Here is a 71,849-nt window from a genome sequence, read left to right as displayed (position 1 = left end):
AAAGTTCCTTCCACCTCTAAAGCCTTTCATCCTATGGCTCTCCAATTCATATCACTGAGGATTTATTGTGCCTAATCTTTAGTCCAAGTAACTAAGCCCACTGAACTTTTTCACTTTTCTCTTTAACTTGGGCTAATGATCCAGAAATATCACATTTAAGAGATAATCAGATCCAAAAGATTTTGACTTTGCTTGAATCTATCCATTTGGCTCATCCAAAACCCTTTGCTAAGGCAAAGGAGCCTGGATTCAAGACCCAAACAGAGATTTCCAATGACAAGAGGTAGAACCCACTGGAGACTCTCTTATTCAGAATTTGTATCAGCATCTGCATAAAACATGACTGCATTTCATAGAACTGAAAGTTCCTCTGGTATCCAAGAATCTACAAGAACTGCCACCTACAGTACCCATGTGCTGGGTTGTAACTTAAACTTCATGTCCCTTGGAAAGAGGGGTTCAATGATCAAACAACTGACCAATTAAATCATTTGCCAAACTTGTAAGGGATAAAAAACATAGCAAGTTACAGAATGGGGCTATTTCATTACTTGACATTCTAATATAATCTACTTAGTAATAGTTCACATTTATAAATCACTTAATTTTTTAAAAGTCACTTTTAATTATGTAACAAGCAGAGCAGTCAATAGAAATCCCATCCCTATAGCATGCATGGTGAGCCTTTCATGCTGCCAGCCCATGTGGGAAAAGGGAAAAGGAAAAAGTCTGTTTCCAGAAAGATGTGATGATGGTGGAATAGAAGGCCCATATTGATAGTAGAAAGGAGATTGTACTCTGATTCAGGGGGTATATTTTCATATTTTGGTCTTTGCTAAAACTTTTTTTTTTTTAATCTTTAACTTCTGTGTATTGGCTGCTAGGTGGAAGAGTGGTAAGGGTGGGCAATGGGGGTCAAGTGATTTGCCCAGGGTCACACAGCTGGGAAGTATCTGAGGCCAGATTTGAACCTAGGACCTCCCATCTCTAGGCCTGGCTCTCAATCCACTGAGCTACCCAGATGCCCCTTTGCTATAACTTTTCAATAAATATCAATAAATATCCCTTTGCAAAATTTAGTTGAAGCTAAATTATAATCATTGATTTCACAGGGATATCAATTAATCAAACATATGTTGGGGTACAAATTACTAGTTAGATAATATTGAGTAGATTGCAAATGGTATTGATCAATTGACATTGGGGAGAAACACAATATGGGGGCTTGTGATTGATAGAGAGATCTCCCTTAAAAATGAGAAATGCTGCTTTGGTTTGTGGTGGCCAAACTAGAAGTAGAAATGTCTTAGTTTAATTCAGTTAAGAAAATTATCCAGACATCTAGATGGCACAGTGGGTAGGGTATCTGGAGACAAGAGGACTTGAATTCAAATCTCGGATACTTCCTAGCTGTGTGATCCTGGGCAAGTTACTAAATTCTGTTTGCCTAGCCCTTCTTCTGTGTTTGGGTTGTTACTAAGAAAGAAAGTAAGAGTTTAAAGGAAAAAAAAGAATTTTATCACTAGAGTGAAAGGGGAGTCCTATGAGATTAGGGTCCTTTTATTAATCAAGGAAAAATGTCCTTTGTTTTGTCCTCTACTAACTTGAAGGAGGTGGCCCTTTTATTAAAGCCTAGACTTGATCTTCCAGAAGACTTAGTTTCGAAGAGTATACCTCCCAATATGAATATAGTTCTATTTGGTAAACCACATTTTAAAATGGAACTTTGTACCCTTGTTTTGATTATTCTATGGAATTTACCTTTTGTTTCCTGAATACTATAAAGTGTGAGGAGAAATGGGTTGGGTCATTTAGAATTCCAACAAGGAAGAGGAAAATCTTTTGGTTCTCTCCCTCTAAAAGCCCTACCAAGGGGTAGCTGGGTAGCTCAGTGGATTGAGAGCCAGGCCTAGAGATGGGAGGTCCTAGGTTCAAATCTGGCCTCAGATATTTCCCAGCTGTGTGACCCTGGGCAAGTCACTTGACCCCCATTGCCCACCCTTACCACTCTTCCACCTAGGAGCCAATACACAGAAGTTAAGGGTTTAAAAAAAAAAGGCAATTTGATCTGTTTCAATAATTTTTCAAAGGCAGATCAATCAGTTGCCTAAAATAAATAAATAAATAAAGATAAAAGCCCTACCAAGAATTTAATTAATAAATTTATCTTTGACAAGCTTGAACCTAAATGGCAGAATACTAAGTTTTCTTCCATATGGCCAAGGTAAGCATCACAGATACTTCTTTTTGTATTTGTCATCAAGGGAAGGAAATAAGCTTTTATATAGTGCCCACTATGTGCCAGATCTGGCATAAATTTAAACTGAAATTTGAACTCTGGTCTTTCTAATTCCAGGACCCATGCTTCTCAAGATCTATTTATCATCTCTGATAATCTGATAAGGACAGTTTAATTGATAAGGAAATAACTGGACAGTGGAGTTGTCTTTTAGCTCATGCTTCCAGCTCTGTCTCCAGGAGCATGGAGTTTATTATATTTTTATATAATATATTATATAATATATATATAATAAAAAGGGTCCTGCAGCATATTCAACATTATATATATAGATATATATAAAAATTATTATATTTCAAGACTCATTTCACACAAAAGAACCCCCCCAAAACTTTGCAGATGTGCAGAAGTTATAAATTATGTCATATCAAAACATAAAAGGTCTCATTGTCTTCAGAACAGAACAGAACAGACCAAGGCCAAGGCTGAATTTTGACTGGGTTCTTATCAGAAAGCTAAGTCAGGGAATATTTTGCTCAGGGTTGAATTGCCCCTGCTAAGGTTTTGGCCTTGGCTATACCAGGCAGCTGCATTCCTGGCCAAAGGAGGAGAGTGTTAACCTTTTAAATGCTGGCCCACTAGGAACCTAAAGCTCTTCAATAAGGCCAAAATACTTTTCAACAAGAAATCACAAGGATCACAAAAGGGGTCAAAAGAAGAGTCTCAGATTTTTATCTATTCTCTTATTGGCTTCCCACACATGCTCTATCAACCATACCACCAATCTCCTTTATGAGGCTCAGAGAAGTTAAATAATAATTGGTTACAATTGAATAGTGCTTTTAGGGTTAAAAAGTATTTTATAGACATTTCATTTGAACTTCACAACAACCCTTTGTGCTAAGGGCTATTATTATTTACATTTTACAGATAAGAGAACTGAGGAAGAGAGGTTAAATGACTTGTCCAGTGTTTACTAGATTTTAAGTGGCACAACTAGAGTGAAATCTTTTGATTTTTTGTCCAGAAGTTTCTCTAATATGGAGCAACCATTAGGATGTAGTAGGAGGAGTACAGCCCCTAATCCAATGATTTCCCACCTGCTCCCAGATCATTGGAAAAAGTCACAGAAAATGAAAGATGGTTGCTGAGACAAGGACTTATATATAGAGCATGATCCTTCATTTGACATGAATGTGGTAGAAACAATTCTATCAAGACATTTGGTAAGTTTGAATCTACTCTTCCCAGAATGAGCTGGTATAGTATGTGAGGAATTTGGGGGAAATGTTTGTAATTCTTTTATTCTTATATTTTTTAAAACCTCTTTTTATAAACTAAGTGGTGAAAATCAGTTAAATGGAACTGGCATGCTAATGGAAACATACTTAGGATGGGAGGTTGAGAAGAAGAAACCATAAACCCTTAAGGGCACTCTCTAGAACTTTGAGAGAAATATAGTGCTCTGACTCTGGAATAGTGTATGAATATTAGTAGCTACACATATACTCTGTTCTACATGTAATTTAGATTTGTAGTCACTGCAGCAATCTGTAAGTGACTTTTTAACAACATACCATGTTTATTGCACATTTTAATTTGTGATCCTTTGCTAGGAATGGTACCATGAAATGATTGCCTGAAAGCTGGCTTAATCAGCCTTGTTCTGTTAAGGACCAGCATTATTTTGATTTTGTGATGAACAATTTCATGTGTCAAATGTAAACAGTTAATTTTTTTTAAAGGATTGAAACCCTTGACCCCAGGAAGCAATAAAGCACTCCTTTACCCAGAGAATTAGAATAGAGCTTAAATGGCAGCCTGAAGGATAGCACTAAAATCATCAATGTAATCTAATCCAAGAACCATCATAGTTGTGATTGCATCTGAAATGACAGACTCTCTCCTTGCCCTGAAAGGAAGAGTGAAAATCTCAAGAGAAGCAATAAATGGAATGGTTGATCACAAGGGCCTCCATGATAGAACTGAGAGAGAAATGCCCCAGAAGTGCAAACAGTGAGAATGAGTGCAGAGTTTGGTAAACAGAATTAAGTGATTAGCCCCTTAGTCTCATAGCTAATCAGTGTCTGAGGTCAAATTTGAATTCAGGTCCTCCTGACTCCAGGCCTGGCATCCTAACTACTGTACCACCTAGCTACCCATTTTACAACCTATCTTATCTAGCCTAAGTACTTTTCCCACCTGCCCCATCATTTTACCCTTACCTTTTCCACTTTTTGATCTGCACCACAGATAAAGTGTCTTTTCTTTTCTTTTCTTTTCTTTTTTTTTTACTGACTACTCCAATTACAATGTAAGCTCCTTGAGAGCCACGTTGCTTTCTCTCTTTGTATCCCTAGTACTTTTTTTTATCTGCAATTTTACTTTATTTTTAAATAATTTTTATTTTTTAAAAGTTATCATGGTTATATGATTCATGTTCTTACTTTCCCCTTCACCTCATGACCTCCCCCCCCCCATAGCTGATGCGCATTTCCACTGGTTTTAAGATGTGTCATTGATCAAGATTTATTTCCAAATTGTTGATAGTTGCATTGGTGTGGTAGTTTTGAGTCTACATCCCCAATCATGTCCACCTCAACCCCCTAATACTTATTTAGTGCATTACTCGACTTGTAGTAAGCTCTTAACAAATGTTTTTTCATTCATTTCATTAAAAGTCTGTTTTCTGGGGGCAGCTGGGTGGCTCAATGAATTGAGAGCTAGGCCTAGAGATGGGAGGTCCTATGTTCAAATCTGGCTTCTGTAAGGATGGGATTTGAGCAAGGGAGATGAGACCAAAGGAGCCAGAGAAGGCAGTTGCTGACAGTTGCTGACAGTTGCTGACAGTTGCTGACAGTTGCTGACAGTTGAGACCAGAGAGGATTCTGGGATTTCTCTGAGGAAGATTTCTCTGAGGTCTTCGTCCAAGGACTGGGAAGAGGGAGGAGGCAGACATCCCAGCTCGAATCCAGTCCTGAGGGCTTTCTGAGGATCTTTCTTTTGGAAACTGAAACCCTGATTCCCTGGTCAAAGTCATTCCATCGCATCTCACCCATCAAGACTTCACCCATCAAGTAAGCTAAGTTTTTGGACTCCATTTTGGGAGCAATCTCTTAGTCTCCTTCACCCATTACCCAACCTTACTAAGAAACCCCTTTCAGTCAAAACTTACAATAGAAAACTTACTATATACAAAAATATTTATAGCTGCGCTTTTTGTGGTGGCAAAAAACTGGAAAATGAGGGTATGCCCTTCAATTGGGGAATGACTGAACAAATTGTGGTATATTCTGGTGATGGAATACTATTGCACTCAAAGGAATAATGAACTAGAGGAACTCCATGTGAACTGGAAAGATCTCCAGGAATTGATGCAGAGTGAAAGGAGCAGAGCCAGAAGAACATGATACACAGAGATGGATACACGGTGGTAAAATTGAATGTAATGGACTTCTGTACTAGCAGCAATGCAATGATCCAGGACAATTCTGAGGGACTTATGGAAAAGAACGCTACCCATATGCAGAGGAAGAACTACAGGAGAGGAAACACAGAATAAAAACAACTGCTTGAATACATGGGTTGAGGCAGACATGATTGGGGATATAGACCTGAAAAGACCACATCAATGTAACTATCAACAATTTGGAAATAGGTCTTGATTGATGAGGGAGGGGGTAAAGGGGAAAGTAAGAACATGAATCATGGAACCATAGAAAACATTTCTAAAAAATAAAAATTATTTAAAAATAAAAAAATAAAGTTACTAAGCATAAAAAAAAACTTACTATAGAAAAGGATAGTAACAGAAAAATAGAAATAGAGGGAGAAAGGGTGAGGGGAGAAGCTTAGGAGTGGGAACTGAGTTCCCACCTAAGTGACAGACAACATAGGAGTAGCAAAGAGGGCACCCCAAAATCCTTCTGCCCTTCACTCCTTTCCCCAATCCCTGTTTTGTGAATAATAAAAAGCCATTTAACAGTCAGATAGTGTTCCAGAGTGCCTGAGAGACAACAAGGGAGAGGGGAACCACAGCTTGGTCTGGCTGCCTCCATCTTGAAGCCGGACCACCCGCTGTGAATTTAACTGATTAGGGAGAAGTTTGTGTGAACCCCATCCTTATTTGGGATTGGATTGGGGTGCCACATACCTCCTTTATAGGGAAGCCTTGCCCCTGACTCCTGTGGGGCAGCACGACCATCCAGGTCACCCAATTTGGGGGTGACACCCCCTTAAAGTCTCCCAGTGTATCTCAGTGTATATTTTTTCTTTTTAAATCAAAATAAATTTACTTAACAAAAATCTATCTTCTCTCACCTTCCCTCTTTCCTCAATTTAAAAAAAAAATCTTTGTAACATATATCATCAAACAAAATTAACTCCTGCATTGGCCATATCTCCAAATGATATGTCTCATTCTATACTCTGAGTACTTCGTTGCTTTTTTCAGGAGGTAGGTAGCATGCTTCAGTTATTTTTACTCTGGAATTATGATTGGTTATTGAATTGATCAGAATTTTTAAGTCTTTTTTTTTTACATTGTTGTTATTGTATGAATTATTCTCTAGATTCTGCTCAGTTTACTTTGTATTAGTTCATACAATTCTTTCCAGGTTTCTCTGAAGCAGACCTCTTCATCACTTCTTAGAGCACAATAGAACTCCATTATATTCATATATCATAATTTATTTCAGTCATTCTCCATTTGATGGGCACCCCTCAGTTTCTAGCTCTTTGCAACCACATAAGGCACTACTATAATTTTTTTTTACATATTGATCCTTTTCATCTTTATTCTCTTTGTTGTACCAACCTTGTAATGGTATCACTGGGTAAAAAAGTATGCACAATTTAATAAATTTGGACGCATAGCTCCAAATACTTTTTCAAAATGGATGCCATGTATTTTCTTTCCTTTTTTCTTTTAATAAATTTTTATACCTCCTTTGGGGTATAAGCGTATTGTTTTCTTTCAGGTATAACTTCTGTTTGTTTCCTGGATAAAATTAACAGGTGTTGAGTGAGCTGTGGTTGCTCAATGGCATGCATAGAGAGAGAGAGAAAAAAAAATCTCTTCTTAATTCTTGAGTTTTCCAAATGGGGATTTTTTTCTGCCAAATAAATTTTATTGATTTATATGTATATATATTTATTATATATGTATATATTTATATGATATATTTATTGATTTATATGTATATATATATATTATATATGTATATATAAAACAAAATGGGGGCAGCTAGGTGACTTGGTGGATTGAGGGCCAGGTCTAGAGATAGAAGGTCCTGGGTTCAAATGTGACAGGTAAGGGTTAAAAAAAACAACCAAGTGTGTTAAAATCGAGCCTTGTTTTGGTCCCCCTGACTACCGCCCCTCCTCCCTTCTAGTTAGTATAGTAATTAAGTTTGTAAGTAGCCAGTATAAAGTAACAGTAGCAGGAAGATTGTCCCACAGATAAAGCAACCATAACAGTTATGTGCAAACTATCTCATAAATTAGCCAAAAAGCCACATCCTAAAACCATGTGCTAAATCAGAAGAATGCAGCTAGGTCTTATTATGAGGTCCCTGTGGTCCTGCTCACTGCCTGTGGCACTGTTTGTGATTGAGGCATTAATCTCAACTTGCTGCCTTCATGGTAGGGGATGTACCTACCTCCGTGCAACCTAGAGGGACCCTTTTATTGTCCTGTTCTCTTATTCAGTGAATACTTCCATAAATTAATTTGGAATTCACAAGGAAAAGATTAAATTAATTCAGACTGTCCTGGATACAATGTGAGTCAGCAGCTTTCTCCTGGACAGGTAAATGGAAGCAGGAAAAACCTGTTCTCTATGGCCTCAGGCAAATTTCCCTTTATTGTCTTCTGCCCTGCCTCAGGTTCCACAGACTCCCTACAGAGCAGCTGAGTGACCTATATGCTAAGGCTAAGAGAAAAGTCATTCCCTTGGGGAAGCCTGTATGGAGAGTTAGGGTACTGGGCTTATTCCCACACTAGGGATATAATAAATTATAAATAATATATGATTTATAATTATAAATACATTGTTGGATGTAAGCCCCTTTGGGACTTTTGGCTTTGTATAGCTGTGCCTGCCTCAAGCTAAGTGAGCTTTTACCAAAATGTTTGTCCATTAACTGATCCTGTGAGCCTTGGCTATGTGGGTACCCATGGAGGGAGGGAACTGCTACAAGGCTCAACAACACAGCAGGGCTGGGTACAGAAAAAACAAGAGCAGAAAGAGGAACACAAAGGGGCAGGCATACATGTGGAGTCCTTCCCGAAACTCAGAGAAAAAATAAGTCAGGGAGCAGACACCCAGGGTAAGCCAAGGCCAGTGGGTGGATGAGTGGGGTGTGGCAAAAGTCTCCTCCCTCAGGCCAAAGGTCCTCAGGAGGTTTCAAGCCTACAATGACACTGACTTTCCAAGTCCTTTCTTCTGCTTTCACTTGGAGAGTTGTTGTTGTTGTTGTTGTTTTACACACACACACACACACACACACACACACACACACACATATATATATATATATATAGAGAGAGAGAGAGAGAGAGAGAGAGAGAGATAAAGAGAGAGCAGGTACTCTACAGTAAAATTACCATTATTTTTTGGAATGTTGATTTCTTTTAGAATTCTTTAAGTGGATGTGTGATTCTCAAGAATTCTTGAGTTTCATCCAATGATGTCCATCACACCCCATCCATAACTTCCCATACTGAACAACTCTTATCCATGTTCTCACAAAAGTTCACCAATGGTGAAGGGGAAAGTGTGTATCCAACAGCATTATGAATGTAGCCCAGGTTTCTCTAGGCATGTTTTGAGCATACCTAGTTTACCTAGCAAGGAGCCTGTTGTCCTCTACCTATGGGTGGGAGTAGCCTTTTTCACTGCTTAAGTCTTTAAAGCTGGAGAAACTAGGCAGATTTGTCCTTTTTGGATGTCCTTTTTCCTCCTTTCAACTATACTTTTTGGGGTTACTCCAATCTGCTAGCTAGAATGGATGTCATGAATTGAACCAGTTACTCAGGCTCCAAGAAATGATCCTAGGGGTGCTTATTTCTATTGTATTGTTTGTCCTCAGTTTCAGGAGCTGGAGATGGTCCTTATGGGACCTGGGAGTTCATCCATGGTGACCTTAAAGTCAAGATTTCAGGTGGGGTAGTACAGTCAGATAGCCTGGCATAGAAGCCTTGAGAAGCTTGAGCCCTAGGTGGAGTTTACACCTTGAGTGGGACTGTAGTTTATAGGAAGGGAGCTAGACTATGAATTTAATTCCCTTCCTCTTCCCAGAAACTAAGGCAGAATGGGGGAGATTATGCCTCCTACTTGTTGGCATTGGGAGGAGTATATTTGTATACTTCTGACTATCCCTTCAAAAGTAAATACTCCTTTATAAAAAGCTATGTAGTAAGCTATATTAGTTTTTGCCCTTGCCATGAAGGATCAGAGATTAGTCATTGAGATTTAATTTGAAGATTGAAGATCCATTGAAATCAATAGCAAAGAGATTTTTAGGTCAAATGGCCTAAATGGAAGCAAACCACCCAACTTCCATCTACTTAATCAATAAATTAAGTATTGTAAGAATTTAAGTTTAAGTTTTTATGCTAATATGAAAGTTCTAAAGTAATATTGTGGTCACCAGTTTTAAAAATTAATTCTTTTTTAAAATTTTATTTAATTAAGAATATTTTCCCATAGTTACAAGATTCATGTTCTTTCCCTTCCCTTCCCCCCCCCCCCCTCCCATAGTCAATGTGCAATTCCACTGGGTTTTATATGTGTCATTGATCAGGACCTATTTCCATATTATTGATATTTGCACTGGGGTGATCATTAGAGTCTACATCCCCAGTCATAGCCCCATCAACCCATTTGATCAAGCAGTTGTTTTTCTTCTGTGTTTCTACTCCCACAGTTCTTTCTCTGGATGTGGATAGTGTCCTTTCTCATAAGTCTCTCAGGATTGTCCTTGATCATTGCATTGCTGCTAGTAGAGAAGTCCATTACATTCAATGGTACCACAGTGTATTGGTCTCTGTGTATAAGGTTCTCCTGGTTCTGCTTCTTTCACTCTGCATCAATTCCTGTAGTTCATTCCAGTTCATGTGGAATTCCTCCAGCTCATTATTCCTTTTAGCACAATAGTATTCCATCACCAACAGATACCACAATTTGTTTAGCCATTCCCCAATTGAAGGGCATCCCCTCATTTTCCAATTTTTTGCCACCACAAAGAGTGCGGCTATAAATATCTTTGTGCAAGTCTTGAAAAATTAACTCTTAAGTCATGAGTCTGTTAGCTGCTCTTAACAATTTAGTTTAATAGAGATATAATAAAAGAGAGAAATGTAGGAAGGAAATTGAAAGTATTGCCTAGCTCAGTAATGGGCAAACTATAACCTGAGGGCCAGATGCCACCCCCTGAAATGTTCCATCCTGCCCCACTAGGTGACATTATTCCTAATCTGATGAATACAATGAGTAGGATTCAATACAATGAAACTTCGAAAGAGTTACCTTAGAAACAGACTCACAGATGAGCATTTCCTTTCCTTTGACCCCCTCTTTAAAAAGTTTGCCCATCACTGGCCTAGCTAGATACCCTATAATTTCTGTCCAGTTCACCACCCAGCAAGGGCTCTCAAGTCCTAATCTCCATGTGGAGTCATAGTAGTCTCTTAATCCAGGAGTCCTGGTGGTGTCTTCAGCCAGGGTTCCACCAACACAACCTCCTCTAGGAAAGGAAGGCCTCTTGGGCACCAATCTCTCTAGAAGCCAGGAAAGGAAGGCCAGTTGCTCACCCAGAAAGCCGAGTGCAGGATCCAGGGAAAGAGTCTCCTCCTTCAGTCCAGCTCACTGAAACAGAGTCTCCAAAAATGAACTCCAAAGGAGAAGAAGTTCAAAGGAGAAGACCAAAGGAGAAGTTCTTTGGACAGAAAATTCAGGACTTTTTATAGTCCTTTTTCCAGGTCACTTCCTGTCCCTTCCCCACTTTACTGGAACCAATCTCAGTCTTTCAATTTGCCTAGCACCTGTGATAATTAGATTAAGTCTACACTGCCCATCTTTAGATTTAATCACCAAAGGTGAGAGCACCTTCCAATTCTGGAAGGTCCTAACCCATGTGTGCTAGAGTGAGTAACGAATCAGAATCAACCGACCACCTCCTATGCCTTCTATGAAAAGTGTCTATTGTGATTAGACACACAGGCTAGGGGAAGGTACTAGAAGTGATGCAAACGTGACCCCTTTAAAAGAGGAAGTTGAGTGAGTGAGGCGGCTTCTGGTTTGGTGAAGGGGACCTGAGGGAGCTTTGCTGGTTCTTGACCGGGACTGTTCCACATGGTGAATTTAAAGACTGAATCTTCCTGAACTTCTATTAAGAAACTTCTTTTTATAGACTCTGTGAGTGACATTTGCTCCATTCACCTCCAGGCCTCAGGCCCTTTAACCCTTAGCTAAGGGCTAAGATCTACCTGGATTAACTAGTGAGATAGATTCTTATTTTCTTCCTCTCTCTCTTCTTTCATGTAAATAAACTTCCATAAAAGTCAATTTTTTTTTAAACCCTTAACTTCTATGTATTGGCTCATAGGTGGAAGAGTGGTAAGGGTGGGCAATGGGGGTCAAGTGACTTGCCCAGGGTCACACAGCTATAAAAGTCAATTTTGATTTGAGATTATTCTTAACTGAGGATTGATAATAGTTCAATCCTTTGGCGACCATCTTTAATATATTGAACCCATAAAACCCCTTTTTCACCCTTGCACACCTCCCAGGGGTTGGGCAGTAGCCTCTGGAATTGTTACCCAAGCTAGCAAGTGACTTACAAACTCTCTTACTTAGTGTCAAGTAGGGGTACTTTAAGTTCTTGATTCGATTAGCTAAAAAATAAGCAAAGGGAGAGTTAATCCAATCTTCACAGTACCTACTATGTGCCAGACACTATACTAAATTCTGGGAATACAAAAAAAGTCTAAAGACATTCTCTACCTTCAAGGAGATTACAATCTAATGGAGGAACCAACATACAAATATTTGCAAAGTGAGCTATATACAGGATAAAGAGAAAATAATTAAATGAGGGAAGGTACTAGAATTAACAGCAGATAGAGAAGGCTTTTCGGAGAAACTGAAACTTAAAAGAAGCCAAAAAGATTAGTAGTCAGAGTTGAGGAGTTGAGGACAAAGCACATTCTAGGCATGAGGAACAAGCAGAGAAAATGCGCAGAGAGAGCCCTGAAAGCTGTTTTGTCTTGTTTGAGGAACAACTAGGAGGCTGAAAGAATATGTGTTGGGGAGTAAGGTTTAAAAAACCTGGGAAGGTTGGAAGGGGCTAGATTTTGAAGGCTTTGAATGACAAAGTATTTTGTATTTGCTCCCGGAGGTAATAGGAAGCCACTAGAGGCAGAGGTGGAGGGTCATGATCAGATAATAACTGAATGGAGGATGGATTGGAGTGGGGAGAGACTTAAGGCAGCTTTTGCAGCAGGCTATTACAATAATCCAGGCATGAGGTGACATGGGCTTTCATTAGAGTTATGGCAGTGTCCAAGAAGAGAAGTGGGTGCATTTGAGAGATGCTGCAAAGGCAAAATCAGCGAGTCTTGGCAACAACTTGGATAGGGAGATAATGAAAATTTATGATGAATCCTAGGTTGCAAGCCTCAGAGACTGGGAGAATGATGTTGCCTTCTATGTAATAGAAAAGGTAGCAGGGGGAAGAGTTTAGGGAGAAAAGATAAGTTCTGTTTTGGATATACTGAGTTTAATATGTCTACTGTACATCCATTTCTGAAAGGTCGCTGGCAATGCAAGATTGGAGGTGAGCAGAGAGATTGGGGCAGGATAAGTAGATTTTAGAATCATCAGTAAAGAGATGATAATTAAATCCATGACAGCTGATGAGATCACCAAGTAGCATAGAAAAAGAAAAGTAGGGAGCCCAGGACAGAACCTTGAGGGACACCAAAATTAGAGAGAGTGATCTGGAGTAGGATCCAGGAAAGGAGACAGAAAAGAAACAGTCATATATATAGAATGACAACCAGGAAGAATACTGTCCCTAAAATCTAGAAAGAAGAGAGAATCAAGGGGAAGAAAATGATCAGCAATGCCATAGTACTGCTGAGAGGCCAAGGAGAATGAGGACTGAGAAAAGGCCATTGAATTTATCATCTAAGAGACCACTGGTAACTTTGAAGAAAGCATTTCAATAGACTGATAAGTTTGGAAGCCAGAGTATAAGAAGTTGAGAAAAGTGAATAGAGAAAAAGCAAAAGCATCTATTATAGACAGCCTTTTTAAGGAGGTTAGCTACAAAAGGCAGAAGAGATACAGGACGGTAGTTAGCAGGGATGGAAGGATCAAGTGAGAGTTTTTTCACTATAGGACAGATATAGGCGTATTTGTTGGCAGTAGAGAATGAGACAGTAGAAAGGGAGAGATTGAAAATAAGTCAAAGAGGGGCAGCTAGGTAGCACAGTGGACAGAGTGCCAGGCCTGGCCTGGGAACAGGAGGACCTGTATTCAAATCAGGCTTCAAACACTTCCTTGCTTTGTGACCTTGTCACTTACTTCCAACTGCCTGGCCTTTACCACTCTTCTGCCTTGAAATCAATACTTGTATCAATTCTAAGATAGAAGGTAAGGCTTTAAAAAAAAAAAAAAGTGAAGTGATAGAACAGGAGTGACAGAGGGAGCCACCTATTGGAGAAGACAGGATGGAATGAGATCACTTGAATAAGTAGAGGGATTAGCCTTGATAAAGAGTAAGGCTGGTTCATCATGTGAGACTGGAGGCAATGAGGAGAAAAGGTAAAGAAGGCACCTGAGTGATTGGAAGGAAGAAAAGAAAGTTCAAAGAAAATAAACTCAAATTTCTCTGTAAAATGTGAGCTGAGATTCTCAGCTGAGAAAATGGGGAGAGAGAAAGCTTTGAGAGGAATGATCGAAAGGTTTGGAAAAGCTGCTGTGGAGAGTGGGATAGAGTTATTAAGGGAGGTGTAGTACGATTGCTAGCAGCAACGAGGGCCCAGGTGAGGTCACAGAATATAAATTTGTAGTAGACTCAGAACACTTGTGTGATTTTCTCCACCTTCATTTAGCGGCACATGCATAGGAACAAAGACAACAAATGCTGGGAATGATCCAAGGCTGCTGATGCTTGACTGAGCATAATCAGTGATATGATAAGGGGGCTAGGGATTCCAGAGAGGAGGTCAGTGTAGAGTTGAATTGATTTATCAGGTAGTCAAGATGAGGTGAAGACAAGGGAGCAGCCAGTGCAAGGGAGATGGCCTGGAGAGAACTGAGGGGTTGAGGGATTAGAGGTTATGAAATTGATAAAAGAGTAGGGTTATGTAAAGGATGGAATATATATATATATATATATATGAAAAGCCAATAGACCATGGTTGGTTAAACAGATATCAGAATTCTTTTTTTTTGTTTGTTTTTTTAAACCCTTAACTTCAGTGTATTGGCTCATAGGTGGAAGAGTGGTAAGGGTGGGCAATGGAGGTCAAGTGACTTGCCCAGGGTCACACAGCTGGCCATATTTGAACCCAGGACCTCCTGTCTCTAGGCGTGACTCTCAATCCTCTGAGCTACCCAGCTGCCCCCAGACATCAGAATTCTTGAACATGGAAGTGGTATATTTGTGAGTAATGGCAAGATCAAGGTTATAACCATTTTTGCATGTAATTAAGGAGTAGCTCATGGGAGAATAGACTAAGGAACTGAATGGTTAGGGCACTTGAGGGAGAATCAACATATATGTTGAAATACCCTAGTGTGAAGGCAGGAGTTGGGAGGAGAGAAATATCGAAAGTCAAGTGTAAAATTCATTGAGGAAGTGCAGAGGGGGAACTGAAGGTCTATAAGCAATAACTACCAGGATTTTGATTGGGTGGTAAATATGAATAGTGCTAAGTCCTGGGGATTCAAAGAAAGTGTAAAACACAGCCATTTGGGTAAGATAAGAGAGTATGCCATAAAAATACAGCAATAGAGACGTAGGATGCAAAATGAGACCTGACAAATGTGGAAATTTGTTTAGCTTGACTGTATATCTAGATTACAAGGGTTTTGTTTTTGTTTATCCTTTTTTGGGAGAGCAGGAACGTGTGGAGGAAAAAAGATTTCTGTTAATCAAACATTTTAATGAAAAAATAATTCATTAGTATAAAACCCAGGAGCTGTCACAATAGTTTGAACCTATTGCCTTGTTTCAGGTGATCTCAATTGTTCTCAAGACTCCAGACATTTCAATTCAACCAGCATTTACTAAGCATTTACTAGGGATAGAAAGACCAAAAAATGGAACACTTAATACCCTTCAGAAGCTCTCCTTTTGGGAAAGCCAATCACCAGGGGCCTCTGGTCACTAAAGCACTTATAGCAGTCTTCCTTGTTGATGTGGAATCTAGAAGCCCCTGAACTTGTAGCCTAGAAAGATTTAATGAACCCCAGTTTACTTAGCTTAAAGGTGAAAGCCCCAGGTTTGACCTTGTCACATGAGAGTTCCTCCCCCAGGGAGAGTCCAATTTCATTAGTCTCAGACTAACAAAAGACCTTATTTTAAGCTTGAGTGGGGATGACCATTCCCATCAGGGCCAACTCCAAGCCCAGGGACTCTTCTTGTCTCCAGAAGCCTCCCACTGTATCACACCTTCCTTCTGAGGATGGAACTCTGGGGCCTTCAGCTTATGAGACTGATGTGTTGCCTACTGCACCAAAGAGTCACTGGGCTTGGGCTTGGACTTGGCCCTGGCCCAGATGGGAATGGTCATCCCCACTCAAGCTTAAAATAAGGTCTTTTGTTAGTCTGAGACTAGTGAAATTGGACTCTCCCTGAGGGAGGAACTCTCATGTGACAAGGTCAAATCTGGGGCTTTCACCTTTAAGCTAAGTAAACTGGGGTTCATTAAATATTTATAGGCTTGGGGGCCTCTAGATAAGTTTGGGGGCTTCTAGATTCCACATTGACCTATCACAGGGGTTTAATTGGTGGCTCCTGTTTTTGAGTTATGGATTATAATGCCATGTTTCCTGGGATATTGGAGCAGCAACTGTGAGGCAGTCGCAGACCAATAAATTCATAGACCAAGTAACATGGGAGGAGTTGAAGAGAAATATAAGGGGGCAGAGAGACAGAGGAAGAGACAGAATGAGAGAAACAGAGAGAAAGAGAAACAGAGAGACTCAAAGGACTAATTTTAACCAGATTTTAGCCATCTGCTTCTGTTTATCAAGCCTGCATTTGATCAAACTAAGCAAATTATTTGTTTTTCAGATTTGAGAAGCTTGGACTAATTCTAAACCCACCCAAATCTTTCCCTGGGCTAAAACTAAATTACTGGCTTTTAATTTTTTTTGATACAGTGCTAACCCTTCTAATCTGGGGTCTTGACTATGTTTGGCCTATGATCCGAGTCCTAGGGCTCTCATCATGTTCTCACTGTGCCCATCTTGATCCTGTCTTGGTCAAGTTTTGCCCATGCTCAATCCTAAAATCACTGAGATTTACTTAACTTCTGTGGTCTTGGAGAGACTTTGGGTTTACTCAGGGTAACCACCATAATTTTTATTCATGAGAACAAACCACAAAACCTGAAATAGCTTTAGAAAGAATGTTATTAGGTTATTGGACAAAGAAGAGAGCCGGGAAAAGGTGTGACTCCCTTCCAAGTCTTTGTAAAGTTGATACCGAGTTCAGACTTGGGCATATATAGGTAGTAGGTCATTTCCAGAAAAAGAGCTGTTTGAGATGTACATCAGCATATAAATATAAAAAATCAAAATTGGGAAACCCAAAACAGAAGCTTTGAGTAGACCGAAAACAAGACCAGAGTGAGATCTAAGCATTTCCTGAAGCCATCTAGCTTTCCTGGAGCTCTGAGTTTGGTAAGCCTGACCTCTACTGTAAGCTTTGAATTTCTATTGAATTGAATTGAATTGAATTGAATTGAATTGAATTTCTAGACATATAAAGCTAGGTTTATATAAGATGTAAAAAGAGTTATAAAAATACAAATAATAAAGTATTCTCCCCATACCCTTCAGTGCAAATGCTGGGAAGAAAAAGACTGTCAAATCATGTAGTTTTTAAGATGTAGTCAGTTTTGGACACAGTCACTGCAGAAGGGGATGCTCCCGACCTTTTAGTAGAGGCCAACACAAAATTTCCACACATGAACCTATTTTCTTGTCTCCCAGAGGCAGCTGCCCAGACTTCCTGAAGTGCTGCCACCCACATGAGAGGTACTAGTGTACTAATGTACCCTATGTAGATGGCCTTGTTTTGAGTTGTCTGGCCATGCTCCAAAACCATTACAGAAATATTATTGTAGCCTAAGAAAAGACAAAAGAGTCCATTTCAGAGAATCCTGGGAAAGTATAAACCGATGCATATTGAAGTGAGAAGAACTAGGAGAATAATTTGTACAAGAACAGCAACAGCATCATAAAGAAAAACAACTTTGAAAGACTTAAAAACTTTGATGAACATAAGCACGTCTCCAGATGACTTTTGAGGAATCGTATTACCTGAAGGGTTTCAGCTATAACGAATCATGAAGGTATTAAAGATGTATTCAAAAGCCAACTCTAATGAGCAAAGTGCTCATGGACCAGACATAGGCACTCAAACCCACGCAAGAATATCTTGTAGCTGCAAGTTGGCTACATTTCCCATCTCCTAATGGAGAAATGATGGACATAAAATTCAATGACATAGTCTTTTTGACATTGCCACTGTATGGATTCATTTGACTTGACTATGTTTATTTGTTATAATGGTTTCCATTTCTTCTATCTGCTTTTGATTGGGGTGGAGAGATGAAGGGCAGGAAGTTAGTAATAATGGTACAAAAAAAGAGATGCTAATGTAATATCTAAAATGTACACACACCAAAGACATTTTTTAATTAAAAAAAAGCAAAAATTAAAAATAAATAAAATGCATGAAAGAGAACTGAAATAATTTCAGGAAGAAGGACAAAGAAGGACAGTTTTGAAAATAATATGTAAAGGAGCAGCTAGGTAGCTGGGAGTGTTGTGGGGGGCCTGAGGTGAACATCCTGGGTTCGGGAAAGATACTCTTTGCAAGAATGCAAGACTCCAAAACTTAGCTTAAAAATAAAAAGGGAAATTTATTAATTTAGAAGGTAATGTTGAATGAGGCATAGAAAGAAAGCTGCCTCCTAGAGGACATCAATTCTGGGGTCTTTATATTCTTTACAACAGTGAAAATTTGACTTCAGAATGGTGTACACTAAGGCAGATGTGGGAGGGGGGAGGTTTGCCTGAAGACATAGGGGTGATCCTCATAGCTTAGGGAACAGCTAGACGCCTTAGGTACAACCTGATGGTATCAAGGCATAACCTGGAGGTATATCTCTGTGTCCATTTCAAACTTAAAGGACAATCCAAGGAGGATAATTCTCCTAGGGGTCTTATCAGGAGTCACAAGGATGTAAGGGAGCAAAGGAATTTTCCTGCAAACAGTTTAGCCTGAAATAATTCTAAAATTTGGGGGTATAATGTCTCAAGCCAGGAGGACCTGGGCTCAAATCTGGCCTCAGACACTTCCCAGCTATGTGATCCTGGGGAAGTCATCTAATCCCTATTGCCTTGCCCTTAGCACTCTTCTGCTTTGGAACTAATAGACAACATTGACTCTACAATGGAGGGAAAGGGTTTCAAAAAAAATTGGTACAAAGAAAGAGGCTAGGTTGTTGTTGTTTTTTTTTTTTCCTAAAAAGGGTATGTAGAATTTATTATATATATTTATTATCACACATTATATTTATATGTTCACATAATAATATATATTTAAAAGATGAGCAGCATGAAACAGAGATCCATAATAAAGTCTTCATTTCTTCCCTACTGTGTGCTTGGAAATATTCTTTTCTTTGGTGTCTAAAATCAAAGAATAATGATAATAATTGATATTTATACGGCATTTATACAATGGTTAATATTTACACATATTTACAAATGCCCTTTTTTCCTCTCACAATAACCTAGGAGACAGGTGCTATTTATTCTGATTTTACAGCTGAGGAAACTGAAGCAGAAAGAGTAGAAAGACACGGCCCAGGGAAATTCACCCAATAAGGGATGTCAGATTCAAACTCTTCCTTACTCAAAGATCCAATGCTCTATCTACTGCACAAGCTGCCCCTAAATAAATAAAATAAGCAATATAAAAACAAATAAAAACAACATATCATGTAAAATGTATATACAAAATAATTGTTATAAATAAAGGAGAAAAGAAGAAATTAATAAGAGGGTACAGAATCTTCCAACAACCTACATACCCAGCAGTGTGTGTAGGCTGGCAAGGTCTGTGTTTGAGAACCCAAGAATTTTAGCTCCAGGGAACCGGGCAGGCTTACTCTTAGTGGAATTAGTTCTTTTCAATCTAGCCTCAGGGCAACTTCCCCTCCAGGGACCTAATCATTTTTCAAAGGTGCTGACTCTTCTAGGTTTGGGGAAAGGAAGGAGAGGAAGGCCAAGGACTCCTTAATGAGCTAGGAGACTTAACCATGTGCTGGGAATATATCATGCAAACGTCAACTAATTACCTGGGAAAATGACTCTCTCTCACCAGGGCTTAATCAGCAAAAAGGACCCAGAAAGTCTTTACAATTCATTAAGACATGACTCAATTACAGAAAATATGAGCAGAGCAAAATAAGAGTTTATTAGCATTTGTTGCATTCTGAGGTCAGCAAAATTAAGGAGGTGAACAGGCAATTTTATTAGGAACCTCAGATAAATCCTGGAAACAATTTCCCCAAGAAATAAAAAACAAGTATACAATTCTCTAAGACTATGCACCCAACATGACAGGAAGGTCCCCGGTGAAATTCCTGGCCATCCCCTGTCCCTTAATCTTTATTCAATTCCTCTTTGAAAATTCCTCTTTCCATGACATAGTTTCAGTCAACTGCTACCTTGGAAATCTTCTTTCAGGCACTAAGTGCTCTGGGAATAAGTTTACTCCGTTCGTTCTCACAAAAACACTTTCCCACGGGGCAGCTAAGTGGCTCTGGATAGAGTGCCAGGTCTAGAGATGAGAAGTTCTACATTAAAATCTGTTCTCAGATACTTCCTAGCTTTGTAACCCTGGGCACGTTACTGAACTTGGCTCTTGGGCCTTAGAACGGATATTCAGAATCCATTCGAAGACAGAAGGTAAGGGTTTAAAAGCAACAACATTTTCCCAAACCATCCATGAATTTTTAGAGCCTGCAAGGTTCATCCATAGGTGGCACCAAGCAAACTTTCACCTTAGAAACAGGAAATCAATTTCAACTGATCTGGGGATAGCTTTAAGATTCCTTTACTCAAAGGTATTTCAAATAATTTACAGTCTTCTCATTGTACTTAAGCAACATTCAGTTATCGGGGCAAAAATTCATCTTTCAATCTGTGAATTTGAGATGTAGTGTGAGCAAAGGTCAGAAAACCACTTGTCAAGTATGATGTGGAAGAGATTCTTGTTTGGGTATAGTATGGACTGGATGACCCCTTCTGCCCCTCACAACTTTGAGACCATATGATTTTGTAATCTGACTCATAGAAAACTTTGATTCCAAACCTGGCTCTGCCCAAATTATCTCTGTGACCTTGGACAAGTTTTTCAATTTCATGTAATCAATCTCCTCTATCCCTCATTTTGTCTAAGAATTCTTCTCCTAAACATGGGAGGGTTTATTCTCTTCTAAATTTTTTATGGTGCTAATCTGTTAGAATTATGCTACACATTCAGACTAAACTTATTGTGGTAAATGTGTAAAATATTGGTCTAAACTTAATTTCTGCCAAATTGCTTTCCTGTATTTCTTGTCAGATATGAGATGCAGGAGAGATTAAAGGGAATTTTGAGAAATACTAAGGGACTTCTGGGGGAATGAAGTCCAAAGATTCAAAATCTCCATTTATACATAATCAAATAATTTTGATGATTACTGCTATACAGTTTGAAGTCCAAAAGTGCCAGTTCACCTCATTCCTTTTATCTTCTTATTTCCTTTGGTCTCTCAGCTCTAGATTTTGGTTATAAAGTTATAAATTTGGATTTTGGTTACTTTGGTTATACCTGGGAGTTCCATTTTGGGATTTCAGGAGGTGAAAAATGGATTATATTTTCTTTGGTAATTCTTTTGTTTCTTCCTAAATGAGAGATTCTTCCACTTCTCCCTAAAGCTATTAAAAATCTTTTCATTTTTCCTTAAATCTCCCACACCTCTTCATTTTACCACTCAGCAGAGAATTTAACTTCTTACTTTACTGAGAAAATTGAGGCCATTAGGCACCAGCTCCCTTGTTTTTTTCCTTTTCTTCATCTTCAAATCACTTGGTATAATCCCTTATGCTTTTCTCTTTTCCTATAGCCTTTTTTGCTTTTAAACCCTTATCTTCTGTCTTAGTATCAATTCTAAGATAGAAGAACAGTAAGCACTAGGTAATTGGGGTTAAGTGACTAGTCCAGGGTCACATGACTAGGAAATATCTAAGGCCAAATATGTATCCAGGTTCTCTCAACTCCAAGCCTGCCACTCTATCCACTGTGCTACCAGCTGCCCCTCTGATAGTCTTTGCTAATGAGGTGGTTCTTCTTGCTAATGCCAGCCTTTCTCCATATCCCTTTGATCCCATACACTCCCATCTTCTGCAGATTATCTCCTCATTCTTCCTTTCAGTGAAACTTCTCCTTATATACTTGTTCCTTTTGTTTTTTCCCAAAACATATTGATCTCTTTTCAAACCTTAAAAATCTTCACCACACTCTTCCATTTTCTCAAGCTATCATACTGTATCTTTCCTTATGTTTTCAGCAAATCAGTTATTCTTCTTCCAGAAATCAGTGACATTCCATATCAATGTCTGTCCTTTTATTGATTTCCTATTTTTTTAGGACAGACAGCTAGTTTTAAAAGCTCAGGTGGGAGTTCCTTAAATTATTATTATTGTTGTTTTAAAATCCCTTACTTCCATCTTGAATCAATATTATGTAATAGTTCCAAGGCAGAAGAGTGGTAAGGGCTAGGCAATGGGGATTAAATGACTTGCCCAGGGTCACACAGCTAGGAAGTATATGAAAACAGATTTCAACTCAGGATCTCTTGTCTCTAGGCCTGGCTCTCTCTATTCACTGCCACCTAATTGCCCCCTTTTTTAATATTTCTAAGGGACAGAGTTTGGAGTGGTACCATGCCTCATCCTTCCCACTGTAGAGTTAAAATTGGTTTTGATCAAATTAATAATTATAAAAAGTTGTTGTGATTGCCATTTATAAAAATTAACTCAAGTCACGAGGCTGTTAGTAGCTCTACTAGCTTTATTACAGCAAGGTAGAGATAGTAAAGAGAGGGAAATGTAGGAAGGATATAGGGAATTTTCTAGCCTACCACTCTTAAGTCGGCTTTGAAGAAATCTAACTCACTACCCCGACAAAGTTCCAATCTCTGGCCAGAAGAGTGGGAGAGTCTCAGCCTCCAGGTTCCAATCTCCAGGTGGAAGTCCGAGAAAGTCTCTTGAACCCAAGAGTCACCAAAGCAGAACTCCTCCAGCCACCAATACAGAAGTCCTCCAAATGCAGAAGTAATCCAACACAGAGACAACCATGCAACAGAATCCCTCTTTCAGCAAGAGCCATCAATGCAGCAGAATGAATCAGAATGCCCTTGGCTGGCTTTTATAAGCAGTTTTCTCTACTTCCTAACTCTCTGGTTTCTACTTCCCTTTATTGTGGACTGGTCTATCACATCTCAGGAACCAATCGAAGTTTCTTAATTTGCCTGGCGCTGTCCAGGGGGCAGTGCCTGTAGGATCCACCTCCCATCCTCAGAGAGTATGAACTTTTATCAAAAGGATCCTCAGTTCCTGACTGATTAAGTTAAAAGGGTGGAGCACTCCAAGTACTTGATTGATTAAGTTAAGATAAAAAAAAAATTCCCTTTCATACCTCAAAGAATTCCACAAATAGATATGGACAAGTCCTATTTGCAAAGATAAGAAGAAGGGATTCTGTCATATAAATACCACTAAATACCACCTCTCTTGGAGACATTTTTGTTAAATCTTTCTAATCAACAAATCCAGTAAATAACTAAGTTTGGTTATAAATTCCTTGAAGAGAAGGGATTATGCTTTGATATTTAGCTTTGTGTTCTTCATAATAACACTGAGAAAAATGGTTTGATGGATGAAAGAATGCTAAAAGTTTTAGATTAGTGGGGACTTTCCTGGTCTTGATGATCTCAATGGGTTCTTGCCAAAAGTCTATGCATTTTCTTGATACTGTATTTGTCTCTATATATTATCTATATACTATGGTGAAGAGAATGAGGGCAGATAATAACGCTCCTGATGATTTAAAAAATGATTGTGATTTTAGGTAATGTGTATTTTCTTCTTGTGAATCTGTTTTCTTTAGTGTGGAAAAATTTTTTTAATGCTGTAAAAGTTGAAAAGAAATTGCATAAATCTGATGGAAGACAATGACTTTTCCATGAATAATCAATCTCTGATCAAAACAAATCTCCAGGTTTAGTTCCCAATTGGGCTATGCCATAGAGCAGGGGTCAGCAACATATGGCTCTCCAGCCATATCTGGCTCCACCTCCCAACCTGCCAGTCTGGGCAGAGCCCCAGGATGTGCCTCAGGGGGCCCTTCAGCCCCTGCCCCAAATTCCAGGCCTCCTTCAGCAGGCCTTTATGGCTCTCAGGGCCAAAAAGGTTGCCCACATTGCCATAGAGAGTAGTTGAAGTAATCAAGTATATTTAACCCAAAGAGGGGGGATTTAGGAGGACATGGTAGTTGTCTTTACATATTTGAAGGGCTGTTATGGGCAACAGGGATGAGATTTGTTCTATTTGAATCCAGAAGGCAAAATTGGAAAGATTTCTGGATTACAGAAAAATAGATTTAAGCCGATATTAAGAAGAGACTTCCTAACAATTAGGCCCATCCAAAAGTAGAATAGTAGGTAGCCTTCTAGAAATGGTAGCTGTCCCATCATGGAAAGCTATGAAAAGCTACATTTTGTAAATCATGTAAACATGGGAAAATATTTTAAAATAAAATTTTTTTAAAAAAACTACATTTTTCAAAGGGCTATAAAAGAATGCCTGCCCTTTGATCCAGCCATACCATTGTTGGGTTTGTACCCCAAAGAGATCATAAATAAACAGACTTGTATGAAAATATTTATAGCTGTGCTTTTTGTGGTGGCAAAAAACTGGAAAAGGAGGATATGCCCTTCAATTGGGGAATGGCTGAACAAATTGTGGTATATGCTGGTGATGGAATACTATTGCGCTCAAAGGAATAATAAACTGGAGGAGTTCCAGGTGAACTGGAAAGACCTCCAGGAACTGATGCAGAGCGAAAGGAGCAGAGCCAGAAGAACATGATACACAGAGATGGATACAGGTGGTAAAATAGAATGTAATGGACTTCTGTACCAGCAGCAATGCAATGACCCAGGACAATTCTGAGGGATTTATGGTAAAGAATGCTACCCACATTCAGAGGAAGAACTGCAGGAGAGGAAACACAGAAGAAGAACAACTGCCTGAATGCATGGGTTGGGGTGGACATGATTGGGGATGTAGACTCGAAACTACCACACCAATGCAACTATCATTTGGAAATAGGTCTTGATCAAGGACACATGATAAAACCAATGGAAATGTGCATCAGCATGGGTGGGGGGGTGGTGCGGGAGTGAAGGGGAAAGTAGGAGCATGAATCATGTAACCATGTTAAAAATGAATATTAATAAATGTAAAAAATAAATAAAATCTAAAAAAATGAAGGTTAAATTTTTACATGTTATTGGGAAATATTTAATGAAATAAAATGCATGTTAATACAAAAAAAACCCCACTACATTTTGGGGGGATGCTACAGAGGGGAATTCTAGGCCCATTATTTATTGTTGGGTCAGCTTTGACTCTTTGTGATCCCATTTGGGGTTTTCTTGGTCAAAAAACTAGAGTAGTTTGCCATTTCTTTCATCAGCTAATTTTACTGGTGAGGAACTGAGGCAAACAGGATTAAATGACTTGCCTAGGGTCACACAGCTAGAAAGTGTCTGAGGCTGAAGATAGTTTTCCTGACTTTAGACTTGGCATTCTATCTCATGAGTCATCTAGCTGCCCTAGCTAGGATAGATTGGATTAAATTATTTGAATTCTCATTTCAATCAGAAATTCTGTGACATTATGACAGCCTAAACTACTACAATGTTTCATTTTAATTGTCTTTGACTTTAAAGAAAGTGGTTTCTTCTATTATTTCTGGTAGGCAAGAGTAGCAACATAAAAGAGGGCTCTTAGAAATTTGATACAAGTTAAAAAAGAGACATGTTAGAAGGGTAATTATTATAGCAAATAATTTAAGACAGAGGGTACTACTAATCTTTTATTTATATTTCAAAATACTTTCAAATCTCTTATTTTATACTTAATGCAATTTAGGATAAGAATCCATTACAATCATTTAAATAAATTATTCGATTACTTAATTGTGTTATCTTCAGTTAGCAAATAACTGAATTTTATTCAAATAAACAAAAAAGGAACAGATCAGCATTGTGAGAGCCTATAGGTTCTAATTTCACATTTCCTTTGTTTTGCTCATAATTTAAGTTTACAAATTCCTCTGAACTTCCATAATATTTTGTGCACTTTCTTTTTAACCTTTAACATTCTATCTTGCATTATATTTAATTGTGCATATTGCCTTATATCTTCTTCTCTACCATATGTTCTAGGTGGGCAAGGACAATATGGCTTATTCTTCTTTTGATTCTCTCCACTCTGCCCCATCCAAGTTCCTGAACAAGTCTTTCTTACATGTAATAGGCGCTCAATAATTGTCTGTTGAATTAATTTGCCAAGTTTTGATTCAAATAGAAATGAAGAGTTTCATAGATGGCCTCATATTTCAATATGTAGTAATTTAAATTATCCTAAGAGACTGGTTTTTCTTAATTTAAAAATAATTATTTGACCAGTCAAGACATCCTAACTATGGTCAAATGGCTCTCGACTATTATAAAACAAATGGACACTCTTGGCCCAGGTACCTATTTACATTTTTGAGACCTCATTATTTAGCTCCTCTTTTGAACATCCTAAGGCATTGTCTGGCCCTCATCTTTTGTCTGGGAACCAATACTTAGTGTCAAAACTAAGATAGACGGTAAAGATTGTAAAAAGGAAAATTTAAGTATTTATAGATATATATTAGAATGTGTGGCCGCCAGGAATCAATAATTCAGGTTGATTCCGTAATTAAATCAGACCCAAGTCATCATCGGGTTGAGGAGTTTATTTCCAATCTGGTAGGTAAAAAGTAGGAATAAAGAGAAAGGGAGAGGCTAGTCCAGGCCAAAGGTCTGGACAGAGAGAGAAGAAGGTTATAAAGCTTAATAAATGAAGCTGTAAGCCACAAGGCCCAACAGCCAGATAGGCAGAGTTTAGAATTGGCCCAGCTAGGCCAAGGAAGTCAGCCTAACTTACCCACGTGACAATATAGAGTGTAAGCTGTCTGTGGTCTCAGGAGAAGCTTCTGCTCCCAGTTCAAGACGGCAACTGCCCCCACAGGAAGTTCACTAACTTACTTAAAGAGATAGTGACTTTCATCACTTCTTGTGGTCCATCTCTAATTCAAATGGACAAATGACAGTTTCTACATTGATTTGGACTGCCCAAAGGGCAGTCCCTTATTCTTGATTTGTTACTTATTGTCACGTGTGGGTAACTCGTCTCCCCTCCCCACTAAAGGAGGTTAGGATTACATCATTTCTACGCCTAGGATGGGTAGATTTTTGACTATTAATGGGCTCGAGCTAATTCTATTTACACAAGATTTTAAAAAAATGGCAATGAGAAAGGCTCTGGTAGACATGGGAAGGTTTGGGGAAGGGTGTTTGGTGGTGGTCCATGTCCTTTAATTGGATGAATATATCTATCCTTCAAAGTCTTTCTCAAATGCCACCTCTTTGTAACATCTCTGATCCCCTTTAACCAGAAGTAGTCTGTCCCCCTTCTGAATGCCTCAAACATAATTGGCATATTCTTATTATCACATACTATCTTTCCATCAAATATATATGTGTATATAACCTGTATAACCTCACTGAGGGCAGGAACTTCATCTCACATCTTGGTAGTTCCCAAACCATCTAGTAGTGTTTTATACATAGGAAATGTTGAACAAATAGCAATACGGTAGCTATTCCTCTTTCCCTGAAGGATACCTAGAAATACAAGGTGTTGAATTTCAGGTAGCAAATTGGCAACAGTGTCAAAATAATAGCTGCACTTTCTCTCACATAAATAGCAAAATTAAAAAGTTTGATACGAGATCAGTGTTTGTAAAAGTAAGTTGCAAGTACAATTTCAGAAATGTAGAGATTGCCTATTTATTCATTACTATCTCCTCTCTCGTCTATTACTCCTCCTCTCTACTCCTATGGGCTATCCTAAGTCCCATTCTTGTCTTCAACTGTTGTCATGTAATCTCCGCCAAGACAAAGGTTGGACCACTCCTCTGGTTTTTTATAGAGGCAGCTAGGGGTGCAACAGAGGCTGGAGTCAGGAATACTTGTTTCCTGAGTTCAAATCTGACCTCAGACATTAGCTGTGTGACCCTGGGGAAGGCACTTAACCCCGTTTGCCTCAGTTTCCTTAACTGTAAAATGAGCTGGAGAAGGAAATAGCAAACTACTCCTGTATCTTTGCCAAGAAAACCTCAAATGGGATCACAGGGTTAGACATAACTTTAAGAAATGAACAACAAGGGTTTATATTTATTTTTAAAACCCTTATCTCCCATGTTAGAATCAGTTCTATATATTGGTTCAAAGGCAGAAGAGCAATAAAGGCTAGGCAATAGGGATTAAATGACTTGTCCAGGGTCACACAGCTAAGAAATGTCTGAGGCCAGAATTCAACCCAGGACCTCCTGTTTCTAGGCCTGGCTTTCAAGTTACTGAGCCACCTAGCTGCCCTTGGGTATGTATATTTAATAGAGGAGATTCCTGAAGAGTAGAATGACAGATAGTAGAGCTGCTTGGGCACATGAAACCATTTCTTTAAGGGTGTTATAAGAGGACATAAGACTAGAACTATTGAGCGCCATGATGGATTGTCTTCCTGTCTTCTATAGTTTAGTGAAAATAGTCCTGTGAGTTACCCCTGATCTTATTTCTGTTAATGGACTCAAAGTTAGCTAGATACCTCACACTGTATACTGTATCAGCATTGGGGGGGGGAGAAGGGGGGCAAAGGGCGGTTAGGGCAGAGGTAGGGTAAACTACTGCTCCACTCTAAAGACAGCAAATAATACAAATACATATAATACAAGAAATGATAGTGAATATGATTTTGTACCCTGAAAAGTATCTTAATACTAAAGCAAATTTGATGTTAAGCTAAATTTAGGTTGGACAGCAGAGGCTACTTAATGGCAGTCTTGGAAAGATATTATGAGAGATTCTGAATTAAAGGCGTAATAAAATTGGTAAAAATTTTGATGTTTAGAAATATTGGTTTATAGATACTTTCTTGATGAAGAGCACATCTCAGAATCTGAGAAGTAGAAGAGAATTCAGAAGGCATCTAGTCTAACTCTTAACTGAACAACAATTTCCTCTACATCAAGTTTGACAATTAGTCAAAGAGCCTTTGACTGAAAACTGCTATTGAGGAAAAATTCACTCTCCCTCAGGGTACCCTCTTTCCCTTTGTGATTCCACTCTTAGGAAATTTTTCCTCATGCCAACCCTAAACTTGCCTCTTCACAACTTCTTATTGCTAATAGTTTCTCCACCTGAGATCAAGCAGGCTAGATCTATTCCTTTGTTCATGAGTACTTAAAAGGCAGCTATTAAGCACCCACTCAGTCTTCTCTTCAGGTTAAATATCATCAGTTCCTCATGATTGTTGCAGATCAGGCCACAATAGCACCCTGTTGTATCATCTTTGTTGCTGTCCAGTCATCCTGGTCATGTTTGATTCCTAATGACCCAATTTGGGGTTTTCTTGGCAGAGATCCTGGAGTGCTTTTCCATTTCCTTCTCCAGCTCCTTTTACAGAAGAGGAAACTGAGGCAATAGGGCAAAATGTGACTTGCCCCAGGTAAATAACTAAGGACAGATTTGAACTCAAGAAGATGAATCTTCCTAGATTCAGATCTGGCACTGTATCCACTGTACCATCTAGCACTGTATCCTCTGGTGATGCAGGATTCCAAGGAAAGACCCACAAAAAGCCAGGATGGAACAGCCTAATAAGCTTCATTATGGGGTGTAATGATGGGAGACTTGCTGCAATAGCACCCTGCCACAGAGAACAGGGTACTAGTCCATGCAGAGGCTTTGTTCTTGCTATTTATGTTTTTACTAAACTGCTTAAGGAGGGAGAAGGGTGAAACATGCAGGATATGCAGGGTGCTCTAAGAGGCAGGATACATAAATGTTCAATCAAGGTGGAACTGGGGTTTTCTCAGCAAAGATCATGTAGTCATTTGCCATTTCCTTTTCCAGCTGATTTTACAGATAAGGAAATTCAGATAGCAATGGAAAAGTACTGGTGGGGGTGAGAAAGTTGAAACTTATTAACAAATAAGTAACTTAAGAACTAGTATATATACAGTCATCAGGAAATGCTATGATTGTAAAATATGGACTAGTCCTGTGGTAACAGAGGGGAATAGTTAACTAGCAGATAGCCCATGTGCTCTGCTGGTTTTCACGATGTCAAGTGAAAGTGAGGAAGGCCTACAAAACGCTGGATGGACAGACTAGCCTCAGGAAACTTACCTGAAAAAGTCAAATAGGAGAGGAGGCATGAATGGGTTGCAATCTACATCAATGAGATCACAGATTCACCTAAATATGTCTCAGTTCTTAGTCTTTCATTCATCCCCATTCTCTTTCCTCTCAAAGCAGGAAAAAGGATCAATCCAATACTATATATTTTGCTACTTTTCCCAGGTAAGCTGGGCAATAATTCTTTTCCTATTCTTCATTAGCAAAGTTTTTCATGTGATTGTTGTAGTTCACAAAAAAAACCAAAAAAACGAACCTAGCATACTTCTTAGGCATACTGTTTCATAATAAAATCTTTCATCATCTGAAATTATCTCAAATTATATTGCAAGAGAATCCTTTTGAAGTTAAAGAAAGTGGTAGAATAGGGTTGTGGTTAAATTCACATGAATGCTAGGGGTCTGAGGATTTAAAAAGACTGAAAGAAAAATGCAAAGTGTTATTAGAGTGAATTTCTATTTATTCCTGTTGTTAAAACAAGTTAACCTAAAATAGAAACTTTAGGTTATTTACAATAATAGAGATGAAAGCTATTTCAGTAAGGAAAAAGAATAGGAATGAGGTAATTAAATATAATTTAAACATTTAAATAGAAATACTATGTATATTAGGGAGATCTCTAAAATATCTACCCCATATCTGGTCTCAGAGAAAAGTATGAAAGATAATATCAGAGTAGTTGTTGCATATCATCAGTTCCATTTTTAAAGCAAAGACATCCTTTGGTCAAATTATTTTAATCTATCTTTTTGTTGCAGCTTTCTGTTGGTTCTGGTGTAGAGATTCCATTTGTGTCTGCAATCTGTAATAAGAAACAATGATATGAATTTATATAGCATCAATACTTTTGTTACAAGAATTTCCCTTAAAAATAAATCAGAACGCCAAATCTGGACAAAACTTTACTTCCAAAGTCTTATAATGAAAAGCTAAAAATGATCCAGTACAGCACAACCAACTTAAAATCATACATGCTAATATGACTTGTATTAATTATAAGCATATATACAATTGTGCAACAAAAAATAACCAGAAACAGTTTAATCATTTCAATTCAGAATTTTTAAAAATACTTTATCCTTCTATAACTTGACTTCCTTTACAGGTTATTCACACAGAAAAATTGGCTAATTTCAGTATCACCACTTTTACTTTCCACTAACCAACTCCTGATAAATATAACTAACCCTGTCTGTATAAGGCATTTCTATGGAAAGCAGCAGAAAACTGATGAAAAAAATCTAAGTGCTTGCATACTGATTATTCAAAAGCTATCCATCTTTCAAAGGATAACTCTTAAAAAGGAAATGTTACGTGTTTTTAAAAATCCAGCATTGGGGGCAGCTGGGTAGCTCAGTGGAGTGAGAGTCAGGCCTAGAGACAGGAGGTCCTAGGTTCAAACCCAGCCTCAGCCACTTCCCAGCTGTGTGACCCTGGGCAAGTCACTTGACCCCCATTGCCCACCCTTACCACTCTTCCACCTATGAGACAATACACCGAAGTACAAGGGTTTAAGAAAAAAAATCCAGCATCTATTTTTTGGTAGATATTTTATTCCCCCCAAAAGGACTGAATTAAAAACATTACTGAAGCTTTAAGGTAAGTGAAGAAAATCTTAAATCTTGCCTTAAAACAAGGGTAAAAAGCCATTAGTTGTTAACTACTTGCTCTACTTCTTTGTATATTATATTTTTACCTTACAATCTCCTTTGTCTTGTTTTTCAATGGTGCTTTCTTGTAGAATTTTTTTAGGCCATAGACGACTAACAAGAGGTGAAATTAGATGATATACATATGGCTCCAGGAATTTTTTGTAGACCCAAAGGAGGACAGGAATGACGATACAAGGAATGCACACCATTGCCTCAGGCTTGATTGCCCTGAACTGTAGATATAAAAAAGTGTAAATGATGGAGTTTGTAACAAAGTAATGACATGCTTGGGCTTCTCCTAGATTTGTCCTTTTTAAAGCATAATATCATGTTTGGAGGAAAAAAACTACAGTATAAATCTAAGAATTGATTTGGCTAAAACCAAGAACTCAATGTACCAATTAAATATAGTACACTGTTTCTTGGAATGGTTGTGGAATGTGTGTCCTAATAAGTTCTGGTTAATCAAAAGTTACCATAAATGCACTGTAAGATTAGAATTAAAATCCAATAACTCCAAGTATTATATTTTATAATGTTTATTAATAATCACTTGAAGTAAAAGAAATGAAAGGACAAAAGCAAAAGCTAAGTAAAGCCAGCTTTCCCAGCCCCGTTTGCAGGAAAAGAGAGAGGGGCAGGGTCATATACAAACTTCATCTCCAAAACATAAGGACATAATTGAGAATGAAAGTAGGATGCTGGGAGAGAGAGTCCTAGGGTTCAAATCCTAATTACACAGCACCAAATATAGAAACAAAGACTATTAATGCTATAAGGGACCTCATGAGATTACCTAATACAATCGCTAACATCTGAGAAACCTTAGATTCAAAGAAGTTAAGTGACCTGTCCATGGTCACAATTAGCAAGCTAAGCTTTAAACCAATGTCTTACTGTCTCCAACTCTGAGTATCTACTTTGCCAAGCTCAGGAACCTGAAGTCCAAAGGGATTAATGTTATTCATTTTTTAAAAATGTGAATAAAATCAAACATCATTAATAGAATTTTATATTTTGCCGATTCAGAAGGTAATACTAGCTTTGACAAGCATTTATTGAGTGCCTACTACATTCTTGGTTTTGTGAATACAAAGACAAAAATGAAACCTTTTCCACTCCTCAAGAAGTTACATTTTATTGGGGAAAACATATACGAAGGAAAAACCTAAAAACTAAATACGTACAGAATAATATCTAGGAAAAGAGCATTAGAGGAAGGTTCAATCTAAGTCTCAAAGTGGTGACATTTAGGTCGAGTTTTTTAGAAAGTTAGAGAGTCTATGAGGAATGGGGTATGGCTTGTGCTGAGGCACAGAAATGGGAGTTAGGATCCCTTAAGAGCAGAACAGAAAGAAGGAAAATTTGGCTGGAGTGAATAGTGCACAAAGGAAAATAATGTGTAATAAGTCTGGAGTGGCAGGCTGGAGCCAGATTATGAAGGACTTTAAAAACCAGAGGATTTTGCATTTAATCTTGAGTCAAGAGGGAGCCACTGGAGTTTCTTGAATAGGGGAGTAATATAATCAGCTTTGTTTTAGGGAAATCAGTTTAGGGGTTATGAGGATAGATCAGTGAGAAAAGAAGTCTGAGACTGGAGATGAATTAGGAAGCTACTATATCATCTTAGAATGCCTTCAAATCATCAATGTATTTGAAATTATTTTACTTTTAGCTTCTGTAATGTAATTATGACTTTTCAATAAGCTGACATGTAACACTAACTCAACATACAATAATACTGAGTTTGGAAGTTTCTACAAAGAGATTTTTAGTTTTCTGGGGATTTTTCAGTCCCACAGAAAAGATTTGGGAGTCCTGCCAAAATAATTAAAATTTCAAAGTTGCAGCTAAGAATGCATTAAATGCCAAATATTAAGCACTTTATTCTTAGTTTTGCATAAAACAAGTAGCAAATGCAATAATACCATAACTATATAATCAATGACTGATAGCACATACTACCGGACTTGAGGTTTTCGAAAAAACACCACTGGCAGATTGAAACCAAATTTGATCTATGAATATTTGGGTTTCTAGAAGAAAAAGTGAGGGAGTCATTAGTCATTTTATAAATAGTATTGGTTTCTTTACAAAATAATTCACAAGAGAATTATTTTTAAATAGAAAATTAGTGCCTTAGTTTAATTTACACACAATTTAAAAGAAATACTTGTACTATATAAGATATATACCTGTGCATGAAATCTTTCTTCAACATATTTATTTTCCTCATTAAATCCTCCTCAACTACTACCTTATTAACCGAGTAGCCCTTTAGCAAGCCATTAAATCTCTCTAATTCTTAGTTTCTTCATCTGTAAAATGAGGTTAGATTAGATGATCTCTAAGGTTCCTCAATCTTCCTGAAATACCCCCATCAGGCAATGCCTCTAATTATTTCTGCCTTTTTTAACAAAGTTTCTTAAAGTAAAATGTATAGTTGGAAATTATCATTAATACAGTAGTGCAGTTTAGTGTGTTCTCCTTTAAGCATCATATACGTGAATTATTATATTTCAATTTCTGATTTACTTGAAACATCAGAAAGATCTTTTAAAACCTAAAAAAATCTTTCTCTAAGTAAAGAAACCCATATTAAAAACAAAATGAACTTCACATAAAATACATTTTTAAACAATTCCATTTTTTGTAGACATGAATTATTAAAATCATTTGGTTTTTTAAAAATTAAGAACCAGGAACATACTACTTTAATAAATACAACAAGTATGTTCTCCCCCTAAAAAAATTAGCTTATTAATTAAGAGAATGAGGGATGTGTCCTTTACCTAAATAGTTATTTCGAAAAGTATAACAGAAAGAGTTATTACTCTTTGGAGGCCCAACTCAAATACTCATTACTTGTGAGACTTTGAGAAAGTAGCCTTAAACTTTCTGGCCCTCAAGTTTCCTCATTTGTAAAATAAGGGAAATGGACTCTCTAAGTCCTCTGACTTTCAACTCTAAAACTCCATGATCCAATTAAAATCCCAAGCTCTAGTTAGGCTAGTACCAAACTTAATTTGGGTTCTAATAAAATGCCAGACAATTTGGAATTATGCCCAAAGGGCTTTGAAAGACTGCCTACCTTTGATCCAACCATACCACTGCTGGGTTTGTACCCCAAAGAGGTAATAAGGAAAAAGACATGTACAAAAATATTTACAGCCCCACTCTTTGTGGTGGCAAAAAATTGGAAAACAAAGGGATGCCCTTCGATTAAGGAATGCTGAACAAATTGTGATATCTGTTGGTGATGGAATACTATTGTGCTAAAAGGAATAATGAACTGGAGGAATTCCATCTGAACTGGAGAATTCCAAGTGAACTGGAATGACCTCCAGGAATTGATGCAGAGTGAAAGGAACAGAACCAGGAGAACTATATACACAGAGACAGATACACTGTGGCACAATCAATTGTAATGGACTTCTCTGCTAGAGGGACTTAAGAGAAAAAAACGATATCCACATCCAGAGAAAGAACTGTGGGAGCAGAAACACAGAAGAAAAACAACTGCTTGACCACATGGGTAGATGAGGTATGATTGGGGATGCAGACTCTAACTGATCACCCTACTGCAAATATCAATAATATGAAAACAGGTCTTGCTCAATGACACATATAAAACCCAGTGGAATTGCGCATTGGTTATTGGAAGGGGTGGGAGGAGGGGAGGGAAAAAATATGAATCATGTAACCATGGAAAATTTTTCATAATTAATCCAAAAAAAGTCAGATAAACATGAGAGAAGGAAGCTTACAAACAGTTGGGGTGAGGATAGGAAAAGGGGAGAATGAAAAATCAAAACCTATGTGAAAATGTAGACATGACTATATATAAAACAAGGGGAGTTAATTATGGTGTGGTAAATGGAACTTATTCAACTCTGTGCCACCTTTAAGTTAAGAGCTGCTTCAGACAGGTTAATATTAAATAGAAATGGCAAGTTAATGGTTATTTAGAAGGGTCTGTAGAATTACTTGCCATAATGAGAATCTAGAGTTGAATGGAACCTTAGAGGTAATTTAGTCCCACTATTTCATTTTGCATTTGAGGAACCAGAGGCCCAGAAAAATTAAGGTTCTCACTATGAGTGTAGAGCACTTCATGTACTTTTGGACTCAGCTGATGTGTTGAAAAGCTTTGCTTAATTGTTCTCTTTTTCTTTTTTACAAGAGATGCCTCTCTGGATAGAGGACAGAGGAATATATTTGGAAAAGGTGATGTAAATACATGAGATCTCTATAAAATTGTTTTTAAGTTGAAGAAGTATATTTTTTAAGATGGAAAAACTAAGGAAGAAGATAAAACTGTAGGTGCATATTATATTAATTTTTTTGTATAAAGGATATTTCTGATCCTTAGAATTTTGGTACAAAGTTTTGAAACTGCTTAGGATGAATAAGAAGACTGAAAAAAATATGGCTTTGAGCTTTAATTTGTTTTGCAAAATATTCACTGATACCAAGGAGACTTTTTGCTCTGTCTTGAGAACAGCAGGGTAGGAGAGGAAGGATACTGGGGCAGCTAGATAGCACAGCAGATAAGAGCACCAGGCCTGGCATCTCAAAGACCTGGGTTCAAATACAATCTCAGATACTTCCTAGCTGTATGACTCTGGGCAAGATACAACCTCAATTGCCTAGCCCTTGCCCTCCTGTTCTAGAGTAGTTACTAGGGTAGAAAGTAAAAGTTAAAAAAAAAAAAAACTAAACTTTAAACTGATTGGGGATCTACTGAGTGTAGGGGAAGAGAGAGGTGGCTGAGGATTTTAAACAAAAAGTACTTTATAATTTGCAAAATGAATGCTAAAAAATAATTTTATTTTCTATTTTGATCTCTAGAATTTGAATTCATGTTCCCAGAAAATACACAAATGATATGATCTAGGGAAGTGGTAAGTCATAGTTAAGGAAATAAATTTACTTCTAAGTGCCACTGATCAAAATCAGTTATAAACAGATTTCTCTTAAGTGATAGGAGAGACAGAATTTGAAAATATATGAATACTTTTAAATTTTGGGAAAAAGTGCTTTGTTTAGTACTCTAACCTTACCCCTTAATTTCTCTAACAGAATAAAGTAAGAAGATAAAAGTTGTGTTCTTGTCAAAAGCTAAGGTCCAGCTTATCCACTTGATATATGGCCAAAGATCACTTAAAAGAGATTTAGAGAAGTAAAAAAAGGGTTGGGAAGAGCAGCTAAATGGCTTAGTGGATTGAGAAGCCAGGCCTAGAGACAAGAGGTCTTGGATTCACAGCCTCAGATACTTCCTAGATGTATTTCCCTAGGCAAGTCACTTAATCCCAATTGCCTAGCTTACCATTCTTCCACTTTGGAACCAATTCTTGATATTAATTCTAAAATGGAAGTTGAGGGTTAAAAAAAAAAAAAAAGGACTAGAGTTGAATAATGTATGTATGAAATATTACTTTCTGGTTCATATTTGTGATTTCATTAAATCTTTGAGGCAAAAAATTCTTAGGACAGGATTCTAAAACTATAAAGTTTTAAACATTATAATGATACCATGGTATAGTAGAAAGAGTGCTAAACTTGACAGAGAATCTGGCTTCAAATCTTGTTTCTGATTCTAGGGGACCCTGAACAAATCAAGGGAGACATCTCTTTAGTGATAGCTTCCAAACTTGTAAAATGAAAAACTATTTGTAAATTTGAGTATATAGGCAAGTGGCCTAATGGAAAGAATGCTGATGTGAAGTCAGAAGACCTAGATTTGAATATCACTTCTCACACATATTGGTTGCATTAGACCATGAGGCAAGTAATTTAATCTCATTGTAACATGAGTTTTATCTGTAAAATGAGGATAAGAATTGTACCATCTACCTTTTCAAGACTGTTCACAGGGGGCAGCTGGGTAGCTCAGTGTATTGATTGAGTCAGGCCTAGAGACAGGAGGTCCTAGGTTCAAATCCCGCCTCAGACACTTCCCAGCTGTGTGACCCTGGGCAAGTCACTTGACCCCCATTGCCTACCCTTACCACTCTTCTGCCTTGGAGCCAGTACACAGTATTGACTCCAAGACAGAAGTTAAGGGTTTAAAAAAAAAAAAAAGACTGTTCACAATATTAACTTAAAATATTATAAAAATCAGCTATTATTTAAAGATTTCTTTTCTCTAGCACCTAAAGTCTTAAGACATCTTCCAGATTATTTAATGGAATAGATAATGCTAGGCTAAATGAAAATTGACATTGAAGATTTAAATTTTCCTGGTTAAAAAAAGCCCAAGAATTAGTTAAACTCTTTAAAAATTGACATTAATCTCTGATAGACACCCTGTCCTGATGGAGAAAAAATACAACCCACTGTCCATAGGAACTATTTGAGTACAGTCATTGCCAAGTGATTTTAGGCAACTTTCTGATCCTCAGTAGTATCCTTAACTACAAACTGGAGCTCATACTTGCATTACCCACCTCAAAGGTTTGTTGTAAGGAAAACACTTCGTAAACTATATTAAACTATTACTATTAGAGACAATGAAAGATGAGGAACTTGTGGGAGACAATGAGACTGGGCTGGGGAGAGCTGATGAGGATGAAGAAGGTGAAAGGCGGAGTAGTACAAAGTGCGGTAGGGTTGGCTGAAGTAGTAGGGTACAGGAAGACAGTTAGGGGTTCTTTGAGAGATGATCAGGAAATATGAAATGGAAATAGTTGCAGAGCAAGGGAATGGAGAGGAAAGGTGATAATGGTAGATAATGTGTAAATTGAGACAAAAGCCCAAGGACAGGAAGACAAGTGACCGACTGGGTAGGATAAGGTTGATCGGGGTGGCACGGAGAATGGGGGTGAGGGAAGTGGAAAGAGTGGAGGGCCAAGGCCCAAATGTCAGGCTCAGGGAGACTATCGGAAAAGCGGAGATAGCTGCAACCCGAATCCCGGGGTCCTTCGAACCCATAGGGGAAGGTGCCCTGGCCCCGACAACGGCTGAGGTCTAGGCCCTCCCGCTCCCAGCCGCTGCCGTCCGTCTTCAGGACAGGCACTATGAGTTCTCCCCTCCCCACCCTGCGGGGCCCACAACCCCCGACCCCCAGCCCCTCACGCACCGGCCCACAGACCCACCGACAGACCGCCTGAACCGCTGCCCCAGCCCCGTTCACCCAGGAAACAGCGAAACTGGAACGGAAGCGCCCCCACTTGCGAGATGACAGCGAGGCCAATGGGGAGCCGGGAGAAAGAGGCCTGTCGTCAGACCGCAGCGCCCGCCCCGTTCTTGCCACGTGATACAGTCATGCCTCATCTCCCTCTGTTGTCTTGGTGACGTTCCGGAACCAAAACTCCCAGAATGCCCTGAATCCTCTGGAAGTAGTCAGACTTTAGGAGACGTAGGAGGGTGCCACGGACGGGATAATTGGGGACACGTGAGACAGTTGGCGAAAGATGGTTTAAAACTCCACGATTTTGTGCCGTTTGGGGGCGAAAATAGCCCCAAACTTTTAACCTGCCTCCAGTTTCCCTCATATATTTACTGTTATGTTCCACTTCACGTTATTGAGAATCTTGGGCTTTAGGTGGACTTAATGTCAAGACTCCTGGTCTAGTTATGCCCCTTTCCCCCAGGCCTTATTTAGTGACCCCCTTTCTGACTTTTCAGTAAGGAAAAACCAGACCTCAAGACACCTGAGCGCAGGTATGCTCCTCCTTCCTACCCCTTTCTCAAAGCCGGAAATACTAGCACTTCCCAGGGTTCTCCTCAAGCTCCAATGTGCCCCTTCTTGTCTTTGTAACCCCCTTATTAGCATTTTTGTGCTTAATGCTTTTTCAGTCCCGTATTTATTCAATTGGCAAACATATAATACAAAAAGGAGTCTTGAAACATTTTAATATGGAGTGTATTTGAGGCATGAGGTTTCGAAATTAAGATGTAGTTTGTGAAGGCCTCTTGGTTGAATGGAATGGGGAGTAATATGAGGCTGAAAAGATAGGCTGAGTTCTTAGACCCTATGATTAGAAATTTTCCAAAAGTTTAAATGTGTCTAGTTGGTTAGAGAAAAAATTTTTTAAAAGGGTTCAAAATACACTACACAACAGAGGAAGAACTACAGGAGTAGAAACACAGATGCTTGGACACTTGGGTTGATGAGGACGATTGGGGATGTAGACCTGAAAAGACCACACCCATGTAACTATCAATAAGGTGTAAATAAGTCTTGACTGACCACACATAATAAAACCTGTGGAAATGCGAATTGGCTACAGCAGAGGAGGTTGGGAGGTTGAGGGAGTAAAGGGGAAAGTAAAAACATGACATGTAACGATGGAAAATTTTTCTAAAAATGAAAAATTATTAAAAAAAAAAGGTTCAAAAAAGTCACTGCTTAAGCTTTTGCTTAACTTTTCTGCTCTACAAAATTTTCAGATTATGTGCATTTTTTCTCTGTATGATAACGATCTAGAATAAGATGGCACAGGAAAGCAGTACACTTCAAGTCTTTAGTCAGAAACATTGATTCACTCTCAGCACTTAGCCACCAAATACTGCTTGGACTTAGCAGTCCCTGTCCTGATTGCTAATTCTTGAATATGAACCCAAAGAATATCACCTGGAAGCCACCTGCCCCTTCAAACCTGTAAGTTACCTCCCTCAGGATTGTGAGGGGCCTTGAGAGATTGGAGAGTATGGGTTCCCTATAACAGATTATGAGATAGGGAGCTAGCATCCATGCAAGATAAATGCCACAGGATTACTGAGCCTCTTATTAGGACAATAAAAGAAAAGAATCTGAGTGCACTTAAAAAATAAAATTTTTAAAAAAGTTAACACTAATAAAATAAAAAAAAAGTTATTCCTAGGTTAATGAACATTAAGGAAACATTGGGGGAAATGATTAAAGGAATGTATTTCACAATACTCTTTAGCAGTAAAAAATAGATTTAAAAATAGTACTTTGTGGCAAATGTGCTTAATGATTTCATTAGTCTACCTAATTTCGATGTTGCCTGTGTCAAAGATCTCCACTCAATACTCCATTTACCACCCCTATCCCATAGTTGGTGAAGCTGAAATATGTACAGGCCAGTAACTTTTCAGAACCTTTGTATTGACTACACTGAAGACCAAAGTTGTTATTTCATTTTGCTTTTATTTGCTTGATAATGTCACATTTACTCCCGTGCCATAAGTTTTTGTTTCTTCAGTTTCTTTTGGGATATCTGGGGGGAGAAAAAAATGTTTTGTTTATTAAGTAACTATCAAACACATTTTTTTATTATAAAAAAATTATTTCTCATTCCATCATGCTCCAGCCAAAACAAAATTCTACTTTTTTAGAAGTTAGAAGCTAAATGACATTACAATATGCTGGTAAATTCGAGTATGAGATCAGGGTTGCTCAGAATACAAGTTTTTTTCATGGTTATTCCAAAGGTGTCCTAAGATTGTCATCATTGCAACCAGAAATCTGAACAGTGATATTAAAAAAAAAAAATTTTTTTTTACCTTTTTCTTTTGAGCAACCTCTTCTTCTGGTTTAGGAACAATCTGCTCCTTTTCAGTAAGTATCATCTCAATATGGCAAGGGGAACTCATGTATGGGTTGATTCGCCCATGAGCCCTGTAAGTCCGTCTTCGCATTTTGGGAGCTTTGTTAACCTGGATATGCTCAATGACAAGAGAATCCACATCCAAACCCTAGAGGGATAGTAAAAAAAAAAAAAAAAAAAAAAAAAAAAAAAAAAAAAAAATCTCCAACATGAAATTAGTCCTTAGGCCCAAAGGGATGCTCCAGATCAATCAGGTCACAGCAGTGACAGGATTAAAACTGAGATTATTTGACTAAGTTGCATCTACTGTATGTATTACAGAAGACTACATTAAAGTTTGGGACTCAATCTCCCCATTTGTAAAATGAGGGACCTTGGCCTACACTGATTTCTAGAATTTTATGCTATAATTTCACTTGATGGCTCAGTTAGTAATTATTTTCATTGCTTAATCCAAAGGTGTCCTAAGAGAGTCATCACTGCCACCAAAACTCATTTACTGGCTTAACAATAGCCAGTTTCAAAATATTCATTTGGTATGTACAGGTTATTGTTTTAGCCTACCTTAAGTTCTGCATTACTCTCTGCATTTTTAAGCATATGAAGCAAGAATTCAGCACTCTTTTTGGGCCAACGACCTTGTGTCCAACCCCACTGCTTAGCCTGAAAATTATTAAAAACAAGTTTATTAATTACCATTAATTAGCACATGTCTCTGAAATTACAAATATGCCTAGGAATTTGTGAATTGCTCAGAACATATTTCTTTTCATGATTAATCCAAAGGTGTCCTAAGATTGTCATCACAGCAACCAAGAAATGCGTAAGGAAGCAAACCATACCAAGCTATTTTAACTTATTTTACCCAAAATGATTCCTTACATGTTTTTTGAAAGACATTTAATATTATTTCCATAAATAAATCAAGAATTCTCACCTGGGCACACCTGCCAACTCCACCATTGTATCGACGGAAAGGAACACACTGTTTCTTCAATGTGACATCTTTCAAATATTTGGTAGCTTTTCGAATATGCATGCCCTTGATAGCTTGGGCTGTTTCACGGGTGTTCTGGAAAAGGCCATATTATAATTGAGTTTAAAAAATCAGTTTTGAAAAATAAACATTACTTCTCCGAAAGTGCTTTTGATCCAGTGACACTGGCCTATTGGTTTTGATATATTTGTTTGTATATTTCCCTTCCTCATTATGTTGTCCAAATGGTTTGCATTTATGTAGAATAAATTAAGCTCAGTTTACACATTATATTCAAAGTCACTAATTCTAGTCAGTGAAAATTGAGAATATGAAACAAGAGTAATCAAACCCATCCCAATGTCATCACTCTATAATACTTTCCCCTTATTTTTATCCCAATTTGATGGTTAAAATCAGTGTAGCACCTGGTGAACTAAGTAAAAATATAATTTGCTGCTCAGTATTGTTTTTATTTTCATTGTTAATCCAAAGGTGTCCTAAGAAAAGTCATCACGGCAGCTTTAAATATGTAGTCCTGACTCCAAGAAAAAAAAACACTGTAATCTGATCATGATTTATTTCACATACCTTGAAGTGGACCCGGAGATTTGAGCCCCTTGACTTGCATGCTGAAGAGAAAAGAATGTGAATTAGTAGAGGGGCATATTATGGCTTAGAAGTTGTAAAAGTATTTTTAGTTGTAGAGATTATCAGTAGGATGCATTGATTTTTAATGAATCTTTGAAAGGATGTAAAAGCAAAAAGGCATGAATAAAAACACATACTTTAACTTAAAAACATCTCATGTTCTACTTACACTTTGTGGGGTTCTCTGGATCAAGAGAATACCTCACCATTTTGAATGATCACCTAGAGAAAAAAAGGCAATTAATTCAGTATTCTTTCTTTGACAATCTTTTCACAAAGTTCACAAATAGGGACCTGATAATATATGTTGGAGGATGGGGAGGGAACTTGTATAATTTCATTTTGAACCCCGAACATCAAGTTAAATGAAGTAGCTGCTCAGAATGTCGTTGTTTTCATGGTTAATCCAAAGGTGTCCTAAGAATTGTCATCATTGCAACCACTTATTCCAAAAGTAATTCTACTTTATTCACCCAATGCCTTTCTTCAAGCCCTAAAATTTCCTTAATACCTCACACTGTTGGTCACACACCAAACAAAATGCCCGCAAAATATAGGGCTGGGGTAATTTGGGGATATCAGGGGGCGGCAATTGTTAGCAAGGGCCTGGAGTCAGAAAGATGCCTTCCTGAATTTAAATACCACCTTACTTATTAGCTGTGTGACCCTGGGCAAGTCACGTTAACTCTCAGCTTCCTCGCCTGCAAATGAGCTTGGAAAGAAAATGGCAAACCTAGGATGTTTGCCAAAACCTCCAGAATGGGATACGACCGAACAATTTTCTTCCAAACTTATAAGGCTTGTAATCAGATAAGGGAAAGCATGCTGATACCTTCAACCCAGGAGGGCTGTTTCCCCTTGCGTAAGGCGGCTATTTAACACCAGATTTAGAACTATAAAGTTTTACTGTACAAAGAAGATGAGACTATCCACAAAATGTTCATAAATACTTGTTTGGCTCTTGATGTGTGTGCGCCAGGCCCGGTAGGGAATGGAATCCAACCTAACCCTCTTTTACAAGGAAAAAGAGCGCCCAGGGAAACACCTCTTAAGACTCCCCGCCTCACTCAAGTCCTCCTCACTACAACGTCGGGAAATTACAGTAACCCTGCCAAAGACTGCCTTTTCCTGCCTCTCTCTAATTTTCCTCCGCGACACACAAGAATGAAGAAGCCTTGCCTTCCTCCAACGGGCAGGGACCCGGCGACCTGCTCGGCTGAGGATCCAATGCACACGAGTGTACCGAAGGCGGGGGGCAAAGACGGGCGAGGGGAGAGGAAGAAGGATAACCGAGAGCGCGCCCCCGCACCCCCCCTCCCCCGCCAGTCGCCATCTGGGTCTAGGCTCAGGCTGTAAACCGGAGGCCAAGGCTTCCTCACTCCCAGCACTGGAACCAAAGCCATCCGCAGACAAATGGGGAGCCCAGAGGGAAGCCTTGGGTTTACCCTACACGGCGACCTTCACTTCGGCCGATCCGTGGGGCCGATGGGGGAGATATCCCGTAGATTGGAGACGTAGCCCAAAACAAGTCGCTTCACTCACCTAGGACGGCTCAAAGGAAGAGGAAGAGCAAAGGCTTTCGGGAAGCTTGATGAAAACTCGGCTCTCTCGCGAGAGTTCTAGCTTCCTGGTTTTGAAGGCGGGGCGAGGAGCGAAGGGAGGGAGGAGAAAAGGAGGGGGGAGAAAAGGAGGGGGTGGAGAGTGTTTTTAAAAGTTTTGGTATCTGAAGTAGTGGGTTTATCTCCTGATTTTTTTAAAAAACTGGGATGGTGGTGTTAGTATTGATCCTTTTTTTGTTGAAAAGATCTTCATTAGACAGAGGGCCTTCTTCCTTAAAAATATAAACATTTAAAAAGTAGAAGGTATTAGAAAAGGGGCAGGACAGGCGTTCAGGAAGGAATAAGTCATTAACTACTTTTTTAAAGGGCAGATTCCTAACCTTGAGTTTATGGCCTGATAGATTTCAGAGGGACCAATTAATTTAGAGAAAAAAAACCCTCGTACTTTTATTTTCAATAACCTTTGTTTTCCTTTGTAATTCTGTTCATTTTATTTTATGCATTTAAAAACATCATCCGGTGCTTAGCATACTGCCTGGCGCATAGTATGTGCTTAATTATGTTTATTGAATTGAATTATTCCGAGGGGTTCACCAGACTGCCAAAAATATCCATGACATAAAAAAGATTAAGAACTGTTCTAGGGGGCAACTGGGCGTTCAGTGGATTTCGAGCCAGGCCTAGAGATGGGAGGTCCTAAATTCAAATATGGCCTCAGACACTTCCTACTTGTGTGACACTAGGCAAGTCACTTAACCCCCATGGCCTAGTCCTTCCTGCTCTTCTGCCTTGGAACCAATACATTGCATTGATTCTAAGATGGAAGGTAAGGGTTAAAAAAAAACAAAAAACAAAAAAAACCCTGTTCTAGGAGAGGCAGCTTAGTATAATATTTTTTGAGAGTAGATATGAAAGTCTGAAAGACCTGTGTTCAAAGTTTTATGCTTGACACATACTTGCTGCTTGACCCTATACACACAAGGCTATTTAAAAACTCTTTTCATCCAGATTTTAACTGATTACTGGTGGAGGGAATTTCCACACCCAAGTATTCATCTAAGATTAAATCTGAAACTGGAGCTAATAACATTTTCCCAACTAAATAGGGTTGTGCTTTTTATTTTGTTTTGTTTTGTTTTTAAATGGATTATGTACTTGGATGGCTAAATGGCAAAACTGTTGCATGACAGTAATGGAATATTTATTTTTATTTTTTAGAACATTTTTCCATGGTTACATGATTCCTGTTCTCTCCCTCCCCCCTCCCCAGCTGACAAGCAATTCCACTGGTATGTATATATATATAATCATTCAAAACCTATTTCCATAATATTCATATTTATAATAGAGTAATCTTTTAAAAACCACAACCCCGGGGGCAGCTGGGTAGCTCAGTGGATTGAGAGTCAGGCCTAGAGACAGGAGGGCCTAGGTTTAAATCTGGCCTCAGACACTTCCCAGCTGTGTGACCCTGGGAAACTCACTTGACCCCCATTGCCCACCCTTACCACTCTTCCACCTAGGAGCCAATACACAGAAGTTAAGGGCTTAAAAAAAACACACACACACACACAACCCCAAACCATATACCCATATAACTGAGTGATAAATCATGTGTTTTTCTTTTTCGTTTCTACTCCCATCTAGTAAACAGAATATAGTAAGATTCTGGTTTTTAATCTACTCTGCTGTCTGCTTCCTTTTTATGAGTGAGTTCATGTGCAATGGAATATTATTGCTCCAAAAGAGATTAGGAATGTGAAGACTTTAGAGAAATATGTGAATCCACCGATGATCTAATGGAGACAATCTGAGAAAGCAGAACCAGGGAAACAATATGCATACTGACTAGAACAGTGTAAAATGTACAATGAAAAGTAATGGAACGTTGCAAATATGATGGCTAAGTTTGACCTTGGAAAAAGAAATGAGAAAGTGCATCTGCCTCCCTTCATTTCAGGGATTGAATTTACTCTCAGGTATGGTAGATATATTTGTTTGTTTTGATGAACTGCCTTTTTTTTTTTTTTTCCCTTTTTAAGTCTTTGATGTAAGGGAAGACCTTCTGGGTAAAGGAGGTAGAATACATTTAGAAATGAATACGATGAGGGACATTGAGGTGCCTCAGTGGTTAGAGAGACAGCCCTGGAAATAGGAGGTCCTGGCTTCAAATATGATCTCATACTTCCTGGCCATGTGATGGTGGGCAAATCACTTAACCCCAGTTGCTTAGCCTTTGTCCAGCTCTTCTACCCTGGAACAGATTAATTCTAAGATGGAAGGTAAGGGTTTTAAAAGAAGAAATGAAGATAATGTAAAGACAAAGAACATCAATTTAAAAATTGTGATGTAGAAAGTGCTACTTTTAATGCTTACTTGAAGACAGGAGAGACTTGAGCTCAAATGTACTTAACCTTTCTGCGCCCCAATATTTAAAATGGATTTGGTGCCTACTCAGTAATTCATGGACTTAGAAAATTACCTGGAACACAGAGAGATTAAGTGACCAGAGTCAGAGGCAGGACATAAACCTAGGTCTTCCTGATTTGTACTTGGAGAAATAGATAAAAAAATTATTAGTGATATTGGAAGTAAAGCAAAAATGCTTGCCAGCATGCTGAGGACAATGGTTCAGTTACGGTATTAGCTTTATGATGAGAGGATTCAAATGAGAAGAAAAAGTAAAGACCGTAAGTAAATGGAAGCAATTTTTATGTTTAAAAGAATTTTATATTTCTAAGTTCAGGGAAAGGTTTATAGTTATGTAACACAGAACCACCTGTATTTATGGCCCTCTTGCAACCTGATCTCATTGCTCTTGGCAGTTCTATGCAAAAACCTCATCGTTTTCCTGGATTAGGGCCAAATGGATAAGTGGAGAGGCAAGAGGGTCACTGGTGATGGTGAGTATAGGTGAGGAAGAGGGTCATTTGACTATGGGGCAAGAGTATTTGAATTATTTTATTATGTTAATTATTAATGATGCTATTGTCTGAAAATAAAATTTGCCTTCAATTAGTGTATTTACACAGAAAAAGGTGAGAGTTGCCTTTTTAAATAAAAAAAAAATACTCAAATTTGTTTCACTTGGGTGGGGAGAGCAGTGTCTCTTGAGTATAGTAGCTTTATGTTAAATTACTCAAGTCTCAAAAGCTGAAAATATGCAGGGTCTTTCTGGACCTCCCATGTGCCTAGTCCTTTCTTTAGACCTTGACTGACCTTTGACTGCCACCTCATCGCTACATTCTTTTCTCTTTGGACCTGCTCATCCTCAGAATGATTTGGGGAGGCTATATTTTGATGTCTTGCCCTCACACAATAAGAAACACCATCTGGGTGGAATAAAGGCCATCATTCAATAATTGGATGGCTCTCTGCTGCCCTCTGCTGACTTTGGTAATATTGGCATCTTGAATTGTTCAGGATCTGAGAAAATCATTATTGTTCTGAACTGCTTTGGGTTGGAGCAGTGAAGAGTGAGACTAAATCTGGGTCCTGAATAATTGATAGGATTCAAATAATCAGAGCAGCACTCTTTGTGATAGCTGGCAGCAAAGAGCTGGAACCAAAGTAGACACCCTTTGATTGAAAGGGTGAATGAAAAAACCATGTCACATGAATGATATTATGACCAGAGCTTCAAAGCCCATTGATAGGATACTCTTTCCTCATTGGTGGAGATCAGTGTCATGTGTGAGCATTGCTACATAGTTGGTGAGAGCTAGGAGTAGTCTTTTCAGTCTCATTAAGCAACTTCAATCTTTTTGGGGTGTTTTGCATTCTGTATTTGAAAGGCAAGATGGAAGACACCAACCCTACTTCATGTTGCTAAAGAGAGAAAAAGATTTTGAGAAAAAGCTCACATGAGAGGAGATAGAAGTTTCCATCTTGTCCCTATTACCAACTTCCTACCCTAGAGACTTTTAGAGAATTTCCCTTTCCGTGAGAACTGGGATTCTCCTACTTGGTTGAACTGAGCAACCTTGCTCCTACTAGCAAAACTCCTTTAATATGTATTGTCAGGTATATATTCTCACATGTATATTTTCTCTGGTCTGTTTTGCTATTGACTTGGAAAAACAGAATGCCTGGAGCCAAGAAGAATGCCTGCAAGAAGATTGGAAAGGTGGTGGTGGTGGCCAGTGGGGAGGGGGAATAGATTAAAAAGGACTTTGAATACAAATAGAACATTTTGAATCTCTTCCTTGAGGCCAAAGAGAGCCACTGGAATTTACCGGTAGAAGGCATGATAGGATCACTAAAGTAGCTGAAAGAAGAATGGATTAGGGCCATATATTGAGATGGCCTCTCTTCCTCCTCCCCCATTAAATAAATAATGTTGACTTTATTTAAAATAAAAAAAATGACTTGAATTCAGAGAAAGTGGAAAGAATTATATGCACAGATACAGAGAGAAAGAAAACCAAGAGAACCAAATACAAAATGATTGCAATAATGTAAAAGGAACTTAAACTCAGAGTAATGGAAAACCAGTGAAGGATTTGGAGAAGAGATGAATCATACCTCTTCCCTCATAGCTGAAAGGTAAAGGACTACCAGAATGTAATATTGTATACATTGTCAGAATTGTATACATAATGCCAGGATGTTTTTGCTTAATTGTTTTGTCATAAAGGAGGGCTCAATCTGTAGAGTAATGCTTAAGACTGATATATGAACTTATAAACACTAGATGTCCTTTATGGAGCTGGCAGGATCTGTGCTCTCCTCAATTCCCCAAACACCAGAAAGGGGTAGAGTAAAAAAACCACCCCAGACCATACCTACTGTTGGCTCAAAGGTAGAAATTTTTTTTCTCTAATTACTCCTACCCTGCTTTCTTTGGGCTAAAAGAAGCGATTTTTTTGTTTTCAGGAGCTGTGCTCATATCTTCAGTGGTGCCATGCCTCCAATAGACTCATTTTTTAGGGGAAATCTATGTGAGGCTCAAATATAAGTTTTAGGATTATTTGTAAAACTGAACTATAGCTGATTATTGAGGGAGGTCTCTTTATCTTAGGACACCAGAATTGCAGAGGTCTGGTGTAAGCTCCCTCAGTTTTGGTCTCCATTAAACACGTGTGCACAGACAATGAGGACAAGCTCATTTATAAGGAATCATTCTTACAAATTACCATCAATCGTGTGCAAATGGCTGGGGGTGGAGATGGGGAGCAGGAGTTTGTTGGTAAATTAATATTAAATCTCCAAAAATGTATGGCTGGGCACTCTTCAAGTTAAATCCTCATTATTCACATTTTCTCCAAGATCTTCTTTTTTTAAAAAGAGTGCATATTGTATTTTTATTTTATTTATATATTTGTAAAAATATTTATTTATTTATTTATTCCCAATTACATGTTATAACACATTTCAACACAAGTTTTCCTGAGTTATATGACTGAACTTATCTCCCTTCCTCTCTCCTCTCCTCCCCTCTCCCAGTGCTGACAGTTTGATCTGTGTTATACATGTATTATCACATAAAACATTTCCATATTGTTCATTTTCGTGAGTAATCTTATAAAATGAAAACCTCAAAAGATAAACCCAAATAAACAATTGCAAAATCATATGCTTTCAGCTATATTCTGACTCCAACAGTTCTTTCTCTTGGAGGTGGATAGCATTCTTTGTCATAAGTCTCTCAGAATTGTCCTTCTCCATGACTTTCTTAATTAACAAAAAAATAAAGCAAGTCTTGATTTGTAGGTTTGTCAATTTTCAAGGCATAAATGCTCATACTGAAAATTTAGCAATGGTTTTCACCACGCAGTTCAAGCTGGCTTCAGCACACCTCTGGATAGAACATGTTTTTGTTTTTAAAGCTCCACCTAAACATATGGAAGGAGGAGAAAAGATGACTCTCAGTTGCTGCTTCACTTTTGGGTAGGGATGAGGGGCTGGAGAAAACTCTACTACTGCTTAGTTGCAGCAGTCCCACTGCTGTAGACAGCACATTGACTGCTTCTAAGGGGAGATAGACCATTTCACTCCACTGAACAGTCTTTGTCCTGATTACCTATCTCTGCAGGTCTAGCCCCTGTTTTTCTCATGCTATGTGGCTTCTCAGCCATAAGCCCCTCTTATAATCAAGCCTGATGCCAAGTCTCACCACTCTATTTTCAGTGGACTGTTTCCTCTACATTCTCTAAAATGTTCTTGACTTTCTCCTATGTTTCTTAACCCCATCTCTTGGAAATACCATTTGGTCCCACTGTAATAGACATGACAGAAATGAAATTTTAGGAAGATTTTCTGACAGGCATGCAGAATATATTGGAAGAATATGAGCCTGGAGGTAGAGAGAAATAAACTCGGAGGTTGTTACAATAACCCAGGCCAGCATAATGAGGATCTGGACTGGGGTGATGGCAATAGAAATGAAACAGCAAAGCTCCCTTGTGCATTTAAAATAAGATTTGATTTATAAAAACATGATTTTACATGCAACTATTTTGTAGTCTTTAATGATGTTCACTCAGGCTTCACTCACTTTGTGTATCTCCAGAGATCAATTAAAAAAAAAAATTGTAAGACCCTACCTTTCTCAATGCTGCAGTGTTTCTCCCAGACAACTCTAGAGGTCAAGGAGGACCTCATAGGAATTAAATACTCTGTTCAAACAATGGTTCTTAGTTGAGGTTATAAATCCCTTTCAGGAAAGTATTTGTCTGCCTGAACTGCCGCAGTGGTATTATGCTGTGTAAATAAGTTAACAAATATGGATTAGTCTGACCGCCCTGGTCACTGTGTTTCTATTGAGATTTTTGGATGAATATTCATTATGTTTTTCCTCTTAGCTTTGTCCCTTTCATCTTTTTTCTCCTGCCTTATTTTTCTGTCCTTAGCCTTCATGTAACAAGCAACTTCTTCAGTGAGTTGAGAGTGACTTCTGGTAAACCAAAAAATGAGAGGAAAATCTTATACTCTTGATAAGAGAGTTTGGCCAGCCTCTTCAAGGGGCATTGTACAATCTGTATATCTGTCCAGACACCCTTTAGAATTTACCACAGCATTCCTTCATTAGTTTTTTTTTTTTAAACCCTTACCTTCCGTCTTGGAGTCAATACTGTATATTGGCTCCAAGGCAGAAGAGTGGTAAGGGTGGGCAATGGGGATCAAGTGACTTGCCCAGGGTCACACAGCTGGGAAGTGGCTGAGGCCGGGTTTGAACCTAGGACCTCCTGTCTCTAGGCCTGGCTCTCAAACCACTGAGCTACTCAGCTGCCCCCTCCTTCATTAGTTTTTTTTTTTTTCTCTTAGAAAAAAACCAAAAGCATGAGTTTTCCTGATGAAATGGATAATATAATCTCTTCTTTCTGGGACTGATGGTTAGGGATGGAGAGGGTACAGTTGCTATTATGTCTGTGACCAAAGAAATTGTGCTCATGCCATAAAAATTGTTCTCCCTCTTCCCCAGTTTCCTTTCTTCCTAAATCCAAGCAGTGCCAATGGGAAAAAAAAAAGAATGCAATTCAAGGAGCCTTCAAGGCTACCTCTCAAGGCCAACATGTCTAACTTCTCCTCTAATGCAGGAATTCCTTCTACCATATCCCTAACTGGTCACCTGCTGCTCTTTTGACCTCTCAGTAGCTGAGTTCACAACTTAACAAGGAAGCTTCTTCTACCTTTGGACAATGCCAAGGGACAGAAGCCAGGAATCACGTAGAAACTAGAGATCAAGATGGAGCAATGGGTTAGAGCCAAGTAAGAGTCAAGAAGTTAGCTAACTGTTACTGAAATTAATGTCCCTTGTTTATGTTTCTTCTTCCTATCAGTACTAGTTCTTAACTTCGGGGACAAGCAGAACAAGCTTATTCCCTCTGCCACCTGACATACTTTCACATATTTGAAAGCAGCATTAAATTAAATAAAATCATCTCGAGTCTAAACATCCCAGTTTCCTTCACTATTTTGTATGTCGATAGCCATTCACTTTTCAGATTCATAATGCCCTTTCTTCATAACTGCTTTGTAAGGTTTGTAGATCAAGAAATTATTGTTACCCATATTTTGCAGAAGAGAAAACTGAGTCTTAAATAAATGAAAGAACTTCATTCTACTTAATGCTGATCAGGCTTGGCTCCTCTCCTTTGGAAGGTGTTAGAGGGAAGATACACTTTTATAGACACAGAGTGACTGGGAAATCCACAAAATATAACCACTAGGCATCAAATAAACTACTGAGGCAGATGTACATTTTTATCTGGCTTATTTATGTAATGAGATCAGCAGCCAATGAGGGCCCAGTCCTGGGAGCATGTGCATTTGGTAAACCTATTTCTGGAAGCATCATGTGGAGCAAAAGCTATCCACTTTAGGGCTAGGACAGGTATTCTGTGACTTTCTTGTCTGCTACCTGCATGGTAAAGAAAATATCTTTTTGTTGACTACTGAGCCAGAACTAAGAGTGCATTGAAAAGACTTCTCTCATTTAAAACATTTTCTTGCTGATCGAAAGGTATAAGAATAATTCTGGGAGCTCTGGAGGACTGGTAGGGTGAAGGGAGCAACCTGGAAAATGGAAGGATGTTGAGAGAACTGAAGACCATACCATACATTTCATCAAAAACACTTGAAAATGTTCATTTTGGAATTGAAAAGGCTTAGGGGATATGACAAATGTCTTTAAGTATTTAAAGGGCTGTCATATGGAAGACAGACTTTTTCCATTTGGCTCTAGAAGCCAGAATTAAGAGCAATGTTTAGAAATCACTGAGGGAAAACAACAAAAATAACCAACATTTATGAGGTGCATTCTATGTGCCAGGTACTAGTGCTAAATGCTTTACAAATTATTATCTCATTTGATTCCCCACAATAATTCTAGGAGGTAAATGCTATTGTTATCCCCATTTTACAAAAGAGGAAAATGAGGCAAATGGAAGTAAAGTGAGTTGCTCAGGGTTCCACAGCTAGTAGATGTCCGAATCTGGATTTGAACTTAGATATTTCTGACTCCCAAACTAGCACTCTATCTACTTTGCTTCCTCACTGTCCCTAGACCTATTTTTTACGTGTTAACAAAAATAATACTTTAATGAAAAATAACTATGTTTTCCTTTCTTTTTAAAAAAATATCTTCTCACTTAGAATCAATACTAAACATCAGTTCCAAGGCAAAAGAGATGTTAGGGCTAGGGAACTGAGGTTAAGTGACTTGCCCAGGGTCACATAGGTAGGAATTATCTGAGGTCACACATTTGAACTCAGCACCTCCCATCTCCAGGCTTGGATCTCTATCCACGGATCCATCTAACTGCCTCTGTTTTTCAAAACAAACAAAAAACAAACAAACAAACATAAAAGAGTGGCTTTGCTTTACATATTTCAGCAGTTAAAAAAGATATCTAGCTTAATAGAATCTACTTTTGCAATCTATTGTGATATGTTGTTTTGGTTGAAGTATATGAAGAAAATCTGGCCTCACACAGATACATATTTGGAAAAAACAGAAGTATTTAGATAAAACATTTTAGTATTATTATGAAAGTAATTTAGACCCCCTAGGAAGGTCTTGGAAGCTGCAAAAGGTCCATGCAACATAATTTGAGAACTGCTACTCTATACCTGTATTGGTGAACCTATGGCTTGCGTGCTAGAGCCTGCTGGAGGGGACTGCTCCCTTTCCCCTCCTCCATGTGTGCCTGAGGACATTTCTCACATGCCCTACTCTTCTGCCCAGCAGCCCAATGGGAGTCTTTCCTCCCTCCCCTGTCTGGGATAAGGCAGGAGGATCACATGTGGTGTGGGGGTTGCTGTTTGGGCATTCAGACTCTAAAAGGTTCACTGTCACTGTTCTCCACTATCCCTGGTAAGTGGTCATATGATATCCATTTGAATACCTACAGGTGAGAGGGAATTAGTTTTTCTCAACAATTAGAACTGCTTAAATGTGGTATTCTTTGCCTTAGGAAATAGCACAAATTTGCTAATAATTCTATTCACAATAAGCATTAAAAAAGGAAATTAAAAAAAGGGAAGGGATACAGATGAAATAGTATTTGATCCTAGAATTAATAGGGAGATTCCAGAGTATACTCAATAGAGGAGTGACATAGACAGACTCAGAGTTTTATGAAAATCATGTTAGCAACTATTTAGAGGATATATTAGAATGGGAGAGATACTTGCTGCAGGGAGTCCAATTAGGAGACTATTGAAGTAGTCCAAGTGAGAGGTAATGAATGCCTGAACTAGGATGAGGGTCACATGAATAAAAAGAAGGAAATAGATATGGAGGTAGAAACCAACAACATTTGGCACTAATTAAAAATGTGGATGTAAGTTTGGGGGACAAAAGTTGAAGATGACTCTGAGGTAGAGAGACCTTTGGTGAATGGAAAAATCACAGTGCCCTTGACAGTAACATAGAAGTTATAAAGAGAAGTAGATTTGGGGAGGAGATATAATGAAATACTATCTGATATCCACATCACAATCATCAACCATGCCTGGTCATCCTGTTCTATTCAGAATGAAAAGAGGGGGAGATGGGACACTTACCTCCTGGTCAGTGCACCCAAGGGCAATGCCCTACCTCAGAGGGCCTCTTGCAGCAGGCATGAGGAGATATGATAAGCTGGAGAAAGTGTGGAATTTTTCAGAAATGAACCTATGCAGCTATTTTGGGTATTGGTTTGTTTAGGTTATAATTGCCTTATGGAGCCAACACTTGGCTCAGAAGTAGAGAGTTCAGGAGCTTGCATAGCAGAAGGAGAGGAAGAGTGTGATAGTGATGATGGGGTGGTAAAGTGCAGGGTTATGTTGTTGAGGATGAACCTCTTTGTCATTGTTCAGTTATGACCAACTCTTTATGACCCCAATTGGGGTTTTCTTTTTTCCCCCTTTTATTCTTTTTTATTACAGATATTTTATTTTACCATTTACATATAATTTTTTTGTTTGAAATTATATTTTTATTTTGAATATTTTCCCATAGTTACGTTTCATGTTCTTTCCCTCTCCCCAAATCCCTCTAACTCCCCTTTGCTGATGCACAATTCCACTGGGTTTTACATGTATCATTGATTAAGACCTAATTCCATATTATTGATAGCTGGACTAGAGTTATTGTTTAGTGTCTTCATCCCATTTGGGGTTTTCTTGATGAAGATACTGGAGTGGTTTACCACTTCCTTTTTTGGTTATTTTGCAGATGAGGAAACGGAGGCAAACAGTGTTAAATGACTTGCCTAGGGTTACATAGCTAGTAAGTTGCCTGAGACTGGATACAAAATCAGAAAAATAAGTCTTCCTGATCAGGAATTTTATCTGCTGTACCACTTAGTTGCCCCAGTGATGAGCCCTAAGACTGGCTATTGTGATGAGGATGGGACCAGTCTTCCTACCCACCTCTTGTTTGATCACATGCCCCCTGAAGCCCTGGCCCTTAGATAGCCCTTCTTGACACTACTTTGGAGAATCCTGGACTAGATGGCCTTTGAGATTTCTTCAAACTCTGGAAAAATTAGTGTGTGGTGAGGATTATGGGAGACATTAGGAAGATGAAGTCTTCCCTTGACCTTGGGAAACTCCTGGGATAATCCTCTCCCCAACTCCCTCTGTCCTCCTAGCCCTGGAGATCGGGTATTTGTAAATTTCTATGTATTAGTGAACTGCAAAGATAATAATAGCCAACAAACATTTAGTTTTTACTATGTGCCAGAAACTGCTATAATAGTCACAATTCCAAATAATATCCTACAAGTAGAACAATACATAAAATATTATCATGTTATCACATAATATCACCAAAAATATCACAAAATCATAACATTTTTATCAATAATCTGTTATAGATTGTAGCAACTTTCAGAGTCATACTCACATAGAGGGGACCAAGCTGACTTCAGGTACAATTTTTTTTTTAAAGTCTTCATCCTTTTAGGTAAAGACTGGAAGGACTGATTATTCTGTGTCCTGGATAAGGACTTAAAATGAGGAGAAACCTACCCAGGCTCACTTGGGACCAAACCAAATAACCAAATTTCTTTTCTTTTTTCTTTCATTCTAGCCCCACTGACCCTGTCCTTGCTTTGTCAGTGCTTTGCCAGACCACTTTATTTTTCCTTTTCTAAGTATCTCACAGCAAACTCTCTTCATCCATTCCTATTCAGCATGGTCCTCTCCATCCAAGTCTATTTGTGAATTAGGTCTGCCCACCTTTTCTAGGCTGTTTCTCACTCACTACCTTTTCCTTTACCCCCAGGTGCTGCTGTGTGGGTGTTCATAAAAGGAACAAGAGTGTTAAGCCTTTATCAAGAGTGAATATTATTGCTTCAGAAATTATATGGAAATCATTGCAACAGCCCTCTGGAAACTCTGAAAGTACAGCATTAATCAGAATTCATGAGGAATCCTTACTCTGTGGTTCCCCACATGTGCACAAATAACAGACACTTACCCCTTCTGGCAACTAATAGGGAAAAAGTCAGAAAGGGTAATGGGAAGAGCACTATATTTCCAGCCAGAGAAAAGCAGGGAAGAGGAAGAGAAGCATTTATTAAGCACCTCTAATGTGTTAAGTGCATCATAATTATTATTTGATCTATACAACAATCCTTGGGACATAGAAGCCATTATCACCATTTTACAGTTGAGGAAACTAAGACAGGCAGCAGTTAAGTGACTTGTCCAATGGCACATAACCAGTACATGTTTGAAGGGAGATTTGAACTAACGTCTTCATGACTCCAGGTCCAGTGTTCTATCTACTTTGCTTACTTAGCTATTGCTGGGGTCTGAATCCCTACTCTGTCATTTACCACCTTTGTGACCTTTAACACATTCAAAAATTATTTACTGCCTGCCTGCTACAGTGTTCCCGGTGCACTGCTGAGAACTGGAGATGATTTCTTTTGTAGAAGCATTTGTGATCTTATCAATATATGTACTCCCTCCCACTGAACAAAGTCTCTCTTCTGAAGGATAGTTCTACATCACTGACTGATTATTTAGAAATAGATATCTTGAAGACATCTTGAGCTCAATATGTTTCAAACCAGAGTTTATTATTTTTCCCCCAAATCCACTTATATTTCAAACTTCCCTATTATCATGGAGACCTTTGCCATTCTCACAGTTACCTAGGTCCATAACCTTAGTTTTGGCTTTACCTCCTTTTTACCCCACATATCTAATCAGCTGTAAAATCTTACCAATTTTCTTTCCACAATATCTTCAGTTTGTCCCCTCCTCTCTATTCATAAGATTATTAGCCTAATTCAGTCCCTCATCACCTCATGCCTGAACTACTGCAATACACTTTTAATTGGCTTCCTAACCACTCCTCTTCCCACTCCAATTCATATTCTGCCCAGATGCCAGATTTTATTGGGAAATAAAAAGCACAGGTCACGTCCCTACTTAATAATCTTTAGGAGTTTTGTATTTTCCCCAAGTCTCAGATCAAATATAAACTCTTCTCTGTTTGGCATTTAAATCTCTATACAACCTAAGCCTCCCCCTAATTTCCAGTCTTCTTAACTCTTCACTACCCATTCTTTGATCCAGCCAGATTGGCCAATTTACTGTTCCCTAAATGCTTACTCCATCTCTCATCTCCATTCCTTTTTTACTGGCTGTCCTCCATGCCTAGAATATACTTCCATGTCTTAGAATCCTTTGTTCCCTTCAAGACTTAGCTCAAGTACTACTTTCTATGAGAAATCTTTTCTGATCCCCCAGCTGCCAGTCCCCTCCTAAAACTACCTCGTGTTCATTTTGGGTATAGATGCTCCATGCTGTTCATGCTTTGTTTCCTGTTAGAATGTAAGCTTCGTGAAGGCAAGGACTTTCATTTTTGTCTTTTTGTCCAGAGACTAGCATAGTGTTTGATCGATAGTGTTTAATAGGTGGTTTCTAACTGACTGATCGATCTCTCCAAAGATATTCTTATTAATAGATGACACTGAATATCATAATCTAGACAATAGTCACCTTTTCTTTCTTGTGTGGATAGTCTGAATTTGGAATGACTATGGATTTCATTTAGGAAGCTCTACCATGTTATGGAGATTAGCTTCTTTTAAAAATATTTTTTAAAACATTTTTACATTTTCAAAATTTATTTAGAATGTTTTTTCATGGTTCCATGATTCATGATTTTTCTCACCCCTCTTCCCTCCCTCCTCCCTGAGCTGACAAGCAGTTCCACTGGGTTATACATGTATCATTGTTCAAAATCTATTTCCATGTTATTCATATTTGTAATAGAGTGATCTTTTAACATCAAAACCCCAATCATAGGGAATTAGCTTCTATTTGGTCTCCAGAAGGTAAAACTAGGAACACTGGGAAGTATGGGGTGGGAGTAAGGGGAGTTGCAGAAAGTCAGATTAAAGATTTATATACGGTTGTCATAATAATATAGGAATGAAGTAATAAGGGCCTTTTTCAGAGTGGTGAAAATGGATGTGGAAAAGTGACTGAATCATAGAATCATATGATATGAGCAATATTTCAAAGGAAAAATGAATAAGACTTTGTGACTAATGAATGTTGATAAATAGGGATGAGCCAAAGACTTTGGAGTGTCAAGCTCAGATGACTCAAAAAATGGAAAGATGATTTGAGGAAGAAGATGGTGAGCTTAGTCTTAAAAATGTTGTGTGAGGTGATAGTCAAATAGAAATGCCTTAGAGGAGATGGAGATATAGGACTGAAACTTAAGAGAGGGGAAAAGACTAGGGATAATCTAGATTTTGGAGTTATCAATATAAATGTACAAGTTGAAGCTATGAGAATTGGTGGAATCTTTGTTTGAGAGTAGCTTCTTTGGGCCTCAGTTTTCTCATCTATAAAATGAGGAGATTGGACAAGATGACCTTTAAATTCAGTTTTAAATCTATTTTATAGTGTAAGTCAAATTCATACACAAGTTAAGAGATTACTTCATTGATGTCATTGATCTATGAAAACAAAGGATGAATAAAACAACAAATCTATTTATTTATTTTCCCCCCCATGGTCACATTATTCATGTTTTTCCCTCATCCCTCCCCCCTTCCAGAGTTGACAAGAAATTTCACTGGGTTATACATATATATATATGTATTATCACTCCAACCCATTTCCATATTATTCATCTTTGTAAAAGAGCAATCCTTTAAAACCAAAATCCCAAGTCACAAATCCATATTAATAAGTGATAAATCACACAACAAATCTGTTTTATACGAGGGCTTGAAAGAGCCAACTAATTAAATTTTTTCAAAATGAATATTTACACATAAAAAATAAAAAAGAAAAAGATATGATAATTTTAGCATAATAGTTTTGAAAACAGCCCTGCTTGTCTGTTTCCTTCTAACCTTTCTTCTATTCTCTTCTGTTTATTATTGTAAAATGCCATAATAACTCTTTTCTTTCTTTTCTGACAACCCTATTGTCAGCTCCCCTCTCCCTTGTACCTTTCTCAGAATAAAAAAAAAACAGAAAAGAAAAACAAAACCTTTGTAAAAAACATGTTCAAATAAAATAAATGTTCACATTGGACATATATATCTGAAAAATGTTGTCTCATTCTGCACCCTGAGTCTTTCAAAGTTGTTTTTCTTTTTCTTTTTATTATTAAAGAAATTATGTGTGTAATTGGAATTTTGTACCCTTGAACTACATTTCCCATCATCCCTTTCCTTTCATCTCCACATTACATCCTTATGTGTTGTATCAATAAAGTTGTGTGTAACTCCGCCCTCTTTTTTCTCTCTATCTTTTCCTCTCTCTCTCTTTCTCTCTCTCTCTCCTTCAAGTGATTATGAATAAATCTTATTAAATATAATACTTGGAGTATTGGATATTAATTTTTACATTTCAAATATAGAAATATTATTATAGAAATTATTCTCCTGGTTCAGATAACTGAACTCTGCATCAGTTCATATATGTCATCCCAAGTTTATCTGAAACTATTCCTTTGGTCATTTTTTATAATACAGTAATATTCCATTATATAATACCATAATTTGTTTCCATTATATAATACCATAATCCAATTGATGGGTACTCCTTTAGTTTTCAGTTTTTTCTTTAATAAAAAAGAATTACTACAAATATTTTTGTGCATGCAAGTCTATTTTCATTCTTTGATATCTTTTTATAACCAATTAAATAACAAGTATTATTGAGAACCTGCTCTGGAAGCTGAGAAGCTAAAGAAAGAAGAAAAAAGGTATACAACAAAAGTTAGGCAAGGTAGCATGGGTAGGAAGAAAGAGAGAAAGGATGATGAACTTAGAGTCAGGAAAACTTGGGTTCAAATCCTGCTTCTGGTACTTAGTGTGATAAATCATTTAGCTTCTCTAAACCTCAGTTTCCTCACCTGTAAAATTGGGAGACTAATAAAGTCAAAGCATGAATAATGTTTCAGTAAACTCAAAACATGCTTGTAGTATGAAGTTTTAAAACATATTTATACTAGTAAAACCAACAAATGGAATCAAACCATTTGCAACTAAGAATCTATAATGGATGGTCTTCCAAAAAGGCCAATATGTCTTCCACACTGTCTCTGTATTCCAGAAAAATAAATCACAGAGACCACTCTCATCCTAGGTCCTGGATCACAGTGGAGGGACAGTTGTTGAACACTAAACTTTTCTTATGATCAACAATTTGGACAATCTATAGTTTAGTTTTAGTGCTTATGCTATTCACTTTTCCCAGTCATATTCTCAGAAATGGCTCAGTCTTATATTTTTTATATTTTCATATTTCAGAAATCCCAAATTCTTGTTGTTAAAAAACCCCTTACCTTCTGTCTTAGAACCAATACGCAGTTGGTTCTAAGACAGAAGAGAGGTAAGGGCTGGGCAATAGGGGTTAAGTGATTTGCCCAGGGTCACACAAGCTAGGAAGTGTCTGAGACCAGATTTGAAGCCAGGACCTCTTATCTGTGCGTCTGGCTTTCAGACTTAGCTGCCCCCTGGATCATTTTCTAGTGACTCTATATTTTTATCTTGGAATCCTTGAGCATCGTACACTTATTTCACTGTGTAATAGTTACTCTTTTAGACAAAATTATTATCAGATGGGAATGATTTTGGAATCAAATTAGCTATTCACAAACTCTTTTAGTTATTAAAAAAACATATTCAGAGCATGAAGTACATGTAAATATTGAGAAATAATAGACATGTGTTTACTCCAGATTTGTGCTACTCTGTCAGCATCTATAAATATAAACTTAAATTTGGAGAAAATCTCTGGATTAATATTAAATGATATCTCACATCTGGGAAAGTTGGTACGCCATCTCAGTAAAGCATCTTTTTCTTGAGAAAATGGCAGGTAAAACTTTCTTGTCACTTATGCAAAGTGAAGTGAGTAGCAACAGAACACTGTCATACAGTCATTCAGAGCAATATTGTAAGGATGATCAACTATGAAAGACTTAGCTACTTCTATCAAGACAATATCCAAGACAATTTCAAAGGACCTACGATAAAAAATGCTTTCTGTCTCCAGAGAGAGAACTGGTGAACTTAGAGTGCAAATTGCAGCAGTCTTTTTTTAACCTTAATTTTTTTGTTTTAGATTTTTGTCTGTTTTCTTTTGCAACATGGCTAATATGTTTTGCATGACTTTATATGCATAATCAATATCAATTTGCTTGCCCTCTCAAGAAGGAGAGTGGGACAAGAGAAGGAGAGAATCTGGAACTCAAAACTTTAAAAACTCATTATTAGGGGCAGCTGGGTAGCTCAGTGGATTGAGAGCCAGGCCTAGAGACAGGAGGTCCTTGGTTCAAATCTGACCTCAGACACTTCCCAGCTGTGTGACCCTGGGCAAGTCACTTGACCCCCATTGCCTATCCTTACCACTTTTCTGCCTTGGAGCCAATACATAGTATTGACTCCAAGATGCAAGGTAGGGGTTTAAAAAAAACAACCTCATTATTAAACTTTTTTACATGGGGAATTAGTTAATGAAATAAATAAAAATATATTAAAAAATAAAATATTCTTGTCCATCAGCAAAATTTAGAGCCTTGTAATTAAGGTATACTAAACTTCCAGGTTATCAGTACGGATTATCTTTGCATTCAATGACTAGGTCTGAACATCTTTGTACAAATCCTTTAATTCTCTCTTTGCAATATATCCAGACTCCCTTCTCCCTTTTAAAATGCCTGATCCCTTGCTCTTGAACCCAGATTAGGTTAAGTTGTGACCACAGCTACTTCCTCCAGTGTTTCTTATGAGCTGGACATCCCAGATTTGTAATGAGTGATTTGCCAAGCACAGTTCATATCCTTATACTCAAGAGGTTCCCAGTCCCTTAATGTCTGAACTATGACTGTTTACTTATTCCTCTTTTCAAGGCTGGAAACAGTATGCTATCTTGTCTGAGTTCTTTCTTTGGGGTTCTTCAGACCAGTATACTTGGGACCATTATGGAAGGTATTACATCTGCTTTTATACTGGTCTTCTTGCCATGAATATTTAGAGAAAGTGCCTCAAAAATTTTCTAAATTGGAGCTCCCTTTGGAACATCTCCTCACACTTGAATCCTTAATTATCTAGGGAGAAACAAAATGTTCATTTTGAGTGTAGGTGTCATCCTTCTTCCTCAATTTGCCTGCCTTGCCTCTTTTTGCCTTCTTCTGTTCTTGTTCACAGACCTCCAGTTAGAACTGGACATTCTTAGTTGGCCATTCCAACTAGTAGTGATCTTCCTTCTTCCATCTCTTCTTTTCTAATTGATCTCTTCAGTTTTCCACTTGAGCTTTTTCTCTTTAGATCTGATCTTTTTTGGAGTCCTTGATAGTTTCCTTCTAGTGTTGATATTCTCCCTAGGGGTGTGTAACTGTTATTTTATTAGCCACATTCAGACCTGAATTTATTTTTGTTGATTTATGGCTCTTTGCTCATTCCCCCCCTCCCTTTCTGTCAAATACCTTTCAACAGTGGTTACTTTTCCAGACTTTGTGATATCTAAAACCTTGGAATGTCCTCCTCCCTAATCAGTTCTTCTGTCTGCTCTTTTTCCCTTTCACCACTTTTATAGGACAGTTTTAGGGACTGAATACCTCCCTGTCTTCCCTTTCAGCTGATATCCATTCTCTTTCTTTTCCTGGGATGCTATAATATTCTTCAAATCCTTACATTAACAGATTAACACACACACACAAGTATGCATAATTTTTTTTTTGCAGGGAGAATCTGAATTTAAAAAAAAATTAAACCTCCAACCTAAAAACTACATTTCCCTTATTCTCATGTGAGGTCATTGAAATCTTGTTACTTTGTTATTAGTTGATCCTAGAAACAAGTATACATTGTTATTTTCTGTCCTAATGTCCTCTAAGATTACCTTTATTTTATTTTATTTTGCTGGTTCCCTCATTTCTTATCCATATCCAATTTCTTTTGCTAGAGCTCTGCTAGCCTGATATATTCTTTTTTTTTTAACCCTTACTTTCTGTATTAGAATTAATACTAAGTATTGGTTCTAAGGCAGAAGACTGGTAAGGGCTGGGCAATGGGGGTTAAGTGACTTGTCCAGGGTCACATAGCTAGGAAGTATCTGAGGTCAAGTTTGAACCCAGGATCTCTGGTCTCTAGGTCTGACTCTCAATCCACTGAGCCACCCAGCTGCCCCCGCTTATATATTCTTAAATGTCTTCTTATATGTAGAATGACTAAGGCCTTTATCCAGTTTGACTTCAGAATATTCTCAGGATTGGATGGTTTAAATCTTGGTTCTGCTATTTACTTACCTGTAATTTTCTTGATAACCTGCTGTTGTTGTTCAATTATGTCCAATTCTTTATGACCTCATTTGGGGTTTTCAGAGCAAATACTCTGAAGTGGTTTGCTATTGCCTTTTCTAGCTCATTTGACAGAGGAAACTGAGGCAAATAGTGTTAAGTGAGTTGCCCAGGGTCACACCGCTAGTAAGTTTCTGAGACTAGATTTAAACTAAGGAAAATTAGTCTCCTTGACTCTAGATCTGTCACTCTATGCACTGTGCCACTTAACTGCCCCATAACTCTTCTAGGTCTTAACTTCATTGTTTCTAAAATGAGGGGCCGACTAGATACTCTATGAGTCTCCCTTCTAGCTTGAAAATCTCTGATTTATGCCTGGAATACACTCTCCCAGCTTACTTCTTCCTCAAAGAATCTCTTCCTTTGAAATGCATCTTAGGCATAACTTTTTGCTTGAAGCTTTTCTTAACTCTTTCAAAGTGCTACTGTTCTCTCTCCCAAACTACCTTATATTTAACCATATCATGTATATTTGTCTCTGCTTTATATATCTTCTATGTATTTGTGACCTGTCCCATTAGAATGGAAGCTCTTTATGAGTAAGAATTTTTTCATTCTCCCCACAGTGCCCAACACAATGATTGGCCCACAGATGGCCCTTAATAATTATTTCTTTAAAAACATTTTTTAATTACACATAGAAATAATTTTTTTAAACCCTTAATTTCTGTGTATTGACTTATAGGTGGAAGAGTGGTAAGGGTAGGCAATGGGGGTCAAGTGACTTGCCCAAGGTCATACAGCTGGGAAGTATCTGAGGTTGGATTTGAACCTAGGACCTCCCATCTCTAGGCCTGGCTCTCAATCCACTGAGCTACCCAGCTGCCCCTAGAAATAATTTTTTAACAATTGTTACCTGACATTTTTAATCCAGATTCTCTCCCTCCCTTCCAACCTCCCTGGGGTGGTAGATAGTCTAATATAGGTTATACCAGTGCTGTCATGCAATATACATTTCCATATTCCTCATGCCATGAGATAATACACATATTACACAGGGAAGAAAAATTTCATGAAAGTAAAAAGTAAAGTAAAGAATGGAATGTTTTGATCTCCATTCAGATTTCAATGTTTCCTTCTTTAGCTATGGCTAGTATTTTTCATTGGGAGTCCTTGGGGTTGTCTTGGAATCTTATACTGCTGGTAATAATTTAGTTCTTCACAGTTAATAATCATATAATATTTCTGTTACTATTTACAGTGTTCTCCTTGTTCATTTTCATTTTGCATCAGTTAATATAAGTCTTTCCAGATTTTTCTGAACTCATCCCATTCATTATTTCTTATGTCTCAATAGCATTCTATTACAACCATATACCACATCTTATTTAGCCATTCCCCAATTGATGGATATCTTCTCAGTTTCCAATTCTTTGCCACTACCAAAAGAGCTGCTATAAATACTTTTTGTACAAGTAGGTCCTTTTCCCTTGTCTTTGATTTCTTTGGGATACAGACCCAGTAGTGGTATGGCGAGGCCAAAGGGTAGGCACAGTTTTATGTCCATTTGGGTGTGATTGCAGATTATTTTCTAGAATGGTTGTATTAGTTCATATTTCCACCAGCAATGTTAGGGTCCCAGTTTTCCCACATCCCCTCCAACATCTATCGTTTTCCCTTTTGGCTTTACTAGCCAATTAGATAGGTGTGAAGCAGTATTTCAGAATTGTTTCAATTTGCATTTTTCAAATCAATAGAGATTTGTAGCATTTTTATGTGGTTATGAATAGTTTTAATTCCTTTTTAAATAGTTTCAACAGTTTCATAGTTTTAATTTTCTTTAAAAAAAAACCTTAGAATCAGTAGTGTGTATTGGTTCCAAGGCAGAAGAGCAGTAAGGGCTAGACAATAGGTTTAAGTGACTTGATCAGGGTCACACAGCTAGGAAGTGTCTGAGGTCAGATTTGAATCTAGGACCTCTCATCTGTAGGTCTGGCTCTCAATTCACTGAGCCACCTAGCTGCCCCTAATTTTAATTTTTTTAATTTGAGAACTGCCTATTTATATCCTTTGGCCATTTATCAACCAGGGAATGTTTTGTCTTCTTATAATAATTCTGATAATAATAAATGCCTATATTTTTTACAAATCTGACTCAGTTCTCTATATGTGTGTTGGTGAACCTATGACACACATGCCAGAGCATGCTGAAGGGGACTGCTTACCTGCCTCTCTTCAGGTGTGCCTGAAGACATTTCTCACATGACTCACTCCTCTGCCCACCAGCCAATGGGAGCTCTTCCTCCCTCCCCTGTCTGGGGCTCATATGTGGCATGAGGGTTGTAGTTTGGGCACTCCGGTTTGCCATCACTGCTCTATATATTTGAGAACTGAGGCCTTTGACAGAAATACTTGCTATGAAATTTGTCCACCCCTTCACCAGTTTTGTTTCTTTTCTAAATTGATCTTGTTTATAGAAAACCTTTTTAATTTAATGTGATCAAAATTATCCATTTCATATCCATCTCAAAATGTTCTCTAGATCTTGTTTGGTTATAAATTCTTCCCTTATCCAAGTAAGTCTGACAGGTTCCCTTAATTTATTTAAAGTTTCATCCTTTATTTCTAGATCAAGTATCTATTTTGACTTTATTTTAGTATATGGTGTGAGATGTTGGTCCATGCTTATTTTCCACCAAACTATTTTCTAGTATTTTTCGTCAGTTTTTGTCAAATTGAACCAAGGCATCTATTGCAGATGGCCTTCTCGAGGACTTTAGCCACCAAAGGGAGAAGAAATATAGGATGAAAACTTGCAGGAATGAATGTATCAAGTGAGGGTTTTTGGAAGGTGGGGAAAATTTTGGCGAGTATTTATGCCATAGAGAGAGGCAGCTAGGTGGAGCTATTATGCATAGCAGACCAGGCTCAGAATTAGGAAGACTCATTTTCCTGACTTCAAATCTGGCCTCAGACATTTTCTAGCTGGGTGACCCTGGACAAATTACTTAATCCCATTGACCTCAGTTTTCTCATCTGTAAAATGAACTAGAAATGACAACCATTTCTGTATCTCTACCAAGAAAACCCCAAATAGGATCACATCAATCAGTCAGTCAGACTGGACTGACAAAAACGGAAAACAAAAATAAGCTATAAAGAAGCAGTTAGTAGGCAGGGAGAAACTGAAGACTAGTGAGAGGAGGGATGTAGAGGTCTAATCTGCTGGAGAAGATAGAAAGGAGAGGGCTCACTCAGGCAAATCTAGGAGTTTGCCTTAGCAAGGAGAGGGGCCACCTCTTCACAGGAGACAGGGATAAAGGAGAAAATAGCGGTTTTAGAAAAATTACCTTGGCAGCTGAGTGGAAGATGGATTGGAGATGTGAGGCAAGGAGACTGGAGACCAATTAAAAGGCTATTTCAATAGTCCAGGCCAGAGGTGAAAAAGTTTTGTATTATAGCTGTGGGCAAATGTGAATAGAGAAAAAGGAACACATAAGAAAGATTTTATGAAAGAAGAAGTCATGAGATTTGGTAATACGTGGCCCTAAATAGCATGTTGGAAAGCAGCAAACCAGTAATTTGAATGTGAAAATCATAAAAAAAAGATGAATTCACTTGAGTGGGAAGAGACTCCCTTAGGATGCTACCATGAAAAGAAAGTACTCTATCCTGAATCTTTCTAGTTTAACTAATTACTCATGCTAATTAATAATTGCTTCTAGAGGAGTAAAAGTGCTATCAAAATGTAAATGCAAGATTTTAAAATTGAATTATTAAAAAATTATTTAAAATTTTTGCACACTTTAAGTGTTAGTCCTCGAGGGAAAAACCCTGATCCTTGTGCCCTACCTAAGGCACTGATTCAAGGCCAGGGAAAGTGCTTTTGGAACTCAGGGAAGATGAGGACCTGATCTAGTCAGTGATCAGGCAAACATGGATATTTTTCAGACATATTACATGTAGTAATAAAGCTGCCAGTCTTCCCTCTTAGTCCTTTTTGGCTTTCAGTGCTCTTCATTTTTCTTATTCAAATAAAAAAACCATAGTGTTCCCCTTCTTTCCTCCCTTTGTAGAATATAAAGCTCTTTTGAGGATAATTAATGTTTCATTTTTGTTTCTGTAACCCTAGCACTTGCCTAATACATAGTAGGTGCTTAATAAATACTTTAAAAAATAATAACCCTTACCTTCTGTTTTAGATAAGGCAGAGAGCATAAGGGCTAGGCAATTGGGGTTAAATGACTTGCCCAGGGTCACAGAGCTAGGTCCCATTTGAACCTAGGACTTCCCCTGTCCCGTTCTCAATCACCTGAGCCACCTATCTGCCTCTTAATAAATGCTTCTTGAATTTAATTGACCTAATTACAAATAATTTTTTTTAAACCCTTACTTTCCATCTTGGAATCAATACTGTGTATTGGCTCGTAGGTGGAAGAGTGGTAAGGGTAGGCAATGGGGGTCAAGTGACTTGCCCAGGGTCACGCAGCTGGGAAGTGTCTGAGGCCAGATTTGAACCTAGGACCTCCCATCTCTAGGCCTGGTTCTCAATCCATTGAGCTACCCAGCGGCCCCCTATACAAATAGTTTCATGTGAACAATAGCTTTTTTAATTCAATTAAAATTTATTTATTTATTTAATTTAGAATATTTTTCCATGGCTCCACGATTCATATTCTTTCCTTTTTCTCCTCCCACCCCCCTCCTGTAGCCAACGAGCAATTCCACTGGGTTGAACAATTCTTTTGAGCGAGTCTCAAGTACTTTCATTTCTCTCATGATGTTAGGGAAAAGTAGTTGGAAACATTCCCTTCATCTCTCAGACTTTGCCCTCTGCAAATTGCACTTCTTGGGGTTCAGATGGTCTGTTGAAGTCTAAGCAGTACTGATACGGTGAGACAGAAGTACAAATTGACCCTTAATTTCCTGTTTACCTACGGTGAAAGTTCAGAAAAATGAATCCAAAACCTTTCAACTGAAGTACCCTCCAGAGAGCAAAGACCTTAATGCCATCTTTCAAAATCCTTTGAGACGCCACTGTCCTTCCACCACGTAGTCAGGACCCAGAATATGTGCTTAATGTTGCTCTTTTGATAGGTAATGCCAGATGTTAGAAATAATGGCTAATGCTGATGGAGAAAGATCCTTGGGAGCACATCCTTGAAGGCAGGGATGCTTCTATATAGATGTCACCATCATTTCCTTCCCTAACCCTGCTTCACTGGAATACCAGGGGAGACACTGAGATAGTTATCCGTTTTGCTAATGAGTGGTTGCCTGACTGGTCCTGTATTTCTTAGTGGAGATCTGAATATTTCTTAGGTTGTAGCCTTCATTGTCTCTGCTGGTCAGTGACCACATCCCTAGACTACTCTGAAGGTCAGCATGTGATCCTATAAAGAAAAACAATGAGATAATATGTTCCTTATATAATCCAAAGGCCCCATGAACCCAGTTTGCCCTGGGAGAACATGGTGTTAGCATAAAATAGATAAAGGGCTAGCTTAGGCCTGGAAAAGTATCTAAATGTAATCACCCCAGAGATAAGGAAAAGATTGTCCTTTTTTTTTTTTATGGTTCTTTGCTTAGGGTCACTAATATCTGACTGGTAATACAAGTCTGATGTTCTGTTGACTTCAGGCACTTGTCTTTACTTCTTTAAAAAAAAGCACTTTATTAATATTGTTTTTCTTTGTATTTATTTTTTAATATAGTTTTCCTGTAACAAAAAAGAAAGGCATTTTTTAATTTAAAAAGTTTATTTTTCAGATAACAACTATCAAAAATGATTTCTACATAAAATTAAAAAAAGTATACTTAAAAATCTTTTCAATTAACAGGGCATAAAAAAAAAAACCAAACTACCTTTAGCTTCTGTGTTAGAATCAACAGTAAGGGCTAGACAAATGTGAACTTTTAAATGACTTACCCAGGATTACACAGCTTAGAAGTGTCTGAGGTTAGATTTGAACTCAAGACCTCCCAATTTTAGATCTAGCTCTCAATCCACTGAGCCACCTAGCTGCCTTCAATTAATAAGCATTTAAAAATGAATATGTTCCTACTATTTTCTGATCCACAATGAGAAAAAAAAAAAGAAAAAACCCTTAATACATAGCTTTGTGGTCCTCAAAATGGACTTCCATGTTAGCCATGTGTGCTTCTCTTTCTGTCTCTCAAGCTATTTACCTCTCTATTAGGAGGTGAGAAGCATATATCATCTTCTGTCTTTTGAACTTGTGGCTTATTATTGCATTGATCAGAGTTTCAAAGTCTCTTAAGGTCGTTTTTATCTGTATTTTGTTATATGTGTATAAATTGTTCTCCTAATTCTGTTCACAATGTCATTCGGTCAGTCTGGATCTTCTCAGTTTCTTTCGAAATTGGAATAAAAATATTCCATTCCCTTTCTAGACTAAAATTTGTTTAATTGTCCCACCTTAGTTTCCAATTTTTGACCGTTACATTTAATAAATATTTTTGTGCCTATAAATTCCTAAAAAGACTATTAGGTAAGACCAATCAGGACATCAGTGGTTACTGACAACATGGACAATATTTCACACCCAGACTCCCATACCTCTGCATGAAGGAAAAGGAAATTAAGTTTCCCAATACTTTTCCAGGGTCAAACTTGGTCATTTTAATTATATAGAGCATTGTTTCATCTGTTTTCACTCTTTCTGTTTATGTTGTAGTAGTCATTGTGTATATTGGCTTTTTTTTTTTAATATCCCTGTTCCAATTTATAAAAATCTTCCCATCATTCCTTATAGCTCTGTGCTTCATTTCTAGACCAGGCATAGATTCTCCCCACATAAAGATATAACAATATCAATAAATATACATTTTATTTAGATGGTGACTTTAAGTTTACAAAGCCTTATTTCATTTGATCATTGCAACTAGCCTGTGAGCTAGGTGCTATAATAATCCTCATTTTATATATGAGAAATCTGAGGCTGAGAGAGGCTAAGGGGTCACAGGGCTAGTAAGTGACTGAGGATGGATTCAAGATGTTAGAAAGTGCTTAGAGAAAGCAACTCCTTCACTCAGACATCTTTGGGAGACTCTTGGGAATAACTCTTTTTGGAAAGTTCAGGATCAGAGGCAATTTTATAACCATGAAACTGGAACCATATTTAGAGGATATGAACCAATGCATGAAAGCCTCGCCTCTATATTGGTCATCCCGTCATGGCAATGGTAAGCTATTTAATTCTTCATGTATAACATAAACCTCAGTTATATCTAGGCACTCTCTGCCAAATGGAGCAATCATTTGGCAGTAACTCAAGTTATAAGCTTCGATAAAAATTTGTACATGACAAATTTGCAGACCTCAACCCTTTCCAAGTTGAAAAACTGAAATATGATGCTAAAGAATACTTTTTTTGGCTTATTTTTAACATGATCTTGGAGTGATGAACATGAAGAGAAAAATGTGGTGCCAAATCATCTTAGAGTTGAAGTTGAGCAATGAACTTCAGATTGATCACTGGGACAGGCTCTCCTGTTTTTACTTTTGATAGGATCTATTCTTGTGGCTAGACAATGCTCTAGAAATGTTGTTTCATATGATTTCAGATATATCACATATCATATCATATGAGCAAATAGTGTCTATTTCCATAGCTGTGGAAGCCAGATCAATTCTC

General features: G+C 38.0%; 2 protein-coding genes and 5 non-coding genes across 9 annotated transcripts; all 7 read right to left on the bottom strand.

The window, feature by feature from the left end:
- Positions 1-30,560: 30,560 nt before the first annotated feature.
- Positions 30,561-38,961, bottom strand: C1H18orf32 (chromosome 1 C18orf32 homolog). 2 transcript variants are annotated; one of them, XM_044664751.1, is made up of 3 exons: positions 38,868-38,961; positions 31,815-32,003; positions 30,561-30,920 (listed from the first exon to the last, which is right to left on the bottom strand). In XM_044664751.1, exons 2-3 carry the CDS (start codon positions 31,977-31,979, stop codon positions 30,855-30,857), a joined length of 231 nt encoding a protein of 76 aa, XP_044520686.1. In that variant the 5' UTR covers positions 31,980-32,003; positions 38,868-38,961; the 3' UTR covers positions 30,561-30,854. The 2 variants fall into 2 exon arrangements, with proteins under 2 accessions (XP_044520686.1, XP_044520694.1); XM_044664759.1 differs by having other exon boundaries at positions 38,852-38,954.
- Positions 38,962-40,868: 1,907 nt separating this feature from the next.
- On the bottom strand, positions 40,869-43,143 carry RPL17 (ribosomal protein L17). Of its 2 annotated transcripts, none has more exons than XM_044664732.1 (6): positions 43,085-43,143; positions 42,856-42,896; positions 42,226-42,360; positions 41,853-41,951; positions 41,245-41,436; positions 40,869-40,958 (listed from the first exon to the last, which is right to left on the bottom strand). In XM_044664732.1, exons 1-6 carry the CDS (start codon positions 43,122-43,124, stop codon positions 40,911-40,913), a joined length of 555 nt encoding a protein of 184 aa, XP_044520667.1. In that variant the 5' UTR covers positions 43,125-43,143; the 3' UTR covers positions 40,869-40,910. The 2 variants fall into 2 exon arrangements, with proteins under 2 accessions (XP_044520667.1, XP_044520673.1); XM_044664738.1 differs by having other exon boundaries at positions 42,856-42,904; positions 43,078-43,137.
- Positions 41,133-41,198, bottom strand: LOC123232778. The gene has a single exon (XR_006505285.1). It is a non-coding gene; the product is annotated as a small nucleolar RNA SNORD58 (small nucleolar RNA).
- Positions 41,708-41,773, bottom strand: LOC123232781. Its single transcript, XR_006505288.1, has one exon. It is a non-coding gene; the product is annotated as a small nucleolar RNA SNORD58 (small nucleolar RNA).
- Positions 42,036-42,100, bottom strand: LOC123232777. Its single transcript, XR_006505284.1, has one exon. It is a non-coding gene; the product is annotated as a small nucleolar RNA SNORD58 (small nucleolar RNA).
- LOC123232780 lies at positions 42,720-42,786 on the bottom strand. The gene has a single exon (XR_006505287.1). It is a non-coding gene; the product is annotated as a small nucleolar RNA SNORD58 (small nucleolar RNA).
- A 145-nt stretch (positions 43,144-43,288) lies between the features above and the next one.
- On the bottom strand, positions 43,289-43,354 carry LOC123232779. Its single transcript, XR_006505286.1, has one exon. It is a non-coding gene; the product is annotated as a small nucleolar RNA SNORD58 (small nucleolar RNA).
- Between the last annotated feature and the right edge of the window lie 28,495 nt (positions 43,355-71,849).

This window comes from Gracilinanus agilis, chromosome 1 (genome assembly GCF_016433145.1).
Source record: "Gracilinanus agilis isolate LMUSP501 chromosome 1, AgileGrace, whole genome shotgun sequence".
NCBI classification, from domain to species: domain Eukaryota; kingdom Metazoa; phylum Chordata; class Mammalia; order Didelphimorphia; family Didelphidae; genus Gracilinanus; species Gracilinanus agilis.
Note: the sequence above shows the minus strand (reverse complement) of the source record. Positions and strands in the feature narration are given on the sequence as shown.

Excerpts from the sequence above, each read along its gene's own strand:
- C1H18orf32 (XM_044664751.1), bottom strand. The coding sequence starts at position 31,979 with ATGGTGTGCATTCCTTGTATCGTCATTCCTGTCCTCCTTTGGGTCTAC. Across the intron at positions 30,921-31,814 it reads AAGACAAAGGAGATTGTAAG|ATTGCAGACACAAATGGAAT; the intron begins GTAAAAATATAA and ends TTCTTATTACAG.
- RPL17 (XM_044664738.1), bottom strand. The coding sequence starts at position 43,124 with ATGGTGAGGTATTCTCTTGATCCAGAGAACCCCACAAAGTGTAAGTA. Across the intron at positions 41,437-41,852 it reads AGAGTAATGCAGAACTTAAG|GGTTTGGATGTGGATTCTCT; the intron begins GTAGGCTAAAAC and ends CTATCCCTCTAG. Across the intron at positions 40,959-41,244 it reads AGGTTGCTCAAAAGAAAAAG|ATATCCCAAAAGAAACTGAA; the intron begins GTAAAAAAAAAT and ends TTCTCCCCCCAG.